Below are 72,089 nucleotides of genomic sequence, written 5' to 3'. Positions count from 1 at the left end.
TCTAGAGTTTGAGGTGAGGCCTTCTTGGGGTCTGATATAGTGACAACAGCATTGTTTGAACACATTTTTTTTTATCTTGGTCCCGGATGTGGAATAAAGAGGAAGCAAGTCAATAAGCCTCAGCATACAGCGGAAATTTTGATATTCTTAGAATGACCCCAGAACTGGTCAAGATCTTCATAAGTACTTCAAAAGGTCACTTGCCAAGTTTCATTGCAATCAAACATGTCTAATGTAGTGAACACAAAAAAAGCATTTCAGCAAAATTAGACTCTCGCACCCTGAAATGGACCCTGTAATTAGAACTATATTTCCGGTGTGTCAAACAATAGTGGGACCACCGCCATTGGATCTAGCACGATTGAAAACCCCTATGGGTCAAGTTTTGGCATAATCGGGTATCCCAGGATAAAGTTATGGGTAAAATACCGAAAAGGGGTAGGCTGCACACTATTCCCGTGTTGCCACCCTGCACCAAAACACCATTAAAGGTGGTTTTTTATCTTTCTATGATAGTCCTGTTGGTTAGGAATAATGTCATTGTGCCGGTTAGAGTTATTGTGCCAGCTTTATCGCCACGACAGATAAGCCATTGTGTCTAGCTAGTCGGTATTGATATTGTCGTCTAGTAGTAATTATGTCAAGCTGTTATGAGCTACCGAGCCCATTTTTTGCCACGCCAGGTCAATTACTTACTAGTTTAGTCACTGTGTTGGCCTCACCGCCTGGTCGAATTCTTCTCATCCTAATCTAAATCCTCGTATTCTTCTCTTCCTCTCTTTTGAATGTGCATGTCTGTGTACATTCGCCCAAAGATAAGGTGGGGTCCCTTGTCCCACTTGTCTTATAACATTTTCCATACATGTGTGATTACAAAAACAGAAGAATACAGGCCATGAGAGGTGATTCCAAACCAGTTTTACGATTGGGGGGCTTTCTTCATGATCGAAGAGGGCACCCATGCGAGCCAGCCCGAGTAAGTTCCAAACCCACCTTAAATTCCTCTCTCATCGGTGGTCTACCTCCCCTTGTTTCCTAACAACGATCCCGAGAGAGCGATCTCAAGTCCCGGGTTCCCCTAAAACCCGAGACGCATACCGCCCGATCATCCAGAACCGAAGTTTCTCCTTTTATTTTTGATATCTGCACTTATGGCTTTCGAGTTCTATAACCCATTCATCTTGATCAAGGATTTTCTTATCTCTGCATTCGCGAGTGTCCGCAAGGAACAAGTTCCTTGAACTACGTTCTCAACCCTCATTTGGAGCAAAGACCCCAGGTCTATCTCCCAGGTCTTTACCTAGATTGGTGTGAGCAGGGACTTAAATGTGATGACCCAAACTTTTCTCAGCTGAGGAGAAGAGGCCAGCACCGATTGGAGTTGTGTGGAGAGGCCAACACCAGAGTGTGAAGAGGCCAGTGCCGATTGGAGTTGTGTGGAGAGGCCAGCGCAGGTTGGAGTTGTGTGGAGAGGCTAGCACCGGTTAGAGTTGTGTGAGGAGGCCAGCGCCGGCCAGGTTGTGCTGTGCCGACTGTGATGGGGAAGAAGCGCCAGCACCGATTGAGAAGTGCATCGCCGGCTGAAGTTGTGACCAGTGCCGACTGAGAGGAGGAGAACTGTATTAGTACAGGCAGTGTTTCTAAGTAAGCTAGTGTCGGTTGTGTGAAAAGGCGTAGAGTCAACAGTGAAGAGAGAGGGACAAGCACCGATTGTGTAGTGCCACGTGTGAAGAGAGTCACCGTCATGCGTGAGTGGTTGAGTTCATGGTAGCCTAGGGAGCTCTCTCTCTCTCTCTCATAATCATTTTGTTTCCCATTCTTGTTGTACCCATAATTTATGTCTCCATGCTCGTTCTCTCTCTCCTCATGCATGTCATTTAGCTTTGCATGAATGACACTTGTCACTTTTCCTCTTTTATTAATAAAGCCTTTCTCAACCCTTCTCAAGAGCTTTGACCCTCATTCTCTCCCATATTTTACTCTCTCTCTCTCTAAAACACTTAAGAGTCTCATGTTGGGGAGCTTGGAGAAGTGGTTGTTTGCAGGAGTTTTGGAGCAAGTTTAGAGCTCAAGGTAAGTAGATCATGTTATTGTGTATTTTTGTATGAAGCATGAATCTAAGCATTTGTGAATGATTTAGTCATGAATGGAGTTTGAAATTAAGCATGAGATTGTATAGAAATTTTGTGGAAAAATAGGATTTGCAAGTATGTATTTGTGCTCTATTTTTCAAGAAATTTAGGCTACTTTGTATAATATGATGTGCACTATTGTTATTTTGTTGAGCCTGTAAATTTGTGGGTTGATGCTCTTGTGAGTCTAGTTTAATCTAGAATTGATTTCATGTGATTATCTGTTGTAGTTTAGAAATTATTCTTTGTTCTTTGAGGAATGTTATAGCTGGACTTTGGAATTCCAGGGAGAATTGGGGTTTTTGTGTCTATCTGTTAGCCTGCAAATGTTATGAGAATTGCTTCAAAACACCCCCATTGGAAAGCCTTATGAGTCTAGTTTGCGTTTGACGTTTATGTCTACGATATTCTTGATAGATAGGAAGATATGATGCGAAATGTCCATGAATGTCACTATTATTAGACTGTGAAAATTTCTAGGAACATGGCCTCTATTGTACTAAGATGTTGCTTGACCTATTGGAGTCCAAATGACATGTAATCATAGCAATTTGAAACATGCATGAGTCTATTGTGATTTGGATGTTTAACCTTGTTCTGATTTTGTGTAATTGGAAAGTTATGATCCGAACTGTGGAGGTATTTCACTATTGAAAAAATTCAAAGAAATGCAGAATTAATGCTTCTGTTGCTATGAGTTTGGCTGATCAAATGGAGTCCTATCACTCCCAAACCTCTGCCATTTGAAATATCAATGTGTTGACTTAAAGGTGCATGTAGGAATTATTTTGAAATTCCCTCTAGATTGAGTGTTACACCTTTGATAAGAGGGACATGTCATTGATAGTAGAATGCAGGAAATTTCCAGATTTGTGGGTTATGTATTACCTAGGTATTGACTGGCTAACGGTGGTCTTTTGACTACAAACCACTTTTGGATGATAGATAGTTGTGCTTACCTCCATTTCGATGTTGTGACTAAGATGAGATTCTTGATGAATCAGGGGCTAAGTATATCATTCTATGGCACCGTGAATGCTTCGAATCAGAGAATGCTTGTAAGATCAGATATGCAGCTTATGTGCTATGTAAATGGGTACCTACTATGTGAATGATGGTACCATGTAGCTTACGTGTTATATGAATGGGTACCTACTATGTGAATAATGGTACCGTGCTGCTTATGTGATATGTGAATGGGTACCTACTGTGTGAATGATGGTACCAGCATATTGAGATTTTGGTGTGCTTTGAGCGTATTGGACGACCAGCTGTGACATGATGACATTTCTAGTGACATGGGAATTTCTCGATATGCCTTGTGCATATTGCATTGCCTAAGACATGTAACTTCTCATGAGGTGTGCATGAGGTGATAAGCTATGTGTGACTTCTCGGCATGCTTTGAGCGTATTACATTGCCTGAGATATGTGACTAATTTATCTGCTTTGAGAGTGTTGCAAGGCCTGATTATGTGACCATACCGTGGTAGGCGATTGATATTATGAGATGTGAATGATTGGTCTGCTTTGGGCGTATCGCACAACCATCCTGTGATATGAGATATCGTGATATGTGATTAAATGGCATGCTTTGAGCATATTGCACAACCATACTGCGTTAAGTGATTAAATGGCGTGCTTTGAGCGTATTGCACGACCGTACTGTGTTATGTGACTGAGTGGTGGGCTTTGAACGTATTGCATGACCTCAAGATAATAAGAGATTTCTCGGTATGCTTTAGGCATACTGCATTAACTGATACTGTATTACTGGCCACTACGGAATGGGTTATCCATTGATAGTGGATACTATGTTCGGTTATATGAACTCTAATATATGTGAATTCTGGCCACTACACAATGGGTCCTCTATTGGTAGTGGATGTTCTGACTCTGTTATATGAGTGGGAACCACTTTAAGAGTATTGCAGGGCCTGCATGTGTGTTTGATGCTAGTAAGGTACATGCCTTGGAGTGTAATGCACTATCTGACTCAGTGAGTGCTAAGGGATGCAAATACGCTTTATTTTGAAATAAGAGTATGCCCCATTGTGATAAGTATGTATATTGTAGAACATGTTCAGTTATAGATGAATGAGTAATATTGAGGAATGCATATGATGATACTCATGAGGGAAGGTCTTTCTGAACTGTTTATTCATGTAATATCCATTGTCTGTACTGTGAATGTGAATGATAATTACATCATTAAACAAATGTGCATTCTGATATCTTACATTGTGTCTACTCTACCTGAAAAGCAACATCATATAATTGTGACATAATTGTGATATATGACTCCTGTTTATGAAGATGTCTTAGAATCTTGACTTATGCTGTGTGCTAATACTCATAGATAGGGAAGCATAATCTTGTGATCTACTTACTGGGCTTTTCAACTCATTCCTTTGCTATCACCCTTGTAGATTGACTGCTACAGGTCGAGAGCGGCAGGAGGTGATCGTGTTTGGTGGACGTAAAGCCCGTGCTCGACTAGTGGATCTCGGTTCTTGTGTAGTTGTTTGTTAGTCATCGGCCTTGCAGTTGTTGTTTGGTGAAATTATGTATTTTGTGGCCGGGCCTGTAGTACCTTAGATTAATTGTATTTTTGGGATATTGTATATGAATTTTCGAGAATGCTTATGGATATGTGAAATGGTTTTAATTTATTCTGCTTTTATTATGTTTCCGGTGGGAGTTTTAGGTTTTCTTTCGTGGTTTGTTTCTGAATCTTCCTATCATATGCGTTGAGCCACTCCCACCAAAGTGACGTTCGCGACCTCTGTGATCGCGATCCCGCACCATGTCCCCCTCTGGTATGGGAAAGTAACGGCCAGGGGGTGGGGTCGTGACAGTTATGGTATCAGAGCAGCCTTAGTGAGTCTTAGAAGTGTCTCTAGAATTGTTTTAGCTAGTTTGGTGACTGGAGTGCTCATGTTGTAGGTGAAGATGCCAAGGACTCGTATTGATGAATTGAGTCCGAGTAATGAAATAACGAGGCCCTCAGTAAGTTTTTCAATACTTTAGGGGCCATGACCTAGATAATGAAGGAGAATATGTCGGCCACAACTGCCTCAGGCCCAGGACTGTATGATAGTAGTTTTATTGAGATGTTTAAGAAGTTAGGGCGACCCACTGGCATGGTGGAGTAAAGAAAGCCGAGAGATGAGTGATGCAATTTGAGAAGATCTTTAAAGTCATGCAATGCACAGATGAGTAGAAGTTAATGCTGGGTACCTTCATGCTCGAAGGGGACGCTGAACATTGGTGGCGTTTAGCCCAGCAGGCCTGGGAAGAAGTGGAGGCTATACCTACTTGGGAAAAAGTTTTGGAAGCCTTCAATGAGAAATACTTCGCTGAATCTATGAAGGAGAGGAAAGAAGTGGAGTTTATAGAATTGTAACAAGGGAAATTGACTATGGAGTAGTATGCGGCTAAGTTTTCAGAACTGTCTCAATATGCGCCACACGTTATCAATATGGAGGCTCGTAAAGCAAGTAAGTTCGAGAGAGGCCCCAAGCCAGAGATAAGGAAGGGGGTAATCTCGACAAATATAAAGACCTTCTCCCCACTAGTGGATCTGGCAAGAAAAATAGAGAGAGAATGTGATGAGGGCTGGTTAAGGAGGGAGAAGCGGAAGGTAAGGCCCCCACCTCCAAGAGATTTTCAAGAGAGAGGAGGCCGGAGATATGGTATGGTACAGAAAACCATTCAGGATGATATTAAGCAGAACAAGCCAGTGTGGTGTGGTTCCTGTGGGAGGCTCGGTCACTCAGCTCCCGAGTGCTGGTTGAAGATGAAGCCATGTTTTAAGTGTGGCAAGCTAGGCCACTTGATCAGAAACTACCCTGTGATGGGAAGAGAGCCTAAGCCATGGGCTCAAGGCTGAGTGTTTTCACTTGTGGATCAGGAGGCGAAGGTAAGCCCTTTGATTGTTGTATGAGATGAATAAATTTTGTTTATATCTGATTGCTTTTCTGCTCTATTTTGGCATCACTCTGATATGTCAGATAAGTGTTGAATGAGATTTCTTAGCATGCTTTGAGTGTATTGCATGACCATATTATGATTTGTGATTTGTGATCCGTGAGTTATGATTATAACAATATGTGATATGTTACTAACTAGCTTGCTTTGAGTGTATTGCATGACCAATGATGCATAACTGTCGATGAGAGTATTGCATTATCCGACTTGTGATTGGCATGCTTTGAGTGTATTGCATGGGCAATGATGTATAACTATCAACGTGCTTTGAGAGTATTGCATTGTCCAGCTTGTGATTGGCATGCGTTGAACATATTGCATTGAAAATGATGTATAACTATCGACATGCTTTGAGAGTATTACATTGTCCGACTTGTGATTGACATGTTTGAGAGTATTGCATTGTCTGACTTGTGATTGACATGTTTTGAGTGTATGGCATGGCCAATGGTGTATAACTCTCGACATGCTTTGAGAGTATTGCATTGTCCGACTTGTGATTGGCATGCTGTGAGTGTATTCATGGCCAATGATGTATAACTGTTGACATGCTTTGAGAGTATTGCATTGTCCTTGTGATTGGCATGCTTTGAGTGTATTGCATGGCGAAGGATGTATAATTGTCGACATGCTTTGAGAGTATTGCATTGTCTGACTTGTGATTCACATGCTTTGAGTGTATTACATGGCCAATGATGTATAGTTGTTGATAAGCTTTGAGAGTATTGCATTGTCCGATTTTGATTTGCATGCTTTAGTGTATTGCATGACCAATGATATATAATTGTCGACATGCTTTGAGAGTATTGCATTGTCCGACTTGTGATTGGCATTCTTTGCGTGTATTGCATGACCAATGATGTATAATTGTCGTCATACCTTGAGAGTATTGCATTTCTTGACTTATGATATGAGATTTGATTGGCATACCTTGAGTGTAATGTATTGCCTCATTTCTGATTCATGGCTTAATGTGTTTAACCTGTAATGAATTTTGGAGGAATCTCTTTGGTGTTTGACTCTGAATGATGTATTGTGTGTTTGTATGTTAGAGTATTGCCTATAGAATTTGTTTCCCTTGGATGCTTCGGTCTTAGGATGCCCTTCAAGGCGTGACTTAATTGTGTATGTATGCCTAAGTGGATTGTATGGAGAGTAGTGTCATGGTCGAACCCCCCTTTGTTTGATTATCAAGTATACGATTTTGAGGACAAAATCCTTTTTTACGGGGGGATGATGTGATGACCCAAACTTTTCCTGCCTGAGGAGAAGAGGCTAGCGCCTGTTGGAGTTGTGCGGAGTGGCCAGTGCCAGTTTTAGTTGTGTGGAGAGGTCAGCGTCGGTTAGAGTTGTGTGGAGAGGCCAGTGCCAGTTTGAGTTGTTGGGAGAGGCCAGAGCCGGTTGGAGTTGTGTGAGGAGGTCAGCGCTAGTTGGGTTGTGCAGCACCTGCTGTGATGGGGAAGAAGCGCCAGTGTCGGTTGAGTTGCCCAGCGCTGATTGAGAAGTGTATCACCGGCTGAAGTTGTGGCATGCGCCGCTTGAGAGGAGGACAAGTGTATTAGCGCTAGCTATGTTTTTGTGTGAGCTAGCATCGACTATGTGAAAAGGCATAGCTCCGGCTGTGTGAAAAGGTGTCGGTCCGGCAGTGACGAGAGATGGACCAGCACCGGTTGTGTAACACCACACGTGAAGAGAGTCACTGTCGTGCGTGAGCGGTTGAGTGCATGGTAGTCTAGGGATCTATTTCTCTCTCTCATAATCATTTTGTTTCCTAGGCTTGTTGTACTCATAATCATTATGTCTCCATGCTTGTTCTCTCTCTCTCCTCATGCATGTCATTTAGCTTTGCATGATTGACACTTGTCACTTGCTGCCCTTTCCTCTTTTGTAAATAGAGCCTTTCTCAGCCCTTCTCAAGGGCTTTGGCCCTCTCTCTTCCCCGTTTCTCTCTCTCTTTCTCTCTCTCTGTAAAACACTTAGAGTATCATGTTGGGGAGCTTGGAGAAGTGGCTGTGTGCAGGAGTTTTGGAGTGAGTTTAGAGCTCAAGGTAAGTAGATCATGTTATTGTGTGTTTAGTTTGAAGCATGAATCTAAGCATGTATGAAGAATTATTTTGGCATGAATGGCGCTTGAAATTAAGCATGAGATTAGCATGAGATTGTATAGAAATTGTGTGGAAGAATAGGACTTGCATGTACGTATTTGCGCTCTGATTTTCCAGAAATTTAAGCTCCTTTGTATAATATGATGTGCACGATTGTGATTTCTGTTGAGCCTGTAAAGTTTTGTGTTGATACTCTTGTGAGTCTAGTTTAAGTTAGAATTGATTTCATGTGATTATCTTGTGTAGTTTAGAAGTTATGATTTGTTCTTTGATGTATGTTATGGCTAGACTGTGGAATTCCAAGGAGAATTGGGGTTTTTGTGTCTTTTTGTTGACCTACCAATGATCTCAGAATTGCTTCAAATCACCCCCATTGGAAAAATATTTGTGTCTAGTTTTAGTTTAATGTTTATTTCTAAATGATGTTCTTGATTGATTGGAAGACATGATCTGAAATGTGCATGAATGTTATTGTTATCAGACTGTAAAAATTGCCAGGAACATCGCTTCTGTTGTACTGAGACTTTGCTTAACCTATTGAAGTCCAAATGATATGAAATCACAGCCAATTCAAATATGAATGAGTCTATTATGATTGTGATGTTTTGACCTTGTTCTGATTCTGTGTAATTGGAAAGTTATGATCCGAATTGTGGAGGTATTTCACTGTTGACAGAATTAACAGAAACACAGAATTAATGCTTCAGTTGCCATGAGTTTTGACTGATCAAATGGAGGCCTATCACTCCCAAACCTCTTCCATTTGAAAGATCAGTGTGTTCAATTAACGTGGCATGTAGGAATTATTTTGAAATTCCCTCTAGATTGAGAGTTACGCCTTTGATAAAAGGGACATGTCACTGATAGTAGAATGCAGGAATATCCAGATCTATGGGTTATGTTGTATCCAAGTATTGACTGGCCAATGGTGGTGTTTTGACTCCAAACAACTTTTGGATGAGAGGTAGTTGTGCTTACTTCCATTTCCATGTTTTGACTAAGATGAGATTCTTGATGAATCAGGGCCTAGGTATATCATTCTGTGGCACCATGAATGCTCCGAATCAGAGAATGCTTATGAGATGGTATATGCAGCTTATGTGATATGTGAATGGGTACCTACTATGTGAATGATAGTACCGTGCAGCTTATGTGTTATGTGAATCTGTACCTACGGTGTGAATGATGATATCGTGTTGCTTATGTGATTTGTGAATGGCTACCTACTGTGTGAATGATGGTACCGTCATATTGATAAATTGGTGTGTTTTGAGCGTATTGCGTGACCAGCTATGACATGATGACATTTCTAGTGATATGGGAATTTCTCGGCATGCCTTGTGTGCATCGCATTGCCTAGGACATGTAACTTCTCATGAGGTGCGCATGAGGTGATAAGGTATGTGTGGCTTCTCGGCATGCTTTGAGCGTATTACATTGGCTGAGATATGTGACAGATTGATTTTAGTGAGGTGCCAACTTTTGAAGTATTGCAGGGCCAGATTATGTGACCATACTGTGGTAGGTGATTGATAATATGAGATGTTAATGGCTTGTCTGCTTTTGGTTTATCGCACGACCAGCCTGTGATATGAGATATTGTGATTGTAGACACCTTGCTTAAATCATGCAAGTTCAATGGTTTTTCTTACACCCTTAGGATCAAATTGGCCTAGTAAACCCAAAATCCATAGGTCAAGAAACTTATCCTATGAGCCGAAACCATTATGCCAGCTCGAAACCCAGCAAATGCCGGTTTTGACCAGGAATATTGTAAACCCATTGTCTTACGAAAAAAATCATTAAAAATAGTAAAAAAGTCCATTTTGACCCAAATATTTTTTGAAAGCTTCACAGGACACAGCTTTACAAGGCCCAATAAAAAAAAGGTTTTGGCTAGGCTGGACTTCGGCGAGCCTAGGCAGTCACCCGGCGACACAGCCTGTGTCGCCCGAGCGACACAAGCTGGTCACCCAAGTTTGGGCGACACTACCTGTGCCGCCCAACTGCTTTTTGGCCTAAGAATATTTTATGTATTTTTTTTAAGTTTTGTGATTATCTTTTGGGTGATTTGGCCACGTGACACTATCCACGTTGGTCATATCTAAATTTTAAAAATTAAAAGATTGGTTTGATCGAAGGATTTGTTTGATTTTTTTGGGGAAGGGGAGGGACTATGAGACTTTTAGAAAAATTTAGTCTAGGAAACCTTAGGGGAGATAAACCTGAGAGATATAACCCTAAACTACCAAGGAGAAAGAGAGATGCGGAGAAAACCCTCAGACCTGCACCTCAAACCTAAACTTAGACTTAAAATTAGGGCACAACCACCCTACTACCTCAAAAACTTGTTGATCGCCACCTGAATCAGAAGAGGCAAAGAGGAACCGGTTCAGATACGAGAGAGCCCTCGAAGGCTCGGGAAGCCTGGGCCATCCAGGCCGGTTCGATATTTTCTTCTCCTTCATTTCCTTTTTTATTTTATTGTATTTATTTTATTTTAATTTTTTTTATTTGTTTTAATTGAAAATTTTTCTTTGAAATTCTTCGGATCACGTTGGCTCCGCCATAGATTTGAGAGCAGATTTGCTCCTTTCTGGGCAGATCTGATCTCAGATCTAAATTCGATTGTTCCGACTTTCTCTACCATTGATTTTTCATTTCTTCTTTATTATTTTAAAGTTTAATATTTGATAGATCGACATGAATAGATCGCTTCGATTTTGCACTGTAAACAGTTTGGCACCCACCATAGGGCTATCGAGCATGATCCGATCATCAAAATTTTGAATATCTCAGACTCTTTTCAAAAATTATGGTAGTGTCCTAGAGGATTTCCTATGATTGAACAAAACATTCAGGTCAAAATAAAATGTTTAAAAATACAAAAAAAAAAAATAGTTTTCTGTTTGATCTGCAGTCCCCTCCTGTCGCTTTATTTTAATTTATTTTCATTAAAAATATTTAATTTTTTGTTTATCATAGTTTAAAGTAATCTTATTTTATCAATATATACAAGGAAAAAATATAAATAAATATAAAAAAATATGTTTTGGGCGACACACTTGCTATCGTCGAGCTTACAATTGCCACAGTACCTGTGTCGCCTGGGCGACATGTCTTGTGTCGCCCAAACCAAGAAAGTTTTTAATTTTATGAAAAATTTTAAATATGTTCTAGGACTTTTTTGGAGTCGTCTCACAAAATTACAGAGCAAAATAAAATTTTTAAAAATACCAAAAAACTATTTTACTTGATACAAGTCTGTCCTATCTAAACTTCCATGTTTTCCAGTTATTTTAATTTATTTCATCAAAAATTTTATTTTTATTGTTTATCAAAGTTTAAAGTAATTTTATTGCATCAAAATACATCGTAAAAAAATAAAAAATTAAATTAAATTAAAATATTGTTTTTGGGCGACGCACCTGGTGTTGGCCTAGCTTACAATGGCAACAAAACAAAAGTCTCAGATTGTTCGGAAAATTTTCAGGTCTCTTTACAGAGACTCTCATCTCAATTGTCACAAAATTTAAACTTAAAATAAAATGTTTAAAAATATCAAAAAAATATTTTTCTTTAGGTAGGTCTGCTTTATTCTTGACTTTTTTATTTCATTTTAGGTAATTAATTTGGGTTGAATTCCTATTTTCCTTGATTTCATCATGATTAGTTTAATTATTTCTCATCAAATTTAAAAGAAAAAATATATTAAAAAGAAAACTGATTGAGGGTTGCTTGCACCCTCCTTGAACCGTGTCCCGTTTGAGTCATCCTCGACTCGGGTCACGTTCGACTTAATACGAATTGTGCCTGGTTTCACTGCTTTGACCATACATTATTAGGGGTTCCTCACTGCTCCATCTATATTGTTCTTTGAGTGAGTTTCGCCTCGAAGCGTGCATCACTAGGCACGACCAGCGTCGAGGGCTTAGTTGTTTTCTTTCTAATTGTGTTCTTGTGTGCCTGAATTTATTTTCATTTGCGTGCTTCTTTAAACACTCTAGCACAAACCAATAGGGAATGCCGAAAAACCAGAAAACAAATTTTTTGAAAACCCCCAAAATCCACGTTAACGGTGTGAGGGGAACCCAGCTTTGAGAGTAACGGCAGTTGGGACTTGCATAACTTTAATTATGAGCGCCCCTCCGTAATCTTTTGCCTCAAGGAAACTCTGCGTATAGTAGGACCTGGTGAACATCCTATAACCAGAGGCCAGGAACTATGTGGGGACCTATATCAGCCTAGCCACATTTCAATAGTTAGGAACCCACTCTCAAGCCAAGCCTATCTATAGTATTTTACTAGGTCAAACATTTTCGTGTGCTTGCTTGCTTTTCTTTTATTGGTTAATCTTAGATCTCAGCCCAGACCAGCCTTTGGTCCAAGCTGAACTCTCTGGGTCAAAGTCCTGGCTTGCACATAGCCTAGCCTAGGTCCGAACCAGGTTCACACCCAGGTCTGAACCTAGGCCCCCTCTTGGTCGGAGCTGAAGTCTCGTTCCTAGTTCAATCTTGATCTAGTCTGGGTCCACATCCGGTCTGAGTTTCACAACCCTCTAGGTCTAAGCTCAAGCTTGCACCCAGCTTAATCCAGGTCCGAACCAAGCTCATATCCATGTCCGAACCTAGACTTACTCTTGGTCCGAGCCGAGACTCGTACCCATCTAGTCTAGATCTTAGTCTAGGTTATATCATAGGTCTAAGCTTATAATTGTTTCTAGAGCTAGATTAGGCTTACCCTAGTTTAGGGTTTGAACCAAAATCCATTGAGTCTATCAAGTCTAGATTCTGGGCTTGTCTTATCCTTGGTCTTAGTTAAGGATTTTCCCCTAGAGTCAGGCTGGGTTGGCCCTAGGTCGTCGAGTTTAGATCTTACCTAAACCTAGACTCTAGAACCTGACCAAAGATAGTCATCATGTCGGTTACCCAAGGCGATTATGATGACCACTCCACAGCTGACTCTAAACCGAACCTTCCCAAACCTAGGGGTATGCCGCAATCGCTTTGGATTAAAGCCAAAACTCGAGCAAATCCATTATCCATTGTCTGAGTCTTCAATTAGAAAGGATCCACTCCTAACCCTGAGCTCTGTATGGAATGAAAAGTTGGCTCCGCTCAAAAAACATTGAATAGTCAGTGGATCCAACTGGGCATTGTCCTATAGGGAACCTTATGTAGCCATAGTAAGAGCCATCTTACCGTAGGCAACCAAAGCAGGAGCCATGTGTGGGAAGAAGTTCATGCGACAACTAACGTCAATTCCCACAACTCGAACTAAGAAAACCTCGAGATGCAGCGGTCTCCGAACTAGGACCCGTTTAAGTCTTGGGGATCCAATCCAACCTGGAGCCACCGTAGTACAGCCCACGATGTCTTGAGCACTGTACGTAGCCGAGGCATCAATCTAGACCAACCCTTAGGCGAGATAAGCATCCAGGCTGCCCTCAAAAGTCTAGTTGACTTAGGTTACACAGTTCATGCCCTCGTTCAAGGATCGGTCCAAAATCAACCTAATAGCATCGGTCCACCCATAGCACAGCCGAGTCAGCCGATTCTTCAATCGGTCCTTCCTGTGTAGCCAATCCAACCAATCGTGTAGTTTTCGCAACCAGTGGCGATTCCTATGGGTTAGTATGCCGCTCAAGGAAAAATGTGTCAAACCGCCCCGGTAACCGCGACTCATCCGTCATGGGCCTAAGCAGGCCAACATCTACCCCAAGTCTCGACTCATCAGTCTATGCTTGGGAACCCGAAGGGGTCGAGTGTTCAAACCCATCCAATTGATGTCAGACACTCTTGATGAAAGAATGGGAGCCACTTCAACAGCCAAACCACCAACAAGGGTTGCAGATCATGAACCTAATAAAAGAACTTAAGGATCCGCAGCCTCCTATGATTTACCAACTCATCTCGAGAAGATCTAGGCTCAAATCTCCATCTTAGAGCTGCTTGTGAATTTGTCGGCACATAGAATGCAAATTGAAAAGCTTGGCACATGCTCCTCTCCCAAGGATTCAAACCATGCTAAGGCTTGGGGAGTCAAGGGTAAGGCGTAATGGAGGTGATTTCTGAATCACCCCAAGCCAAAACTGAAAAAATGGATTGAAGAGGACTCAGGTGTCCTCTCACTTTATTTCAAAGCCAGATGAAGCCTTCAAGCTATCCAGGCTTGGTATCCAGAGGCATTCAAAGCTTCGATCCTCTCTATGCCCGTCCTTCAAAACAGCCAAAGGTGATCCTTGATTCCCCAACATGGAATAACTCTTCTTCCACATCTCAGCACACACAAGAACTTGGTATTGAAGACCTTTCTGTTGACCTGAATTTGAAGGTATGGACAATCGGCTCTGACACAGCCAAGGGTGCTCATCCACCTGTACCAATCCAGGGAGGGAATTGGTCGATCATTCCTTTATCTCAAGAATCGCTGCCAAAAAACGGATAGGCGTAGAGTGGCCATCTAGCCGCCCTGCGAGTCCGGTCCCAACATTTCTCTCACGAGTCTTATAAGGGACACCTCTTGCAACATTTCAAAAACCATGGAAAATTCAAAACATGATAAAGCTGATAATAATGAAAAAGAATTTTCAAAAACGGTCCTCACTCAAGATAACCCAATAAAGGTCCATAATACCCAAGACGATTAATTCAACGACCAAGATGAAGATCAAGAAAGTCAAGAATCTAAAGAAATCTCTCAATCTGAGGAACTTGCTTCCCATGTTGAGCAATTCAAGAAGAGGTTCGATGGTGACCCAATGGCTATCATTGAAGAGACGATTGACGTAAACCTAGGAACTGAGACGGACCCATCGTTAACCAAGATTGGAACCTCCTTATCTTTTGAGGAGCAGGAAAATGTGATTTCCTTTCTCAAGGAATATCGCGATGTCTTCGCCTGGTCATACGATGATATACCAGGGCTAGATCCCACATTGGTGCAACATCACCTAATATTCAACGAAGGGACAAGGCCTGTAAGGCAGAAGCTCTAATGTCAAAAGACTCACCTTGAGCTCAAAATTAAAGAAGAAATCACCAAACAGCTTAAGGCGAGGTTCATTACGCTCATGGACTATTCAGAATGGTTGGCCAACATAGTGGTCGTACTCAAGAAAGAGGGGAGAATCCGAGTGTGTGTCGACTACCATGACCTCAACAAGGCATGCCTAAAGGATAGTTTCCCATTACCAAACATAGATGCCTTAGTCGACAGTACTGTAGGACACAAGATGCTGTCATTCATGGATGTCTTCTTAGGATACAACCAGATCCTCATGGCAGAAGAAGACCAAACCAAGATGTCATTCATAACGTAAGTGGGAACCTACTGTTACAAAGTCATGCCCTTCGGTCTCAAAAATGCAAGAGCAACTTTTTAACGGGCAATGACTAGCATCTTCCACGATTTAATGCATACCATCATGGAAGACTATGTTGACGATATTCTGGTCAAGTCGAAGACTAGGTCTGATCATCTCACCAACTTGAGAACCATTTTTGAATGACTCCAAAAACATCAACTCAGACTCAATCAGTAAAAATGTGCCTTTGAAGTTGAATCCGATAAATTACTAGGCTTTATAGTGAGCCAAAGAGGCATTGAGGTGGACCCATCCAAAATATGAGCCATCACTGAAATGCCTCCTCCTCCGAACATCAGAGAAATCTGTGAACTTCGCATACAAGCCATAAGGTGTTTCATTTCACAACTGGCGGATAAGTGCGCATCATTCAATAAACTCTATAAGAAGGACACCCCATTCATAGGGGACAATGAATGCCAAGAAGTGTTCGATCATATCAAGGAGTGCCTCATGAAACCTCCTATCCTTAGTCCTCCTAGTCTAGATAAACCCTCGTTCCTATACATGTCAGTGAAAGACAAGACCATGGGGGTAATGTTAGGACATTAGAACGACCATGAAAAAGAACAGCGATGTACTATATCAGCAAAACCATGGTCGACTATGAGACAAAATACATGGATGTGGAGAAAAATTGCTTACCACTTGTGTGGGCCATGCAGAAACTAAGACATTTTTTCTTATCTCATTCAGTCAAGTTCATAGAAAAAATTGACCCCACTCAAGTACCTTTTGGAGAGACAAGTCCTTAATGGACGTTTAGCGAAGTGGAGAATGTTATTGAGAGAGTTCGAGATCGAGTATGTCACTAAAAAATCGGTCAAAGGACAAGCCATTACTGACCACACATTGTCAGACAACATTCCCGTTAACATGGATCTCCTTGATGCTAACCTCTTCACAATTGAGGACTCGATTTGGGAGCTATACGTTGACAGTGCAAAGAACGAATCCAAGTCAAGTATAAGAGTCATACTATGCTCACCCAAGAAGATTTTAATGGCAACAGCAATCAAATTGAATTTCCCATCTACTAATAACGTTGCTAAATACAAAACCTTAATAGTCGGGCTTGAGAATGCCATGGGAATGAAAATCCAGCAACCACGAGTGATTGGTGACTCCTTACTCATCATAAACCAAGTTCAAGGGATTTGGAGGGTGAAAGAAGAAAGATCAAACCCTATCAAGAAAAGGTGGAAAAGATGATTCCATATTTCAAGAAATTCACCTTTCAGCATGTAACTAGGGAAAATAATCGGTTCGCCGACACCCTTGCAACCCTCACCTCAATAGTCGATATTCCTTCAGAAATCACCACGCTCCCATTCTACATCAGGAACAAACATGACCCTTCCCCACCAAGGATAGAAAAAGAAAAAGAGCAAGAAAATGAGAACGATGGGGAAGTGTCTCTCGTGGCTTCAGATGCACTAGTTAAGGTAAAACCATGGTTCCACAATGTTTTGCCCCTGTTAAAAGATGAGTTACACCCCGAAGGAGCCACCAAAAAGGATAAAGAAGCCCTTCAAAGGGTTTCTATGGGATTCTTAATAAGAGGTGACCTCCTATTCAAAAAATCCTTCGATGGCATCATTTTACGGTGCCTCGATCAGCCAAAAATTGATCAAGTACTAACAGAGTTGCACAATGAAGGAGGTCATTCTGGGGCAGCCGCCTTAGCTCAGAAAATCAAGTGTCAAGGCTATTACTGGACCGCCATGGTCGAAGACTGCTGAAAGTTCATTAAGAGGTGTCTTAAATGTCAACTCTATGAAGACCTCATCCATGCACCATCCATATCACTCAACTCAACACCGCCCGTATGGCCCTTCTCCATGTGGGGTCTTGATATCATTGGAATGGTATCACCAAAAGCCTCAAACGGCCACCGTTTTATATTAAAGGCTACAGAATACTTCACCAAATGGGAGGCCGTATCATTTGTTAATATTGAAGTCTAACATGTTGCCCATTTCATAAAGAATAACATTGTATTCAGATTTGGAGTTTCTGAGTCAATCATCACTGACAACGGATCCAATCTCAAAAATGAAAAGGTCACTAAGGTGTGCAAAAGGTTTGGGATAACACAAAAGGTTTGGGATAACACCGAAATGCTCTACACCTTACTACCCTCAAGGAAACAGACAAGCAGAAGCCACAAATAAAGGACTTCTCAGAATCATAGACAAAATAATAGAAGGTGTGAAAGATTGGCACGAAAAGCTAAATGACGCCCTATGGGCCTACCAGACAACTGAGAAGACTACTAGTGGCATGACCCCATACTCATTAGTGTATAGTATGGAAGCAGTGCTACCGATCGATGTTGGGATATCATCTCTCCGAGTCCTTATTCATAAAAATTCAGATGAGGAACAAAAGGTCGAAGCACGAATCACTATCCTCAATAATTTGAAAGAAAAAAGACTACGAACAATAAAAAAACATCGTTTCTTACCAACGTAGAACTGAAAGGGCATACCAAATAAAAGTTGTTCCTCGACAATTCAGAGAAGGAGATATGGTACTCAAGAAAATTTTCCACACTCGTGCAAATCCATGCCCTTTCAACAAGTTCAAACCTAATTGGGAGGGGCCATTCATGGTTACCCGGGTGCATATAGGCAATTCTTATAAGATGAAAAATCAGGAGGGGTACGAACTCAACGACCCCATTAATGCAATGTTTCTCAAAAAATACTACCCGTAACGGGCTAAAAAACGTGGTGAAAACCAGAAAAGGCATTACAAAGAAAAATAGAAAATAAAAAAATAAGAAATAAAAAATAAAAAATTTAAAAATAAAAAATAAAAAATAAAAAAATAAAAAATAAAAAATAAAAAATAAAAAATAAAAAATAAAAAATAAAAAATAAAAAATAAAAAATAAAAAATAAAAAATAAAAAATAAAAAATAAAAAATAAAAAATAAGAAATAAAAAATAAAAAATAAAAAATAAAAAATAAGAAATAAAAAATAAAAAATAAAAAATAAAAAATAAAAAATAAAAAATAAAAAATAAAAAATAAAAAATAAAAAATAAAAAATAAAAAATAAAAAATAAAAAATAAAAAATAAAAAATAAAAAATAAAAAATAAAAAATAAAAAATAAAAATAAAAATAAAAATAAAAATAAAAAAATATAAAAAATAAAAAATAAAAATAAAAATAAAAATTAAAAAAATTAAAAAACAAAAAAATGGACATGGTGAAATCCTGAAAAGGAACCATGGGTAAAAGGAATAAAAATATCTCTAGGAAGGAGTTTTCGATTCAAAGCACTCAAGTACAAACAAGTACTTACAAGTTCCAATCAAACTGCACAAGCAGACCCTCATGACAAACACTCCTCCTAAACCCTATAGGCTTCCAACAGAACCAACTCAGAAAGATGTAGGTGGGTGACATGAAAGGAAAATCGAAGTGCTTTCGACGAACCCTGGAAAACGTCGAGACCCTTCGAGAGGAGTGCTCGGCAAGAATCCAGAGGACTCTTCATGGATCCGCGAAGCAAGGGATGAAAGCTCTACAGGTGAAAAGACATCTTCATGATTTCTGATTTCTCACAATCCCACTAGGAAATCCTTTCATCATCTTTGGGTACAACATAATAAAGAAAATAACCACCAAAGGGGCCACAGGTGGCAAAAACTGTAAGGCCCATCCCATTGAAAAATGTTGTTTCAATTTAACTGTTAAAATCATCCATTTTCAAAAAGTTTTCCATTTTAGAAAGGACTTCCTCTATCACTACAAGAGATAAAATTGTTAGTCATCTGGCCCCATCCTCGAAGCCAACTTCCTATGCTTATTATGAAGCCTTGAAACTAGCCTGGCATTCTATGGTTGTATGAGTATAACTACCAATTACCACATATAGGAGATGGGTGAACCTCGCCAATGATGAAATTCGCTAGTCTGGGAGCATTTTTCTCTCGACTAGATCCCCTGAGGTAAAATAGGGCAAGCTCATCTCTGTGTGTGCGTACAGCAACCCATTAGTCAGAAATTCGAGATAAAAACCCGACAACTAGGGGGTTGAGTTTGTAGATATTCAGTTTGAAAAGTATGTGCAAAGAAAGTGTTCTACTATGCTTCGATGAATAAAATTTCACACTTACAAGGGCAAGCTTAGCAAAGATCCCCCCCACAAGGGCAATAAAAAAAAATATAAATATCAAACTCCCCACAACAGGGACACAGATGAGAAAGACCTCACAACAAGGGCAGCAACACTTAATAAATTACTAATAATAATAATAGAAAACCTGTTTATGGGCAACATACCTGGTGTCACCCAGCCAAAACATAATAATAATAATAATAAAAGTTCCATGTGCTACTTGGTGGCATGAGCTTAAAGTACCAAGTAATTCCAAAATCTTTTGCTCCTCGGTGGCATGAGCCTAAACTGCCAACCGACTTCAAAATATTCTTCTCCTCGATGGCATGAGTTTAAACTGCCAACGAATTTCAAAAAAATCTTTTGCTTCACAGTGGCATGATCCTAAACTGCCAACCAGGATTCAAATTGTCAAATTCGTGCGACGTTAAAGACCTGAGCTAACACATCAAACTCTTGTGATGTTAAAAAGCCGAGCTAACACATCAAACACATGCGACGTTAAAAAGCCGAGGTAACACATCAAACTCGTGCGACGTTAAAAAGTCGAGCTAACATGTCAAACTCGTGCGACATTAAAAAGCTGAGCTAACACGTCAAACTCGTGCGACGTTAAAGACTCAAGCGAACACATGAAACTCGTTCGACGTTAAAAAGCCGAGCTAACACGTCAAACTCATGTGACGTTAAAAATTTGAGCTAACACGTCAAACTCGTGTGACATTAAAAAAACGAGCTAACACATCAAACTCGTGCGAAGTTAAAAAATCGAGCTAATACGTCAAACTCGTGTGATGTAAAAGAGCCCAGCTAGGTAACGTCTAGCCCCGTATAACATAAAAGGTTGAGTTATCTAGTTCAATGTCAAACTCGTGCGACATAAAAGAGCCAAGACTAGTACTGTCTATCCCCGTACGAAGTAAAAGGTGGGGTGTATCGTCCATTGTTGCATGACACTAAACTTCTTAGAGGGATCTATGATTGCAGTCAGAGAAAATTTGGGTCAAAACGTATCTATTTACTACTTTTAATGATTGTTTCAGTAAAACAACACGTTTACTCGATTCTGGGTCAAAACAGGCATTTGTTGGGTTCTGAGCTGGTAGAATGGTTCCGGCTCACAGCGTAAGTTGTGTGACCTATGGATTTTGGGTTTACTAGGCCAATTTGATCCTAATGGTCTAAGAAAACCATAGAACTTGTCAGATTTAATGCGAGTGTCTACAGTTGCTCGTCTTGGGCACTTCCTGTCCTTCGAGGAACAAGAGAGTGGAAAATAAGTAGACACGTTGTCATTCCCTATCCTTTGAGGGGAAGGCGAACGTGCACTCCCTGTCCTTCGACGGCCAGATGAGTAGCAACAGTAGACTCTCTGACGCTCCCTGTCCTCCGAGGGACAGGAGAATGTCAAAGATGAATGTCATCTCGACATGACGTGGGCAAATGGCACACCAACTATCCCTCCAAGCCATTGCACTCCCATGCTCACCCACTTAGGGAATTTTCATCCTAGGGTTTTCGGCATGAGGCGTCGGTGAATTACGCAGACTTGAAACTCAAGGTGGATTTTACAGCCATGCCACTTGACCTCTCTCAGTTTGAAAATTTTGACCCTGGCAATTTCTTTGATTTCCTTAAGGCTTTCCTAAGGTTGTTTATAGGAAAAGGCTTTCTATAGGATGAGACTTGTCTGATCAATTCTAAATAGAGAGGCGAGGCAGAAACGCGGTAATCGCAGCAACACGGTGTTCATCATATACGAGTGTCCAAGCTCTTTCGTTTTAAAATGCATTTTAGAAATTTTAAAAGTAGAGGGAGATTTAAAATAGAACCTGGAGCAGGGATAGGTTACGATTTTAACAAAAAAATTAAAGTTTTTGAAATTACAGACATATAGTGAAAATTTTGAAAAGAGAAAGATATTTGAAAAACAAAGTTTGTTAGCAGTTTTAACTTCTACAACCATAGAGCCCTCTAAGAAGTTTAGTGTCATGTAGCGATGGACCATACACCCGACCTTTTACGTCATACAGGGATAGACAGTACCTGTCTCGACTGTTTTACGTCGCACGAGTTTGACGTTGAACTGGATAACCCAAACTTTTACATCATATGGGGTTAGATGTTACCTGTCTCGACTCTTTCATGTCGCACAAGTTTGACATATGAGCTCAGTTTTTTATTGTCGTATGAGTTTGACGTGTTAGCTCATTTTTTTAACGTCACACGAGTTTGATCCGAAAATCCAATAAATGCGCTGTTTTACAAAAAATCATTAACAATAGAAAAAAAAACTTCGTTTGACCCAAATGTTTTTTGAGAGCTTCACAAGACACAGCTTTACAAGACCCAATCAAAATAATTGTTTTGCCCTGCTGGACCTAGACGACACTAGGCGAGTCACCCAGGCGACACGACCTATATCGCCTAGCTGCGCTTTGGCCCAAGCAGTTTTTATGTATTTTTTTACGTTTTGTGATTATCTTTTGGGTGATTTGGCCACGTGACACTATCCACATCATTCAAATCCGAATTTTAAAAATTAAAAGATTGGTGTGACTGAAGGATTTGTTGGTTAAGAGATAACTCTGCCCCAACGAATCCCTCGCTCATATCAAGCCATTTAGATGACCATATAAGGGAGAGAGAGAGTGTATTGCACGACCATACAGTGTTAAGTAACTAAGTGGTGTTCTTTGAGCGTACTGCAAGACCACAAGATAATAAGTGAATTCTCAGTATGCTTTAGGCATACTGCATTGACTGATACTGTACTACTGGCCACTATACAATGGGTCATTCATTGGTAGTGGATGTTATGTTTTGCTATATGAACTCTGATATATATGAATTTTGGCCACTACGCAATGGGTCCTCCATGGGTAGTGGACATTCTGACTCTGTTATATGAGTGGGCGCCGCTTTGAGAGTATTGCAGGGCCTGCCTGTGTGTTTGATGCCAGTAATGTACATGCCTTGGAGCGTAATGCACTACTTGACTCTGTGAGTGCTAAGTGATGCAAATATGCTTTACTTTGAAATAAGAGTATGCTCCATTGTGATAAGTATGTATATTGTAGAACATGTTTAGTTATAGATGAATGAGTAATATTGAGGAATTCATATGATGATACTCCTTAGGAAAGGTCTTTCTGAACTGTTAATTCATGTGATATCTGTTATCTGTACTGTGAATGTGAACGATAACTTGAACAAATGTGAATTATGATATCTTATATTGTGCCTGCTCTACCTGAAAAGCATCATCCTATAATTATGACACAATTGTGATGCATGAATCTTGTTTTATGAGCATGGGTTAGAATCTTGACCTATGCTGTGCAATAATACTCATAGGCATGGAAGCATAATGTTGTGATCTACTTACTGAGCTTTTCAGCTCATTCCTTTTCTTCCACCCTTGTACATTGACTGCTGCATGTCGGGAGCGGTGGGAGGTGATCGTGTTTGGTCGATGGAAAGCCCATGCTCGACGAGTCGATCCATGTTCTTATGTAGTTCTTGTGTAGGTGTTTGTTAGTCGTCGGCCTTGCAGTTATTGTTTGGTGACGTTATGTATTTTGCGGCCGGGCCTGTAGTGCCTTGGATGAATTGTATTGTTCAGTGAGCCCATACCAGTTTATAGTATGACCGAAACAAGCCTAAGGAGATATTGTAAATGAATTTTGGAGAATTCTTATGGATATGTGAAATAATTTTAATTTATTCAGTTTTTATATGTTTCTGGTGAGATTTTTAGTTTTTCTTTCATGGTTTGTTTCAGATTCCGCCTATCATATGCGTTGAGCCACTCCCACCTGAGTGACATTTGCGACCTCTAAGATCACGATCTCGCACCATGTCACACTTCGATATGGGACGATACGGGCCAAGGGGTTGGGTCGTGACATTAAAGGTCCCTAACTCCCCGTTTCCTAGCCCTAGTGGAACTTCTGCTAGGGCCCCTTGTATCGGAAACACTTCTATTGTCGCACACAGCATGCACCTTGCCATCGACAAGTCACTAGTCGGTTGTATTGTTGAGGTACGCTGGAAGGCTGCTTAGTCCCTTTCTGGAAAGGGAAAACAAGTTGCCATTGCTTCTGTGGGTCGTCGCAAGGCTACCTCCCATATTCTTGCACTACCATGAGTCTCTATCCCTAGAGGTTCAACACATCGAGGCGAAGACCCTGGGGCCTCCACCTCTCGCACACACCATAAGGTTTGTGGTTCATCCACTCAAGCAACACCTCGGGGCAACCCTTATATTACCTCGAGTCAACATCCAGGATCAGACTTCCTAAGACCAGGTCTTGTACACGTTGTTCATAACCATCCCACTGCTCGGGGCAACGCCATCGTTGTGCCAACCCGAGTACACAGGAGATGATCTTCCCATCCTCCTACTCACCACATACTAGCGTACCCTGTAAGAGGTATGCTTCCACTTGCTCTCTTACAGACACCTGCTCACAGTTTTTGGCCTCCTAAGGCCAGATCACTTGCTTGAGCTCGGGCTGACCCCCTTCTTTAAGGGGCGCACACATGTCGCCGTCACAGACATCCCCTCGCCCTCTTCTCAGGTTTCCTCGTTAGTTAACCCTGCTCTTGCCTACTCCTCCTTCTTCAAGCAAGCACCTCCGGCCCTAGTAGTCGAAGACCTCCCAAGATTATCATCTTGAGCCAGCCTCATTATCTCGATCATGTCTCTGGAGCTCATAAGAGTGCTCAGGGCAAAGACCTGATAGAAGATCGAGTCCTTCATCCTCCCAAGCCTAGGATGGATCCAGTCCCAGACCCTCATCCTGTGACTCACCTGATGGAGACAACTCTCCCTTACGCAAGAAGGGGTGATCAGCCACAGTCCCGATCACAACTTTTTCGTGTGGTCCATCGAAACCTCAAAGCCAAATGCGATAGGGGTCTATGAATTCTGACCAAGGAAGCGACCAAGGCGGTCAGGGCAACTAGCTCTAATGACCCTTTTCGCCTGAATCCCTTCTACCCTCTTTAGAGGATGAAGCCTAAAGGTGAAGTACATGAGCCCTGTACTATGGTGAATGTTGTAGAAAATGACCCAGCCACTTTGCAGCTACGGTTCTAAGACTATCGAGAACCAATCCATACAAGATCGACTTATAAGAGTCGAGTCCAGTCGGAGCATGCTAACCGATCCATCGCATGTGACCTGTCAAGGTCGCAAGCCCTCAACTGCAACTAAGGTTGACCTCCTTGGAGAAATAGCCAGTGTGATGGTTATAAACGAACCTGACTCTCAGGAAGACCGCATGAACAAGTTCAAAGATATGGTGTGTGCAATGATGGAAAAGATTGATCTTATAGACATCGCACGACAATCAGCTAACCATGAGGTCAATTCCCACCACTCAGATAGTGCACCTCCAAGGCAGTCTCTTCCCTCTGCCTCATTGGACAATTTTATCCCTCACCACGTCTCATAGGCTGATATCAATGTTATGGTAACCCATTGCTTTTAGGATCAGGCGGCATGCGTCTCGGGTTTCAAGGGAAGACCCGAGATGTTTTTGAGATTTCTCTCCTAGAAACCCCATTCGAAATCGGGGCCAAGTGTTACCAACCGGTGAGAGAGGAATTTAAAGGTGGGTTCGGGACTTACTCGGGCTGACTCATGTGGGTGCCTTATTAGATCACGAAGAAATCCCCCTAGTAATAAAACTAGTTCAAAATTACCTCCCTTGGCTTGTATTCTTCGTGTTTTCTTCTTTTATGTAATCACACACATATATGGCAAAGGTTATAAACCAAGTGGGTCAGACCTAACCCTTTTCCTCTTTAATGAATGTACATACGAATGCGCATCCAAAAAGAAGAGAAGAAAGGCAGGGGAGAGAAGAATTCAACTATGCGAGGGGATCAGAGCAATGACTAGGTTGATGGATAATTGACATGACATGGTAGTAAAACGGGCTCGGTAACTAGGACCGACTCATAGGATTACTACTTGACGTTGTTACCAATACAGACTAGCTAGGCACGATGGTAAGTTTGTAGTGGCAATAATACGAGCCAAGTAACCCTGACACAACAACATTACGGCTAGACGACATGACTATCATGAGAGGCTAATCTCAATCCCTCTTAGTCGAGTGAAAGAGTAGTAGAATTAAGGCTATGAGGAGAGAAAAAGAAGAGAAGAAGGGAAAGAAAGAAGGAGGGAGAAGAAAGGAAGCGAAGAGTATGAAAGACAAATGAATAAAGGAGAGAGAGTGAAAGAAGGTACAGTTGGGGTTAAGCATTGCCGACTGTGTTTATAAGGAAGAGAGACAAATTCAGTCAGCACTAGGCTTCGCTAACTGACATGAGATGAGAGAGAAAACTAGTCAGTGCTAGGTCTCACCAACTGACAGAGGAAGAGGGAAAACCAGTCGGTGCTAAGTCTTGATGATTGACAGAGGAAGAGAGAGAAAACCAGTCTATGCTAGGTCTCACAGACTGACAAGGAAGGGAGACAAAACTAGTCGATGCTAAGTCTCACCGACTGATAGGAGAGGAGAGAGAAGACCAGTCGGCTTTAAGGCTCATCAACTGACAGAGGAGGAGAGAGAAAATAAGTCGATGTTAGGTCTCATCGATTGACAAAATAAGAGAGAGAAAACCAGTCGGCACTAGGTCTCATCGACTGACAGAAAGAAGGAGAGAAAAACCAACCAGCGTTAAGTTTCAAAGACTGATTGAGGAAGGAGAAAATCAACCGGCATTAAGTCTCACCGACTAACAAAAGAGGAGAGAGAAGATCAGTCGATTCTAAACTTCATCGATTAACAAGAAAGGAGAGAGAAAACCAATCGACGTTAGGTCATGTCAATTGATAAAAGAGGAGAAAAGAAGAGTTAATGTTAGGCTTTACCGACTGATAAGAGAGGAGAGAGAAAACCAGTCGGCGCTAGGTCTCATCGACTGACAGATAGAAGGAGAGAAAAAACCAATCGACACTAGGTTTCACCGACTGACAGAAGAAGGAAAAAACCAATTGGTGCTAAGCCTCGTCAATTGTGACAAGAGAAAACCAACTGGCATTAAGCCTCGTCAATTGTGATAGACGGAGATAGAGATGAGAAGAAGAGAGAAAAAGAGATAGAGATGAGAAGGGGATAGAGATGAGACGAAAGGAGAGAGAAAAAAGAGACACAAAGTGAGAAAGAGATCGAGACGAGAAGGGAGGAGGAGAGAGAAAGAGATAGAGATGAAAAGATAAGAGAGAGAAAGAGGGGAGGAGAGAGAAAGTTATAGAGATGAGAAGAGAGGAGAGAGAAAAGAGAGACTGAGAGAAGGAGAGAGAATGAGATAAAGATGAGATGGAGATAGAGACGAGAAGGGAGAAGGAGAGACAAAGAGATAAAGATGAGAAGGGAGGAGGGGGAAAGAAGAGAGAGAAAGAAAGGAGAGAAAGAGATAGAGATAAGAAGAGAGGAGAGAGAAAGAAGAGAGAGAAAGAGAGAAAGAGATAGAGATGAGAAGGAAGGAGGAGAGAGAAAGATATAGAGATGAGAAGAGAGGAGAGAGAAAGAAAAGAAAGATAGAGGAGAAAAGAGAGAAAGAGGGGAGGAGAAAGCAGGGATGAGAGAGAAAGTTACCTACCTGAAGGGTACTGACCGTTTTCTTCTCTCTATTATCTCTCTCTCCAAGACATACTCACAAACTCAAACAGGAATGGAAATTTTATTGAATCAATCCAAAAATGAATCGAAGGCCCTTATAACTTAGCTTGCAAGTTTATATAAAATTGGGCTAAAACATGAGTGTACGCCCAAAAACTAGCTATAATTGAAGATAATTACAATTTAATTGAATTTAAACAAATTCTAAAAATAGGTGCAAACAGACTGTTTTGCCCCTACTTAACAATGTGTGAAATTTCAGAACAGTCCCTACTACTGCTCGAGAACTTACGTGATCTTTCGTGCCTGAACCGAAGTCATTCTGATGGATAATTATTTTCTTATAAGTCTTGGCATGGGGATCATTTTGATACCAACTTTGAGCCATGAATCGCATTTCGAACCACGATCCCGAGTCTTGAATCTTGAATAAAAATTGAAAACTTCTGATCGATTATGGGACCGTTCCTTAATTTTTCTTTGTGATTTCTTCATTGAATCACACTGAGCATGCCGTCACAATCATGTTGCAACGAACGTAGCTTGATTTCGGGTCCAGATGAATATTTTGCCATCTTGAGTTTTTTATTGGAATCTTGAAGTCCAGTGGCAAAAATTTAATACAACTTTGATGCCTGCATGTGTTAAATCCAACCGTTTATCATACGCGATATTCGAACCAAAGATAGCCTTGGACCTCGTGCACATAATGCAATTGGTTTCGTGTTAATCGGGTATGCGAGCGTCATGATCTGGCTGCTCGAACAGCACGTGCTGCTGTTGAATTTTTTGCAACTTCCTTCATGGATCAACAAATTTTGTTTAGTTTTTCTCTTTGCTCGGGCTTTGTCACTCGATGTACCACATTAGCCACAAGACCACGTGAATGCCGAGGAGATTCATGTAATGGTGTGACTAAGCTGCTTAGACATAGGGATGCATTGTTCGTGGGTCCGTCCGTGGAGACTTTAAGGGGAGAAGAGACTTTTTTGAGGGATCTTGTCGAAGTCCTCACCCGCGTGCAAATTGTTTGTGATTTTGAAGATTAGGATTTTGTGTAGTCCCCATCAGTCAAAATCTGGCCCGTCTGGCAATTGAGTGCCATGTAGAAGGGCAACATTCCCATTTGGTCTGGGTTCATTGATTTGCTTTGGTAGGAGCTGTTTATTGCTACACCAACTTTTCTTTTAACGTTCAGAGTGCCACTATGGGTCACGTCTATCGAGTCTAGTTGGGGGTAGGTTCTATTAGCCGATCCAGATGGTCTGATCGTGCTGGTTAGACGAGTTGGCATCTCTTGCAGGTTCTCCCCTCGCTTTACCAGTTTCTTGCCTTTGGAGTATTTTGTTTCTAGAGTGACCTTGTGGGACTAATGTTCTTCCTCATGAGGCTTGTCTTGTCGTCTTGGTGAGTCTTCTGTCTTTCTAGTCCTTTTGCAACTGGACTTAGCCTGTCAGAATCTTTTCCTTGAAGCTCATATTTTTGGAGTTTCGATACTATGATACCAAGGATTTTCTTCTTTTGAGTGAGGGCTGAAGCCACTTATTGAGACTAGTTCTGTATCAACATGTTTATTGGTCCAAGTGTCCTTTATGAGTTTTCACTTGAACTTGGGAAGCAGTGCCGTAGAGACGATGCCCGTCCGTCATGGTTTTCACTGTGCACAACTTTTATTCACCAAACTCTTTTACTCATGGTTTCGTGACCATGCCCGTCCGTCATTTTTACTCATCGCGTTCCCTTGTTTAGGTATACACCATGCCCGTATTTTTTTTTTTTCTTTTTTTTTTTTTTATGTGAAGCTATGTTTAAGGTCATGCCTTCGGGATCCTTAGGAAATAGGTTAATGTCATGCGACTTGAATGTGCATTGTGGTCTAAGGTCATACAGCTAGACCATGGTTATGCAGTTTAAAGTCATACAACTAGGACCGTGCAGTTTAAGGTCATGCAGTTAGACCTCCGCTACAGTTTAAGGTCCTGCAACTAGACCATCGCTACAGTGTAAGGTCATATAGTTTGGATAATGTTGCTGATTCTTTTAATGTCATGGGGTTAGGACGTGTATGTTTGAACGTATTTTCAGCACCTTGGTCCCTGGTAGGAAGCAAGTCAATAAAGCCTACAAAACAGTGGAAATTTCCGATAGTCTCAGAATGACCCCAAAACTGGTCAGGATCTTCATTAGTACTTCAAAAGGTCACTTACTAAGTTTCATTGTGGTTAAACAAGTCTTAGGCAATGAACACAAAGAAACAATTTCAGCAAAATCAGTTTCTAGCACCTTGAAATAGACCTCGTAACTGGAGCTATATTTTGTGTGCTTTAACTAGCTGTGGGACCATCGCCATTACATTTGGCACGGTAAAAAATCCCTATGGGTCAAGTTTCAGCTTAATCCGGCACTCCAAGACAAAGTTATGCGTAAAAGACTAAAAAGGGAAGGCTACACACTTTTCCCGTGCGGCCTCACTGCACCAAAACATCATTAAAGGTGACTATTTTTACAGTCATGGATGGTCATTTTCGGGGCCCGTATCTCACCTGTTCCAAGTCGGATCGCTCCCAAATTTGGTGAGCATGTTCGTCTCATCAACACAAATAATTTGATATCCGGTATGCCTCGTGACGACGCTCGAGCAGAGAGAAAAAATTAATAGAACTTGATTATCCGTGAAGAAAGTTACAAAAAATTTAAAAAGTAGCATTCATCTTTCGAGCAGCCAGATCACAACGATCACATATCCGATCGAAACGAAACTAATTACAATATGTGCGTGAGGTCCGAGGCTATCTCTGATCCAAACCTCGTGTACAATGAACATCTGGATTTCACACACAAAGGCGTCAAACCTATTGTAAATTTTAGCTGCAGAATTCTTTGTTCGGGCTCCAAATCATGTTCCGTTTGTTGCCACATGATTGTGACGGCGTGCTTAGTGCACTACAATGAAGAAATCACAGAAAAAATCATCAAGGAACGAGCGCACTATTGATCCAAAGTTTTCAAGATTCAAGCAAATTTCAAGTTTTGTGATCTTAGCTCAAAAACGCGATCCATGGCTAGAAATTGGTATCAAATCGATCACCATGCCGATCCCTACAAGAAAACGATCATCATTCGATCAAACAGGCATCAGAGCTACCCCGGATCAGTCATAAAAGATCACACAAGTTATAAGGTAATAGTAGGGACTAAAATTCCATGAATTGTTAGGTAGGGACAAAAAGGTCCTTTTGCGGCCTATTTTCTTTAATTCAAAATAATTGTAATTATCGTCAATTTTAGATAGTCTTGGGCATCCACCCATGTTTGGGCCCAATTCTATATAAACGTGAAAACTTAAATTGTGAAGGACCCTCGGTTCATTCTTTGATCATTCAATATAAATTTCCATTCTTGCTTGAGCTTGTGAGTATGCCTTGGAGAGAGAGAGGAGAGAGAAAAAAAGGGCTGGTACCTTTCGAGCTGGTAACTTTATCTCTCCTCCCCTCTTTCTCTCTCCTCCCAACATTCATTCTCCTCCCCTCTTTCTCTCTCCTCTCTTTCTCTCTCCTCCCATCTTTCTCTCTCCTCTTCTTTTCTATCACCTCTCTCCTCTTTTCTCCTTTCTCTCTCATCTCTATCTCTTTCTTTGTCTTCTTCTCATCTCTATCTCTTTCTCTCTCTTCTTCTCATCTCTATCTCTTTCTCCTTCTTCTTCTCATCTCTATCCCTTTCTTTCCCCTTTCCCTCATGTCTCTCTTCTGTCAGTCAGTGAAGTCTAGTGCCGACTGGATGTCTCTCTCCTCTTTTAATGCAATCGACGAAGCCGTATCACCAATTGAATTTCCCTCTCTCTTCATTCATCCCCTGCATCGGGTGAATTTCTCTCTCTTCCCTCTTGACACAGTCAATGATGCCCAGCGTTAGTTGGATTTCTCTCACCTCTTATGTCAGTCGACGAAGTCCAACACCGATTGGATTTCTCTCTCCTCTTCTAAATGTAATCAATAAAGTCTTAATGTCGATTTAATTTCTCTCTCTTCTTCTTTCAACTCCAGCATCGAGAATCTCACAGTCGTTGAAGCCCAACATCGGTTGAATTTCTCTCTCCTCTCATGTCACAGTCAGTGAAGCCCAACATCGGTTGGATTTCTCTCTCCTCTCTTGTCACAGTCAACGAAGCCCAACGTCAGTTGGATTTCTCTCTCCACATCACAGTCGATGAAGCCTAACGTCGATTGGATTTGTCTCTCTTTTGTTGCAGTAGGCAAAACTTAGCACCGGTTGGTTCTCTCCCATTGCAACTAGCACAAGTCTAATGTCGGTTGGTTCGCTTCCTCCCTCTCTCATCTTTTGACAAGCCGTAATGTTTAACATCGACTGCATCTTCCTTCCCTCTCTCTTTTATCCTCTCGTCTCTTCTCCCTTCTTCTGTTTGTTCCCTTCTTCTCTTACCTCATTCTCTCCTACATAACCACCAATATACTATTCTTTCCTTTGACTAAGAGGGATTGAGTTAGCCTCTCATGGAGGTCCAATCGTCTAGGCATAATGTTGTCTTAGGATTACTTGACCTGCTTTATTGCCACAACAAACTGACCATCGTGCTAAGCCAGTCGATATTGGCAATGACGTCTAGTAGTGATCCCGTGAGCCGATTTTAATACCAAGCTCGGTTTACTACCACGTGAGACCAATTACTTGCCAGCTTGATCCTCTTACTCAGTCAAACTCTTCTCTCCCCTGTCTTCTTTCTCTGCTTATTTTTTAATGTGCATTCTTGTGTAGGTTCTTCAAAGAGGAAAAGGGTGAGGTCTGACCACCCTTTCTTACAACCTTTGCCACATATGTGTGTGATTAAAGAAAATAAGAAGAATACGAGCCATGGGAGGTGATTACGAACCAGTTTCATTACTGGGGGTTTTCTTCGTGATCTAAGAGGGCACCCACACGTGCCAGCCCGAGTAAATCCTGAACTCACTTTAAAATTCCTCTCTCATCGATTGGTAACACCTGCCCCTGTTTTCGAATGGGGTTCCAGAGAGAGCGATCTCAAAAACATCTCGGGTCTTCCCTCGAAACCTGATACGCATGCCACCCGATCATCTAGGATTCGAAGGGCGAGATCGAGGCACTTAACCAGCTTGGCGATTCCACTGAGGACTTACTACCCCTGAGTTGGATCGTTCTTATTTGGCTAGTTTCTTCTTCTATTATCTGCTGTCATTGTCTTTACACACTTCATTATGGCTTGCAGGTTCTGTAACCCATTTATCTGGATCGGGGATTTTCTTCTCCCCATATTCGATAGTGTCCTTAAGGAACAAGTTCCTTCGACTTCGTTCTTGACCATCCTCTTGAGTAAAGACCCCTTGTCTAGCTCTCAGGTCTTAACCTAGATCGACGTGAGGGGGGACCTAAAATCACTCACTCCCCATCTCCTTGCTTTGGTGGAAACTCCACTAAGGCACCCTGCATTGGCAGCACTTCTGTTGTCCCCACACAGCATGCACCCAGCCACCGGCAAGTGACTTCCCGGTTGTGTTCTTAAGGTACTTGAAAGGCCGCCCAGTCCCTTTCTATAAAAGGCAAACAATTTACCATTGCTTCTGTGGGTCACATCTCTGCCCAACTGGTCTCCATCCCTTGAGGTCGAACACATCGAGGCGAAAACCCCATGGTCTCCACCAGGGTTTGAAAACTCGACGAGTCGAACCGAACTTGCCCGGTTCAACTCCGGAATCAGTTGTCCCCATGCCGGTTCCACCACAAAACCGGAAATCGCCCGTGTCTAGAGAGAACCGGGGGATTCCCAATAGTGAATCGTCGAGTCTCACCATTGACTCGCCCAAGAACACGAGCTGCACAGTGTTCTTCACGGATTTCATCTTTTTTGGTCATTTTCTTATCATTTTTCAGCCTTATAATCGAATCTTGCAGGCTCTAATTCAAATTTTTTAGCCATTTTAGTCAATAAAAAGTAGCAAAAATCACTGATTTTGATCAAAATAATTTGGATCGAAGAGTGAGTTTTAGGGTTTCCGCCATTTCACTGATTTCAAGTGAAAGAGGGCATCATTTTTTATAAAATTTCAGGGTGATTGATCGTAAGAGTGTTGTTCAGAAGTTTTTGTTCATAATTTGTGATTATTTTGGAGGAATACATATCAATTTTGAACTTGAAGGCACGGGCGCACTAAAAACAGGTAAGAACTGTGTTGTTTTTTTTTTTTTTCGACCATTCTATTAAATTCACTCACTATTTTGCAAATAGTGTGTTAAATTTATAGGGTTTTGATTCGTTATCGTGTTGTTTATCATCACTGTATTGAATTTGATTTTATTTATTCAATTCGAGCTTGACTTTGAGAAAAAAAGACTGATGTTTGTGAAGAAAAAATGGACTGCTCTTTTTTTTTTTTTCCACCATTCTATCAATTTTACTCAATATTTTGCAAATAATGTGCTAAATTTATAGGGTTTTGAATCCTTATAGTATTGTTTATCATCACATGTTTTCAATTTGATCTTATTTATTCAATTTGAGCTTGATTTTTTAGATTGAATGACTGATGTCTGTGAAGAATTGCGTTTTTTTTTTTTTTCTCAATTCAATCTATTTTATTTAATTTTTTAATAATAATGTGTTAATATTATAGAGCTTTGATTCCTTATAGTGTTGTTTACCAAAACATGTATTCAATTTGATGTAATTTATTTGATTTGAGGCGGATTTTTGAGTTGAAATGACTGATGTTAGGTGGGTCTACGAAGAACTGCCTTTTTTTTTTTTTTTAAATTCATGATCAATTTTTTTGAAAAATCATGATTTTTCAAAAAATTGTGAAAATCGTGACCTGGTTTTGATTACCATGAGGAATTAAACAATATTTTTAATTTTTATCATTAAATTTTTAGTTAAAAAAATTGCATGTTGATAGATTATTTATGGAAAAAAAAACATGTTATTATATTTTTAGTGCAAAACTGTGTTTTGTAATTTGTTGTTAATGCAAAAAAATACATTAACAAATACATGTTGTTAAGCTGTATTTTATTTTTAATGCAGATTTGCATTAAAAATGTATTTTTAATTTTTTAAATTTTTAATGCAAAAAATACATGTTGTTAAACTGTATTATCATGAGGAATTAAAATGAATATCATTATAAAAAAATCGTGGCATGTATGATAATTATATTATCTTGCATTTTTCAATTTTATTATTAAAGTTTTAATGCAAGAATGTGTGTTCTTGATAATTGAGTTGTGGTCATGTTTGAAACTTGCGTTTTTTATTATATTATCTTGCATATTAGTAATTGAGATGTACGACTATTGGTGATCATTTCAATCGAGTTGTGATTGTGCCCACTATATCATAGTAAATTTTATTTGTGGCATTGTGAATGACTATATCATTGTAAATGTTTTTTGTGTCAAATATACGAGTAGTGGCATTATGGATGACTATATTAATGTAATTTTTTTCTTGATTCTAAGTGTGACTTATACATACCTTTTTTTATTTATAATGTTGCATAAATATTTTTTTTTTCTCTGTAGGAACTAATTCATGTTTGTCGAAATGAAGATTTGAGACAAGTCCATATGTATTGGCATTGTGAATTACTATGGCAATGTAAATAAACTTTTTATTGATACTATATCAATGTAAATTTTTTGTTTTATATGTAGTGGCTGGTATAGGCTATTTTTATCTATAATGTTGCATAAATAAATTATTTTTCCCAGTAGGAACTAAAATATTTTTGTCAATAGAGGTATTTTGCATTAACAACAAATATAACTTCATGGACTACCCCTACATATTATTACTACCCATGGTGATTATTTTTCATGTTGAACTGTCAAGTTAATTTTTAAGCTTTTACATATTAAAGTTGAACCATGGCAAGATCTGCAGAAGACCTTGCATGGCAACATGGGGTCAGACATGATCCCAACAAAAAAGATATAATTATTTGTAATTACTGTCAACGAGTGATAAGTAGTGGGGTACATAGGTTCAAGCAACACTTGGCAGGGGTTAAGGGAGATGTTTCTGCATGCAATAGTATCCCTAATAATGAAAGAAAGCAGATGGCGGCATTTCTCAAGGCTACCAAAGGTAAAAAAATTGCAAAGCAGAGGATGGATGAGGAGATAACTAGTTTATATACGCCATCAAGCAGGAATGATCCAGAAGAGCAATATAGTAATGACTTGGAGATGGCCACAAGAATGAGTTTATAGAAAACATACCAGAGGGAACGCGGGTTTAGAATGCCTGGTGGTTATGACATGGGCATGCATGGTGGGCCTAGCTCAGACATGCATGACCAGCCCTGCTCGAGCATGTATGGTTGCCCCAGCTCAAATATGTATAGAGGGGTTGGTGTCAATATGTATCAAGAGGAATCAGACATTGAAGAAATTGTTTCTAGCCTATCTCGGAGTGTCAGTATTGCAGGTCATAGTCGTATAGACCCATTTCTCTCAAAGCCTAAGTCATAACAAATGACCCTCAAAGGCATGGTGAAAGATACGAGAAACATGTTGGGCAGATATGTTGGTAAATGGTTCTACAATAAAGGGATCCCCTTTGATGTAGCCAATAGCCCATATTTTCCACCTATGGTCAACGCAATCCAAAGAGCTGAGCCCGGGGTAAAACCCCTGACGGCATATGAGCTTAGTGGGTCAATATTGGATGAAGAGGTGGAGGACGTTAGAAAGTGGATTGAAGAATATAAACAGAGTTGGCTAAGAACATGCATTACTCTCATGAGTGACGGTTGGTTGAATAAAGTTAGCAAAAAAGAGTTTGTAAACTTCTTGCCCTATTCCCCAAAAGGTACAACTTTTTTATCTAGCAAAGACATATTAAGGACAAAGAAGGATGCATACTTCTACATACGACTATATGATCAGATAGTGGAGGAGGTGGGAGATAAGCAAGTAGTCCAGTTTATAACGGACAATACGCGTGCATGTGTTTCTGCTGGCAGCAAGTTGATGGATAAAAGGAAGCATCTAGTATGGACCCTATGTGCTGCACACAACATCGATCTTATGTTAGAGGAGATCGGTGAGATCGAAGTTGTGAAGGAGACTCTACAAGAAGCGAGGTTGGTGTTAAGATTTATATATAACCATTCTAAAATTTTATTTTTGTTCAGAGAACAGTCTAAGAAAAAAGTCATAATTAGGCTTTCCATAACTCGCTTTGCGACAAATTACTTGGCTGTGGACTCCATTTGAGAATCTGAAGGTGTAATAAAGAGATTATTTACCAGTGAAGAGTGGCTAAAGGACCACCTCTCGAAGTCTAGTACCGGGCTAAAAGTGGATGGTATAGTATCAAATAGGAGGTCTTGGTCTCGATGTTCCAGTATCGTAAAGGCCACTGCCCTTTGGTCACGGTGTTAAGAATGGTGGATGCTGACAAGAAAGCTACCATGGGCATCCTTTATGAAGGTATCGAGAGGGCCAAATCAACTATTGGGGAGAAATGTAGTTTTGTTAATAAAGTGATTGAGATTATAAAAAGAAGGTGGAACACAAATTTGGACGTCCAGTTCATTATGCAGGTAAATATATATTTATATCATTAGAATGTTTCATTTTAAATTATTTTTTTATGAAAATTTAAATAACATTTCTCTATCTATATATTTTCTAGGTTACTAATTCAACCCAAAGTTTTTCTATTTGACACCTGAACATCCCCACAAGATTATGGAAGGGGTCAGGTACATTATTGCCAGGTTAGAGAGGAGCCATCGAAACCAGGTAGCAGTAATACCAGAGGTATTATTTAATATTTGGGTAAGAACTTGATTGAGTTTTTTATATTTGTGAGAATAATGCACTAAAACGAAATATTTTGTTTTAGCTTGCTATGTATAGGGATGCTATAGGATCCTTCAGAACTAGACTTTCTAGGAATTCTCGAACTAAGATGGATCCAGGTTATCTCTTAACTAATATTTTGTTCATTCGTATATTTAATCTTATGAATTGTTCTTACTTTGACAATGATTTTTGCATTTTAATCCAGCTGAATGGTGGGAGATATATGGTAGTGATGCACCTCACCTAAAGATGATAGCAATCATGGTTCTCTCTCAGACATGTTCTACTACTGGCTGTGAGTGAAACTAGAGCGCGTTCCAATGGTTGCACATTATTAAGAGGAATCGACTTGCTTCGGAGAAGCTTCATAAATTAGTTTACGTTCATTACAACTTAAACCTCTGAAAGCGACAAATAAGAAGGAAGCTTGAAGACTATGGATCGATAGAATTGGACACAATATTTGTCACAGACACAGCAGAACAATGGGTAGTAGAAGGAGAGGAGCCAGTGTTGCACAAGAGAGCATTCCTTGAGGTTATCGGTGAGAAAGATCTTGAAGAAGGTGATGAGCAGCATGAAAGAGGAAGCAGCCCACCAACATATCCAAAATTCATCAGAGATGTCGGTGATATTACACCTAATGAGGGAGAGTGGGAAGGGGGTCTGAGGGAAAATGAGAGAGATGATGATTCTAAGGCCACCCAATCCCAACCAAATTATTCACATTTCAAGTCTCAACAACAAGAGGGTAGGGATGAGCACGATAGTATAGGTGAGCATGAAGGATGGACAAGCTTCGGGGATTTTGGATTAGGACCACAACAAAACAGTAACACTCAGGGATTTGGGTATAGTCAGGTGCCCACTAATTTGGATGATTTGTTTTTAGAATGAGTCAATGAATTGTCAAGTGAATTCAATCAATGGCACCAGAGTGACCAAGATGAAGAACGACGTCGTCTGTCATTTTATTTTTAGATCGTATGTTACAAATTGTATGCTTTATTGTAGTCCATATCCGATAATATACTTAATCCATGATAATTCTATGTTTATCCTTTTGTGTGATGCAAATTAAATGATAAATAGTAGTTCATGCAGGGAAAGAACATATCAATATTCACATATTCATGCAAAGAAATGGAAAGTCTTAATGGAGTACCTTCATTTCTTATTGAATTCCTAAAAAACAACATTTATAATGAATTTTATTAATTTTTTCCTATTTTTTTTAAGGTTTAATCCGACCGATTCAAACGATTCCCGATCCGGATAACCTATTTGGATGGGTTTTTGAGATGCCCGATCTGGGTCACCGATACACTTTTTAAACCATTAGTTTCCACCCCTTGCACACATCACAAGGCTTGTGGGTCACCCACTCGAGTCACACCTCAGGGCAACCATTTTGTTGCCTCGAGACCGTTTTCAAGATCGAACCTTCCAAGGCCTGATCTTGCGCATGCCACTCATATGCATCTCACTGCTTGGAGCGATGCCATTATTATGTCAACCCGAGTACACAAGAAACGGCCTCCTCATCCTTCTACTATGCACACACAAGCTCACCCTGTAAGGGGCAGGCCTACACCTGTTCTCTTCAGACACTTGCTCATAGTTCTCGGCCTCTTAAGGCCAGATCACTTGCACGAGCTCGGGTTGACCCTTACATCTCTCGTAATCCTTCTTTAAGGGGCATACATATGTCGCCATCTCAGGTGTCCCCTCGCTCTCGACTCAGGCCTCCTCATGAGTAAACCCAACTCCTGCCTGCTCCTCCTTCATCGAGCAAGCACCTTCGTCCGTGGTACTCGAAGATTTTTCCTTAGAGTATTATTCTAAACCAGCCTCGTCACTTTGGTCCTATCTTTGGAGCTCATAAGAGAGCTCGGGGCATGGACTTGATGGAAGATCGAGTCCTTCATCTCCCTCGACCCAAGATGACTCTAGTTCCTGGACCTCATCCATTGTCGCATCTGATGGGGACAGCTCTCTCCTATGTAAAAGGGGCTCACTAGCCGCAACCTAGATCGTAGTTTTGACGTGAGGTCCATCAAAACCTCGAGGCTAAACGGGATAGAGGTCTGCTAATTTTGACTAAGGAGGTGACCAAGGTACTCAAAACAGCCAATTCTGACAACTCTCTTCATCTGAATCCCTTCAACCCCCTTCAGATGATGAAGCCTAAAGAAAATCTTTGTGAGCCCTGTGCTATAGTGACCATCGCAGATGAAGACCTAGCCATTCACCAACCGCAGTCCCAAGACCGTCGAGAACCAATCCAAACGCAATCCGCATACTGGAGTCGAGTTCTGTCTAGGCATGCTGGCCCCTGCTGACTGACCTATCGCGTATGACCCATCAAGCTCGCAAGCCTTCAGTCACCACTAATGTTGACCTCCCTCATGAAATAGTCAGCATAATGGTTGTAAAAGGTGGGGAACTTTTAAGATTGTTCCCATCATCAGACCGATCTGGGCAGCTTTTACGCCATCACTAGGATTGGACGGGTGCAGGGGGTCTTTTAGGTCTTTTCCGTGCTTAGACCGTTGAGTGCTTTTAACGTCGTCACCCTCATCGGACATTTGCTAAGTGGGAGATGAGACGGGAGCATATTCTTGATAGGATGAAGCAGGAAAAAGGATTGTGCTAGCGATGAAGTCTAGTAAAATTGGAAACGAGGGAAGGGGCCCAAGGAATTCCTACTCGACTATGGGTTGAGGGGTCTTGTTTCTTCGGCGAGCAGCCCTTGGTGCCGGTCTCTTTCTGGTTTTCTGAAGTGATGTCTAATTCATCTTGCTAAGGTGGAAAACCGCTCTAGCTTGGCAAACCTCCTCTTGTCTTAAGCACTTGAGTCTATTTCAGCCATTGTAGGTTATCCATGGCTGGGAATCCAAGGGTTCCGCAGAGTCTGAGTCATTGATAAGAAGGTCCTGGTTTGTGAGATCTTCTTACCCTAATGGAGAAGTAATTTGTCGATCAATTATAGGAATTTATAAGATTCTTGACACTCCCGCATCTTCTCTGCGAATATAACAAGGAAAGTTGCGCATTCTGACAAATAATGACCTCTTATCTGATGGAATGGGCACCAACGATCTTCAGTCCCCTTAGCAAGGCGGCAGGGTTGCCTTGTCCGCTTAAGTGTGACTATGCCTTCCTAAAACATGATAATGAAGAAAGCATGGGAGGCCTCAGCTGCCCCGAAGGCCTTCTTTAAATCATCAAGCTTCAACGGACCTTTCAGAATCAGGGCCTCAATGATGTCCTTCATCATGTAGCAGTCATCTGTGGGATGATTGATCCTTCGATGGTAGGCACAATAATTCAACTGAGTGTCAAGGCCAGATTTCTCAGGGCACCTGATTTTTGAAAGCTGGATCATATTCTATTCCAATAGTAACCGTTAGCACAAGGACCCATTCCTTCTCGAAGGGATAAACCTTGTTCTTACGCCTGGTGAAATAATCACCCCGATCAAAGTAGGCTGGTGGAGGTACTCGATTGTAGGACTGTTGCTGCTTGCCAGCCTGAGGTCAAAATTTTGGGAGGGAGCCTTCTTTGAATCAGTGATCATGATGGCTGCATTGACTACCCCTTTCTGTTGGCTACCCCGTGCCGAGAGCTACCATTGCCCCGATTGTTTGCTGAACTTGCATATGGCTGTCGTGTCCCATCGTGATGGCGTGATAAACTCTCTATGCGAACTGATTTAGAGATCAACTATGACATGGAGGTCGGATTAGATGCCTCAACATGGAGAGAGATTTCAGGTCGCATGTTCTGCGCGCAAGTTTGGACAGCTTCCTTCTCAAGCATAAGGTTAGAATAGCGGGAAGCCAAGTTTCTCCATCTTGATATGAACTGATCCACGGGCTCATTGAAGTGTTGAGTTAGGGTTGGTGAGAAGTTCGATGGTTGAACCTCTCTCTTGACCTCTTAGAAGCGTTGATAGAACAACTTCTCCTTCTCCTTCTCCTCCCACGTATGGACTGAGTTTGGAGGGAGTCGGGCATACCATTGAAATGTTGGGCTATCAAGAGTCTCAACGAACTATTGGAGAAGAAGTCTCCTGTCAACTGCTGTTTCTTGACATGTTGCCTAGAAGTGGGCAATATGCTGGTTTGAGGATGTGGTTTCACTTAGTAGAGGAAACGTCCCTTTTTTATAGCCCAGAGGAAACGTGATCTGATCATTATATGAGGGGTATGGCCTTTGATAAGTCGGTGCACCCTGTATCCTTTGGATTTTCCTGTTCTTTAGGCTATGGGTGACCATAACGTCAATGTTTATCTAAGAGATGGGATGGGGGACAGAATTGTCCTGTGAGGTTGAAGGAGGGGGCTGCCTTGAAGGTGCACCACCAGAATGATGGGAATTGACCTCATGCTTAACCAACTGTAGTGCAATGTCGATACAATCGATCTTTTCCATCATCAGACCCACCATATTATCAAACTTGTTCATGCACTCCTCTTGCGTATCACTGGGCTCGCTTATGATCATTACGCTGATAGTTTCTCTAGGGAGGTCAATGTTAATGGCAACTGAAAGCTTGCGAGCTTGATGGGTCGTACATGGTAGGTCAGTCCGTAGGGAGTTATCATGCCCTAACTGAACTCGACTCCTATATGCGGATCGTGTTTGGACCTGTTCTTGATGGTCTTGGGACCGTGGTTGCTGAGTGGTTGGGTCTTCATCTGCGACGGTCACCACAGTACAGGGCTCATGGACCTCTTCTTCAAGTTTCATCATCTGAAGGTGGTATAAGGGATTCAAGTGAAGAGAGTCACCAGAATTGGCTATTTTTACTACCTTGGTCACCTCCTTATTAATATTTTGTAGACCTTTATCGCATTTAGCCTTGAGGTTTTGATGGACCTCGAGCCAAAACTGCGATCCAGGTCACGGCTAGTCAGCTCTTCTTGCACAGGAGAGAGTTGTCTCCATCAGATGCGGCAATGGATGAGGTCCATGAATTAGAGTCATCTTGGGCCGGAGGGGATGAAGGACTCGATCTTCCACCAGGTCCATGCCTCGAGCTCTCTTATGAGCTCTAGAGACACGACCAAGGTGACGAGTCTGGTTCAGGATAGTACTCTTGGGAAAAATCTTCGAGTATCATGGCTGAAGGTGCTTGCTCGATGAAGAAGGTGCTGACAGGAGAAGGGTTGACTCATGCGGAGGCTTGAGTCGAGGGTGAGAGCATGTCAGAGATAGCTACGCGTGTGCACCCCTTAAAGAAGGCTTACGAGAGTCTTGAGGCTCATGCAAGTGATCTGGCCTTAGAAGGCCGAGAACTATGAGCAAGTTTCTGTAAGAAAACAAGTGTAAGCCTGCCCCTTACTGGGTGCGCTTGTGTGTGCATAGTAGGAGGACGAGGAGGCAATCTCCTATGTACTCGGGTTCGCATAATAATGGTGTCACCCTGAGTAGTGAGACGCATAGTGTGACGTGCGTAGCATCTGACCTTGGACGGTTCGATCTTGAACACGGTCTCAAGGCAATAGAAGGGTTGCCTCAAGATGTGACTCGAGTGGGTGACCCACTAGCCTTGTGATGTGTGTAAGGGGTGGAGACCGTGGGGTTTCCACCTTGATGTGTTGGGCCTCCAGGGATGCAGACCAGTGGTGCAGAGATGTGGGGGGGAGCCTTATGGTGAAGCACAGAAGCAATAGCAAATTGTTTGCCTTTTGCAGAAAGGGACTGGGCGGCCTTCCACAGTATCTTAGGAACACGACTGACAAGTGACTTGTCGGTGGCTGGGTGCATACTGTGTAGGGCAATAGAAGTGCTGCCGATGCAGGGTGCCTTGGTGGGCTTTCCGCCAGAGCGACGTTTTGAGGTCCCACCTTATGCCGGTCCAAGTTATCTAAATAAGGGGTCTTTGCTCAAGAGGATGGTGGGGAACGAAATCGAAGGAACTTGTTCCCTAAGGACACTCTCGAATATAGAGATAAGAAAATCCCCGATCCAGATAAATGGGTTACAAAACTGGCAAGCCACAATAAAGTGTGTAAAGACAATGAAAGAAGAAACTTGCCAAAGAAGAATGATCCGACAAAGGGGTAGTAAGTCCCCAGTGGATTCGTCAAGCTGGTTAAGTGCCTCGATATCGCCCTCTGGATCCTGGATGATTGGGCGGCACACGTCTCTGGTTTCGAGAGAAGACCCAGGACATTTTTGAGATCGCTCTCTTGGGAACCCCATTCGAAAACAGGGGTAGGTATAACCAACAGGTGAGAGAGGAATTTTAAGGTGGGTTCGGGACTTACTCGGGCTGGCTCGCGTGGGTGCCCTCCTTGATCACGAAGAAAGTCCCCCCAGTAATGAAACTGGTTCAAAATCGTCTCACTTGGCTTGTATTCTTATTATTTTTTGTAATCACACACATACATGGCAAAGGCTGTAAGACAAGTGGGTCAGACCTCACCCTTTTCCTCTTTGATGAACGTACAAAAGCATGCGCATTCAAAGAGAAGAGCAGAAGAAAGACGGGGGATAGAAGAGTTCGACTGAGCGAGAGGATCAAGAGGGCGAGTAATTGACCTGACGTGGTAGCAAAATAGGCTCGATATTAAAACCGGCTTATGGGATCAATACTAGACGTCATTATCAATACCGACTAGCTAAGCACGATGGTCGGTCTGTCGTGGTAATTAAGCAGGCTAAGTAATCCTAGCACAACAACATTACCACTAGACAACAGGACCTCCATGAGAGGCTAACCTCGATCCCTCTTAGTCGAACGAAAGAATAGCAGAGTGGTGGTTATGGGGGAAAGAATGAGGTGAGAGAAGAAGGGAACAGATAGAAGAAGGGAAAAGATATAAGAGGATAAATGAGAGAAGAAAGGAAGATGCAATCAGCGCTAGGCATTGCCGCTTGTCAGAAGATGGGAAAGGGAGGAAGAGAACCAGCCAGCGCTAAACTTGTGCAAGTTGCAATGGGAGAGAAGCAAGGGAGAGAGATCTAACCGGCGTTGGGCTTCGTTCACTGTAATAGAAGAGAGACAAATAACTGGTGCTAGGCTTCACCGACTGTGATAAGAGAGGAGAGAAAAATCCAATCGACGCTGGGCTTCGCTGATTGTGACAAGGAGGAGAGAGAAATCCAACTAGCACTAGGCTTCCTCGAATGTGATAACAGAGGAGAGAGAAATCCAATCGGTGTTGGGCTTCACCGACTGTGACAAGAGAAGAGAGAGATTCACCCGACGTTGGGGATGAAAGAAGATGAGAGAGAAATTCAATAGGTGTTGAGACTTCATCAATTGCAATTAGAAGAGGAGAGATAAATCCAGTCGCCACTAGACTTCACCGACTGTGACAAGAGAAGAGAAAGAGATTCACCCAGTGCTGGGGTTGAAAGAAGAAGAGGCATAAATTCAACCGACTCTAAGGCTTAATCGATTGCATTAGAAGAGGAGAGAGAAATCTAGTCGGTGACAGACTTCACTGACTGACAAAAGAGAGACATGAGGGAGAGGGGAAAGAGAGTGATAGAGATGAGAAGAAGAGGGAGAAAGAGATAGAGATGAGAAGAAGAGAGAGAAAGAGATAAATATGAGAAGAAGAGAAAAATAAATAGAGATGAGAGAGAAAGGAGAAAAGAGGAGAGAGAAGATAGAAAAGAAGAGGAGAGAGAAAGATAGGAAGAGAGAGAAAAAAGGGAGGAGAGAGAAAGTTACTTGCCCGAAGGGTACCGACCCTTTTCTTTTCTCCCCTCTCTCTCTCTTCAAGACGTACTCATAGGCTCAAGCAAGAATGGAAATTTCTATTAAATGAACAAAGAATGAACCGAGGGTCTTTTACAATTTAGGTTTGCACGTTAATATAGAATTGAGCCCAAACATGGGTGGATGCCCAAAATGCTCAAAACTAATACAATTATTATGAATTAAATAAAATTGAGAAAATAAGGTGCAAAAAGACTGTTTTGCCCCTATCGAACAATTCATGGAATTTCAAAAAAGGTCCCTGTTGTTGCCCTCAAACTTGTGTGATCTTCCATGACTGATCCAAGGTTGCTCTAATGCCCGTTTGATTGAAAGATAATCATTGTCTTGTAAGGTTCGACATGACAATCGATTTCATACCCATTTCGAGCCATGGATCACGTTTTCGAGCCACGATCATAAGACTTGAAATTTGCTTGAATCTTGGAGACTTCGAATAGATAGTATGCTCATACCTTAATTTTTTTTTGTGATTTCTTCATCATAGTGCACTAAGCAGGACGTCATGATCGCGTGGCAACAAACGAAATGCGATTTGGAGCCCGAGCCCGAAAGAAGGTTTCGCAGTTTTAGCTAGAATCTGAAATTCGACGGTCAAAATTTGTTACAGATTTGATGCCTTTATGTGTGAAATCCAGCCGTTCATCGTACTCAAGATTCAAACCAGAGATAGACTCGGACCTCACGCACATAATGGAATTAGTTTCGTGCCGATCGGGTATGCAAGCGTTGTGATCTAGCTGCTCGAGCGAGGTGTGTTGCTTCTGAATTTTATGCAACTTCCTTCACGGATCAGTGACTTCCATTTAGTTTTTCTCTCTGCTCGGGCGTCGTCAAGGGGCGTACGACACATCAAATTGTTCGTCTTGATGAGATGAATGTACTCACCAAATTTGGGAGCTATTTGACTTGGAACAAGTGAGATATAAGCCCCAAACGTGACTGCCGGTGATTGTAAAAAAAGCCACCTTTATTGACGTTTCGGTGCAGTGAGGCCACACGGGAATAGTATGCGGCCTCCTGTTTTTAGTCTTTTACTCATAACTTTATCTTGGAGTGCTCAATTAAGTAGAAACTTGACCTGTACAGGTTTTTTTCGACTGTTCAAGATCTAATGGTGGTGGTCCTACAGCTATTTGATGCACCAAAAGTATAGCTTTAATTACGGGGTCCATTTCAAGATGTTAGAGACCAATTTTTCTAAAATTGTTTCTTTGTGCTCACTATCTTGGACATGCCTGGTCGTGATGAAACTTGGCAGGTGGTCTTTTCAAGTGTTGATGAAGATCTTGACCAGTTCTGGGGCCATTCTGAGACTATCTACAATTTTCACTGTTTTGTAGGCTTTATTAACCTGCTTCGTACCAGGGACCAAGGTGCTGAAAAATACTTTCAAACAGTGGCCCCTATTCCATGGTATATGTTTCACAAGACTGGCTGAGCAAGGGCATACTCACGCCCTCGGGCCATGTCACAGGCCACATACAGTATGCCTGGACGAATGTCGTCCCCCCCAGCCAGGAAGCTTGAATTTGCACAGGAATAAGGCCAAAATTAGTCTCAAGTTGATATATGGGAGGTGTCTCCTTTGCGACAGCCTTCCCTTTTCGCTTCGGAGTACCCTGATTGCCCTCGAGATAAACCCCACAAAAGAAGTTCACCCATTCTGTAAAAGTTACCCTGCCATTGTTAGATCGGTCGAAAATCGAGTGGTAGGCCTCAAAGATCTTTTGAAGGCTACCAGGTGGCTCTTCATCCCCCAAGTTAACACCACCAAAGAAGACTGAGTTTGGGGGCACAAACTCATCATACATAGCCCCAATCATCGGGAGGCCTCTAATGAAATGAAGATCTAGCAAAGAGATCCGCGCTTCGCCATGACCAAGAAGCCAAGTATTGCTGACATAGCTCCATGTCTCCAGTAACACCTTTATTGTATTGGAGCAACGGTCATAATAATTGCATGAACACTGGACCGCTGCTAATAGCGAAGCATGTACAAGAGTACTTTTTTATGTTGCCAATACCTTGGTAGTCTAGGAAGTGTATCCCTTCAGATACTGATGCTCGCCTTGAATCTGAAGGCCTTTTCCTGACCACCTTAGTAATTCCTTTACCTGTACCATATTCTTCCCTAAGGTAGGAAAATTCTCCCCGGAAGCTATGTTTCGATGCATACAATGAAGAAGTGTCATCCCTTCTTCAGTACTGACGTTGCCATCATTACCCTCACGCACTTCGAAACAAACAAGGTCAGTAATGAAAGTGACATTAAGGGGCCACTCTGGCTCGTACACTAGCTGAGTAAGACAAATGGGCTCACACCTTGATAAAACTTCACCTGTAAAATCACAGACGTCGATCTCTCCTTCTCTTTTAAGCCTCTTCACCTAGGGAATTTGGTTAGAAGAACCAGCCATTATAAAGGGTTTGGTGGTTTACTCCCAAATTGTTGCTAAGACACTAGACCAGCACCGGCTGAGTTTGACAACACTTAACGTCAGTTGAGTCTTTCAATTGTTCAGCACCGGTTGAATTGCCAGCACTCAATGCTGAATGCGTGCCAGACGACTAGCGCTGCTTAAGTCTTTTAGTACTCAATGTTGGTTGAATTGCCAACACTCAGTACCGGTTGCCTATCAAACGACTAATGTCGGTTGATTCTTATCAGCACTCAGCGTCGGTTGAGATTGCCAACACCCAGCGTCGATTGAGCTTTTCAAAGGCCAGCACCTGCTGTGAGTGAATTCTCACACGTGCCACGATTCCTAGACGTGACACCGTGAAATCAATCGTGGTTACTAACAATCGTCGTCACGTCCTTTGGTGCCCGCCTAACACACGAGCGACAGCTAACCGTCACCACATCTTCCGAAACCGTACACCTTCCTTACGATGGCTCACCTCCACAATCGTTCACCTCCTACAATCATACGGCCCACCTCTTGTGACTGCTCGTCTTCTGTCGGAACTTCTACTATATGATCGAAAACCCACTGAAAACTTTCTTGCCTACGTTTTTGGCCTGGACATCACCAGAACCCCATCGAAAACTTCCGCAAACTTCTCCTAAGTTCACAAAAAACCACTGCAAACACCACGAACAGTGTCAAAAAGTTACCACAACCTTCGTGAAGTCCCTTAAAAATTCCCAAAAACCTCTCAATGCATGTGGAAATACTCACCGTTGTGTTTCCTAGAAAGATCCTTAGAGAGCTCTCCTTTCCTTGCTGCTTTCTCTGCAACCTCACCGAATTCTTGGCAAAGTCTACTCGTCGAAGGTCGTCCCTGCCGAACCGTTGAAATCCTGCTGCCCGCCAAAGAACCTTCCCTACAAACTTCTGTTGAAGTCTTACTGCTCGCCGGAACTTCAACCGGGTACACCCTCTCCTCACGGTTAAAGAAAATTTGTGCTTAAGTTTTCTTTTACCCCTAGTAAAAAATGAGGGAAAATGGGATTTTGTCCCCCTTATATAGCCTTCACCACCCTCGAATGCCCCTCAAAAATTGGGAATTCCAATCTTGTGCAAGGGAAGCCAAGCGAGGTAATTCTCATCGACCCAACCCTAGCGCCAGTTGACATAGCATCGGTTACCTTCCAAACAACCCTAGCACCGGTTGACTTAGTGCCATATGCATTTTTAAAACGACCCTAATGATGGTTGACTTAGAGTAGGGTGTGTTTCCAAGCAACCCTAGCGTCGGTGGACTTAGCGCCGGGTGCGTTTTCAAAACAACCCTAGTGCCGGTTGATTTAGCACCGGGTTTGTTTCCAAACGATCCCAGCACTGGTTAACTTAGTGCCGGTTGTCTTCAAATCATATAACAGGTTGTTCATAGCGTCAGCTGAGTCTTTAACAACCCAGCTTCGGTTGTGTTTTTGACAACTCAGCGTCAGTTGACCACGCGTCAGAAACCACTACCGCTCCACCTGGCACCGGCCGTATTTCTAACACCCTGTTGTTACCTACTCCAGGTTGAACTCTTGTGCATCCTACCACTTATCATTAGTGAGGTTTCACTCAAGCTATGTCCTGTCATCCCCAGTGATGTTGCACCCAGTCTGTTGCGCCCAAACTGTGACCCATCATCCCTAATGGAGTCAAGAGTTGTACCTCATCCCCATAAGAGTCGCACCCATACTGCAACCTATTAACCCCATCGAAGTTAAGGTCATTCTTACCTCTTTAATTCTCGATAGGTCTGTTTCACACTAATCTATCTCATTTCCAGGAAGTCAATCTCACCATTCACCCCAGGGAGTAAGCTTGCCCCACGAACCCCAAAGTGAAGACTGCCCCTATTGGTCATCCTTCTGAGTCCTCTGCTTGTGTATGGTGTTAACCATTTTATCTCCAGAGAGTCAAATTGCCATCCACAGACCTATTCCCCATAGAGCTCCACATACATGGGGACCCACACAATGGTCTAGTTGCATGGCCTTAAATTGCACAGCCATCGTCCAAACTATATGATTTTAAACTGTAGCGGTCGTCTAGATGCACGACCCTAAAAGGCATGGTCCACACTATATGACTTTAAACTGTAGTGGTGGTCTAGTTGCACGACCCTAAACTGCACGATCCATATTGTAAGACCCTAAACTGCTCCGCCTCGGTCTACACTGCATGACACTAGACTGCTCAACCACGGTCCAGCTATATGACCTTAAACCATAGTACACATTATAGCTGCATGACGATAAAAGGTTCAGCACCATGGTCCAAACTATATGACCTTAAACTGTAGCGGTGGTCTAGATGCACGACCCTAAACTGCATGGTCCAAACCATATGTCCTTAAACTATAGCTGAGGCCTAGTTGCACGACCTTAAATTGAATAGTCATGGTCTAAACTATATGACCTTAAACTGTCGTGGAGGTCTAGTTGCACGATCTTAAACTGCACGGTCCATACTGGAAGACCTTAAACTGCTCAGCCTCAATCCACGCTGCATGACCCTAAACTCCTCAACAATGGTCCAGCTATATGACCTCAAACCATAATTCACATCCTAGCCGCATGCCGATAAAACGCTCAACACCATGGTCCAAACTATATGACCCTAAATTGTAGCAGTGGTCTAGATGCACGACCTTAAACTGCAAGGTCCAAAATATATGACCTTAAATTGTAGTGGAGGTCTAGTTGCACTACCCTAAACTGCATGGTCCATACTACAACACCCGAAACTGCTCAGCCTCGATCCGCACTGCATGACCCTAAAATGCTCAACCACGGTCCAGCTATAGGACCTTAAACAATAGTACATGTTCTAGCCGCACGGCGTTAAAAGGCTCAGTACCATGGTTCAAACTATATGACCATAACTTATAACGGTGGTCTAGATGCACGACCATAAACTGCATGGTCCAAATTATATGACCTTAAACTGTAGCGGAGGTCTAGCTGCATGACCCTAAACTGCACGGTCCTTACTGCAAGACCCAAAACTGCTCTGCCTCGATCCGCACTGCATTACCCTAAACTGCTCAACCACGGTTAAGCTATATGACGTTAAATCATAGTACACGTCCTAGCCCCGTGACAATAAAAGGCTCAGCATCGTGGTACAAACTATATTACCATAAACTGTAGCGGAGTTCTAGTTGCACGATCCTAGTTGTATGACTTTAAACTGCATAACAATGGTCCAATTGTATGACCGTAAACCATAGTACACCTTCTGCTGGCATGACAATAAACTGCTTCGCACAGGTTTGGGAGGTAGGACAATAACTTACCCTCACATACTCGCACATGCCTTTACGTGCACTTTCACGCACGCCTTCCTTAACGTACCTGTTAGTGTGCACGTGCCACTTTCATTACCTCTTCACTGAGTTCATTCACTTCATCACCATTCCTCATACCCTAGTGAGTCTCACCCGCGCTCACAAAATGACAAACCATCCTGCCATCTATATTCATTATAAGTTAGTGGGTCACCATGCCCACTCACACGTCATACATCATCCATCTCACATAGGTAGCCTAATGTCATTTCCCCAAGTGAGTCAAACCACCCCCATACTCACTCCACGGGCACCACAGACTGTTATTCATCATCACCATGGTCCAGCCGTATGACCTTAAAACTATAGTACACGTCCAAGCCACATGACGTTAAATTGTTTCGCGTAGCTCCCAAAGGCATGACCCTAAAAACACGCCTTCAAAAAAAAAAAATTGATGAAATAATGGGCATGGTGTATACCTGAACAAAGGAACACCATTTGTAAAAATGATGGATGGGCATGGTCACGAAACCATGAGTAAAAGAGTTCCGTGAATAAAAAAATGGGCACGGTGAAAACCCGAAAGGGCATTGTGAGTAAAAATGGAAAAAGAGCAGACATGGCTATCAAGCCATGGGTAAAAGAGCCTAATAAAAGGAGGATTAGTGAAAACTATCTTTACGACACCACTTGCCCGGTCAAAAAAAAATCCCATAAAGGGGGCTCGGAGCAATAAAATTAGCTTGACGCAACATTCGCTTCCACAGGCAGATTCAGCCAACACTCCCTTCATCATCAGGACATCCAGCAAGGTGTAGACGTTAAAATCATCCCTCATCTTCCTTCTTCGGTCCTGTGTGGATAGGTAGCCCAGTCAACATCCTTCTTCGGTCCTGGATGAACAAGTAGCCTAGTCGACATCCTTGTTCGGTCCTGGGTGAACAGGTAGCCCAATCGACATCCTTCTTCGTTCCTAAGTGGACAGGTAGCCCAGTCGACATCCTTCTTCGATCCTGGGTGAACAGGTATCCCAGTCAACATCCTTCTTCAGTACTGTGTGAACAGGTAGCCCAATCGACATCCTTCTTTAGTCCTGAGTGACCAGGTAGCCCAGTCAACTTCCTTCTTCGGTGCTGGGCGAATCGGTACCCTATTCAACATCCTTCTTCATGGAACATCCCTTCGTCAAATCTGGGTAACGACCTGCTCAGTCATCATCCCTTCTTTAAAGCTGGGTAACGACCTGCCCAGTCAACATCCTTCTTCAAATCTGGGTAACGACCTACCCAATCATCATCCCTTCTTCAAAGCTGGGTAATGACCTGCACAATCATTATCTCTTCTTCAAATCTGGGTAACGACCTGCCCAGTCAACATCCTTTTTCAAAGCTAGGTAACAACTTGCCCAGTTACCCCCTCCTCCTCTTATGGACCTTTTCCCCATGCATGAAATGTGCACGCCTCTCTCCATGAGGCTAGATGATAAAGTGGCCTAGTCATCATCCTTCCAAGGTAGGAAACTGACAAAGCCAGGGTGGAACCTGCCAGAGACATCAGCTCTTCTAGCTGGCACGACCAGACCTTCGAGATCGGCTAATAGAACCTGCCCCAGACTGGACTTTGTAGACAAGACCCATAGTGGTACTCTGATCGTCAAAAGCAAACTTGGTGTAGCAGCAAACAAACGCCACAAAAAAGTCCCTTCTCCCCCTAAAGTCTCCACGAATGGACCCATGAACAAGGCATCCCTATGTCTGAGAAGCTTTGTCACACCATTATGTGATTCTCCTCGGTGTTCACATGGTTCTGTGGCTAGGAAGAAAAAAAGTATAAGCCGAAGGAAATTTGAACAATTGTCCTTCTCGCTTCTCTTGAAGAACAACACTCAGAGGGGCAAGCTGTTTGAACATATTTTTCAGCAACTTGATTCCTGGTAGGAAGCAGGTTAATAAATCCTACAAAACAATGGAAATTCTTGACGGTCTCGGAATGGCCCCAGAACTGGTCAGAATATTCATCAGCACTTCAAAAGACCACCTGCCAAGTTTCATAGCGATCAAACATGTCTAATGTAGTGAACACAAAGAAATAATTTCAGAAAAATCGGTTTCTAGCACCTTAAATTGGATCACATAACTAGAGCTTTACTTTTTGTGCGTTAAACAGCAATGGGACCACCGCCATTTGATCTGGCACAGTCGCCCCCTTCGGGTCAAGTTTCGGCTTAATCGGGCACTCCAGGACCAAGTTATGGGTGAAAGACTAAAAATGGTAGGCCACACACTATTCCCATGTGGCCTCACTGCACCAAAACACCATTAGAAGGTGGCTATTTTTACAATCACCGGCAGTCACTTTTGGGGCCTATATCTCACTCGTTCCTAGTCGGATTGCTCTCAAATTTAGTGAGCTTTTTCGTCCCATCAAGACAAAAAATTCAATATGTAGTACACTCCATGACGATGCCTGAGCAGAGAGACAAACTAAATGGAAGTCGCTGATCAATGAAGGAATTTGTAGAAAAATCAACAGCTGTACGCCTCGCTCGAGCAGCAAGATCATGACGCTCGCATACCCGATGGGCACGAAACCAATTGCATTATGTACGTGAGGTCCGAGGTTATCTTTGGTCCGAACCTTGCATACGATCAACGGTTTAATTTCAGACACAAAGGCATCAAATCTGCTGTAAATTTTTACCGCCGGATTTCAAATTTTGACTAAAACGCAAAACTGGAGAAATCTTCGTTCGAGCTCCAAATCGCATTTGTTTGTTGGCACACGATCGTGACAACATTCTTAGTCACAGAAAAAACATTAAGGAGCCAGTGCACTATCGATCCGAAGTTTCTAAGATTCAAGCAAATTTCAAGTCTTATGATCATGGCTCGAAAACGTGATCCTTGGCTCAAAATTGATATCAAATTGATCGCCATGCTGAGCACTACATGACAATGATCATTTTTCGATCAAACTTGCATCAGAGCAAACTCGAATCAGTCACGAAAGATCACATAAATTCTAGGGCAGCAGCAGGGATGATTCTGAAATTTCATGAATTGTTAGGCAGGAGAAAAACAATTATTTTGCACCCTATTTTCTTAATTTTCTTTAAATCAGAATAATTTTAATTACCATCAATTTTAGGTAGTTTTGGGTGTTCACCCACGTTTGGGCCCAATTCTATATAAATGTGCAAACCTAAATTGTAACCCTTAGTTCATTCTTTTATCATTCAATAGAAATTTCCATTCTTGCTCGAGCCTGTGAGTACGTCTTGGAGAGAGTGAAGAAAAGGGCTAGTACCCTTCGGATAGGTAAATTTCTCTCTCCTCCCTTCTTTCTCTCTCCTCCTCTCTTTTTTTCTCCCAACTTTTACTCTCCTCCCATCTTTTGCTCTCCTCTTCTTTTTTATCTCCTCTCTTCTATTTTCTCCTTTCTCTCTCATCTCTATCTCTTTGACTCTCTTCTTCCCATCTCTATCTCTTTCTCTCTCTTCTTCTCATCTTTATCTCTTTCTCCCTCTTCTTCTCATCTCTTTCTTTCCCCTTTCCCTCATGTCACACTTCCATTAGTCCGTGAAGTCTTGCACCGACTCGATTTCTCTCACCTCATCTAATGCAATCAGTGAAGCCTCAATGCCAGTAGAATTTCTCTCTCTTCTTCTTTCATCCCCAACATCGGGTGAATTTCTCTCCCTTCCATCTTGTCACAGTTGGCGAAGCCTAGTGCCAGATGGATTTCTCTCACCTCTTCTAAATGAAATCAGTGAAGTCTCAGTGCCGGTTGAATTTCTCTCTCTTCTTGTTTCATCCCCAGCACCAGGTGAATCTCTCTCCTCTTGTCACAGTTGGTGAACCCCAACGCCGGTTGGATTTCTCTGTCGTCTTTTGTCACAGTCGATGAAGTCCAACACCAGTTGGATTTCTCTCTCCATAATCGGTGAAGCTCAATACTAATTGAATTTGTCTCTCCTCTCTTATCACAGTCGGTGAAGCTTAACATCGGTTGGATTTGTCTCTCTTCTATTGCAGTCGGTGTAGCCAAGCGCTGGCTCGATCACTGTCCCTTGCTTCTCTCCCATTGCAGCCGGTGCAAGTGTAGCGCCGGTTAGTTCTCTTCCTCCCTCTCCCATCTTTTCACAATTGGCAATGTCTAGAGCCGACTGCATCTTCCTTCCCTCTCTGTTTTATCCTCTCTTCTCTTCTCCTTTCTTCAATTTGTTCCCTTCTTCTCTTACCTCATTGCTTCCCCCATAACCACCACTCTATTATTCTTTCGTTTGACTAAGAGGGATTGAGGTTAGCCTCTCATGGAGGTCCTATCATCTAGTCGTAATGTTGTTGCGCTAGGATTACTGGGCCCACTTTATTGCCATGACAAACTGACCATCGTGCTTAGCTGGTCGATATTGACAATGACATCTAGTAGTGGTCCTGTGAGCCAGTTTTAATATCGAGCCCATTTTTCTACCACATCAAGCCAATTACTGGCTAGCTTGATCCTCTCGCTCAGTCGAACTCTTCTCTCCTCTGACTTCCTTCTCTTCTTCTTTTTGAATGTACATGCCTGTGTACGTTCATCAAAGAGGAAAAGGGTGAGGTTTGACCCACTTGTCTTATAACCTTTGCCATATATGTGTGTGATTGCAAAAAATAGGAAGAATACGTGCCAAGGGAGGCGATTCTGAACCAGTTTCATTACTGAGGGGCTTTCTTCATGATCTAAGAGGGTGCCCACGCGAGCCAGCCCGCACAAGTCCATAATCCACTTTAAAATTCCTCTCTCACCATTTGGTAACACCTTCCTTCGTTTTCGAATGCGGTTCCAGAGAGATCGATCTCAAAAATGTCTCGAGTCTTCTCTCAAAACCCGAAACGTGTGCCGCCCAATCATCCAAGATCCGAAATGCGAGATCGGGGCACTTAACCTGTTACTATGATTTAATGTCATACAGTTGGACCGTGGTTATGTAGTTAAAAGTCATACAACTAGGGCCGTGCGGTTTAAAGTCGTGCAACTAGACCTCCGCTACAGTTTAAGGTCATATAGTTTGGACCATAGCTGTGCAATTTAGGGTCATGCAGCTAAGACCATTGTATGGGTCGCCATGTAGGTGGAGCTCTTTGGGGATTAGGTTTGTGGATGGCAATCCGACACTCTAGGAATAAAATGGTTAACGCCATGCACAAGCAAAGGGCTCAAATGAAAATGGTGACCTAATGAATGATGGCCAACAGAGGCGGTCTTCACTAGGGCTTAGGGCGATAAGCTTACTCCCTGGGAAGATAGCTTGGTGTGAAACAGACCCATCGAAAAGTGAAGAGGTAAGAATGACCCTAACTTCATTGGGGATAATGAGCTGCAATATGGGTGTGACTCTTATGGGAATGAGGGATAGCTCGTAATTCCATTAGGGATGATAGGCCACAATTTGGGTGCAACATCAATGGGGATGATAGGCCACGACTTGGGTGCAACCCCACTAAAAATAAGTGCTACTTCAACCTGGAGTAGGTGACAATAGGCTGCTTGAAATACGGCCGGTGCCCTGTGTAGCGCTAGTGGTTTCTTGGAAGTATTCAACTGGGGCTGAGTTCTTAAAAACACAACCGGCATTGAGTTGTTAAGGACTCAGCTGACGATGTGAACGACCTGTGATATTGTTTGAACACAATCAGCACGATGTCAACCAGTGTTAAATCATTTGGAAACACACCCAGCACAAAATCAACTGGTGCTAGGGTAGTTTGAAAACACACCCGGCGTCAAGTCAACTGGCGCTGATTGTTTTGGAAACACACCCGGCGCTAAGTCAGCTGGCGCTAGGGTTGTTATGAAAACATACCCGGAGTTAGGGTTGTTTGAAATTCACCTGGGGTTACATCAACTGGCGCTGGGGATGGATCGATGAGAGTTACCTCGAGCCTCGAGTCAAAGCCCGACCCAGCTCATTGTCCCTTGGCTTCCCTTGGACATGACTAGAATTCCCAGTTTGTGAAGGGTATTTGAGGGTAGTGTGGTCTATGTAATGGGGTAAAATCTTGTTTTCCCTCACTTTTTCACCAAGGGTAAGAAAACTTACTCAAAAATTTCCTTAACAGTGGGGAGAGAGTGGTTGGTTGAAGTTCCAGAAAGCAGTGGGACTCTAACAAAGGTTTTGCAGGGAAGGTTCTAAGCCAATAGTGGTATTCCAGGTAGGTTTTGCAGGAAAGCTTGTCGGCGATGTTTTTGCCAAGAATTTGGCGAAGTTGCAAGGAGAGATTTTTAGCACAGGAAATTTTTCAGTGAGGGGAAGAGGTTCGGACTGCAGTGGTTTTCGGTAGAAAAGATGGGAAGTGAAACTGTGATCATTTTTGCACATTTTGAGAGTTTTCTCGAGAGTTTTTAAGTAGTTTCCTTAAGACTGTCGCAACTTTTTGACACTATTACAGGTTTTTAGTAGTTTTTAAGAGATTTTAAGTTGCTTAAAGAAGTTTGCAGAAATGTTTTGTGAGGTATTGATGTTTTCCAAGCCAAAAACATAGGCGGGAACATTTTTTAGTAGGTTTTTCGGCCATGTAGCAAAAATCTGGTGGGAGACGAACAGTTACGAGAGGTGGACCATTGTGGAAGGTGTACCGTTTGTAGGGGGTAAACCGTCGTGGAGGTGAATCGTCACAGAGGAGGCGTACAATTCCCTCCTAAAATTGTTCGACCATTAAGTAGGTGTGAAAACTTAGGCATTGAAACGAGGAGTCTAGCGAAGCGACAGTGTGATTGGGCCGGAGCTAATAGAAGTGTAGTGGCACTGGGGCAACCGGCACTGATGGTTTTGGGTGCTGACTCAACAGCGTTGGACCTCAAGAAAGGCAACTAGTGCTAGGGGTAAGGAGCACATCCGACACTGACCTTTGGAGTGCTGACTCAACCGCCACCAAACCACAAGAAAGGCAATCGGTGGTAGGGGAAAGGAGCACAACTGGCGCTGACCTTTGGAGGACATAGCCGGCACTCATCAGCACATGTGGCTTATCATGGTGCAGAGAGTGATGCTCACTTATGGCAGTAAGTTACGCGGGATTTGCGAGGCTCAGCGACGAGCTACATACGACGATGCTCATAGGCCAGGCAAAAGTAGTGAATGATGGTAAGGCGTGTCTTGTGATTCATGTTGGAAGCCGAATCCTTCAGCACAACAATGAGGTCCATGTTGTTCTATGGAAGGGCATCCACTGTGAATAGAGTACGCTTTCCGTCATTGGCCAGTTCCTTACCAGGGCAGTCCTCTTTGTATGTTTGATACATACATCGATTGAATCCTTCATTGTATATTTGATGTACAGGTTGAGTGAGATACCTAACTTGTATGTTTGACATACACGTCTGGTGGACTGAAGCTAGCTACTTGGAGTGGCTCTGCTTTGTCTTCTGGCCTGTAACCATCCTCTTACTCGTCAGATGAATTAGAGCGAACTCTCCAAGTGGTTTTTCTTCTTCTTCATGAGGAAAGCCTTTCTTTCGTGGGTTTGCTTCTTCGTCGTGGTGTAGGCATTTGTTTTGGCCTCTAACCATTCTTTTATCCTCCGATGCAAGAGCAAAAGTATAAGTTTTGTTTTGTAACTGTCCTCTTTTCCTCAGATGCAAGAGACTTGTAACCTCCCCTAGTAATGGGCTTTTTGTAACTCATTTTTACTATAATAAAAAGAGTTAGAATTTTGTTTGGACCATCTTGCTTATTTTCTGTTGGGTCCCTTCTTTTGAGTACATATTACGGATAGTACTTCTTTAAGTATCATCCATTGATAGGAGGCATCGCCTCGTCTCCATCAGGACGTGTCAATATATAGGCTCCATTGAGCGAGAGCTTTTCGACTATAAAGGGACCTTTCCACTTAGGCTCAAACTTCTCTGTATGCCGACCGTGCATAACAATAGGTCTTTTGACTGCTAAGGCTAGATCACCACTGGTGAATGAGCGGACTTTGACAGCTTTGTCGAAAGCCCTCTTCATTCTCCCTTGGTTGAATTCAAGGCTTTATTGAGCCTCTAACCTCTTTTCATCGAGGGCGTCCAATTCTTGATACCTGAGCTTAGCTCTCTCATCTTCGGTTATTCCTTGGTGGATCGCCACTCACAGTGAAGGGATTTGTAGTTTGAGAGGTAAAACTGCTTCACCCCCATAAACCAAAGAATAAGGAATGGAATTAGTAGCATTTCACGTAGTAGTACAACAAGTCCATAGTGCTTCAGGAAGCTTCTCATGCCAGTTCTTCCTTGTTTTTGATACGGAATTTCTTAAAACATAGTACAGAGGACTACCTCCATCTGAAACCAAATTGGTTAACTAAGCGATCGATGTGATGACTCCCAAATTGAGGGTTATTTTCAGATATAAGCCAGTCGAACACCCCAAAGTGGTATATGATATGATGTCGAATAAAGTAGGCAACCGCTGTCCCAAGAACCTGCTTAAGGGGGACCGCTTCAGCTCACTTAGAGAAATAATTTGTTGCATCTACGATAAAAACATGATCAGTTGCGGAAGGAGGGTTAATAGGCCCTACAATGTGCATACCCCATTGTGAGAAGGGCCACGATGCAACCATAGGGTGTAAGGGCTCTGAAGGCTGGTGAACCAGGTTGGAGTGTATCTCGCATACTTGGCACTTTTTAGCATAGTTTAAATAATCGGCAATCATGGAAGGCCAATAGTATTCCAACCTACATACTCATTCATGGAACTTAGTATCCGAACCTATATAGTCATTCATATAGACGCATCTAAGAAGAATTCTGTCAAACGACCGTCTGAAGAGAGCAACTCCCTCAAGGAGGGTATCCTTTTTTGACATTCGTAGTATGTTGTTGCGTTCGGTATGATCTTCCCGGAGCCTTCCATGCTTTAGGAAACTGGTGATGGGTACTCTCCAATCTTCTACCTGCTCAATTTCTACACACATTGGGTCAAAGAATTTGGTTCTTGGTTTTGACCCTTAGCTGCTTAACTCTGTGCTATTTCTTGGTCTATCTTGATTACTTCTTTGCTCCAAATGGATAAGGAAGGCACTCGGGGAGGATATTTCGCTCATCATCTACATCAACCTCAGTTCTTAGTTCGATGTGTCTCCATTTTGCCACCCAGACTAGCATCAACCCTGATGAGGATACATCCTCAAATTGAGCCATATACGATTATGCAGTATCGTGATAAGCGTTGAGAGTGTTTTTTCTCACATCATAAATCCCTTTGAGCTGTAGGATAACCAACCCAGAGTCATCATAGATCTTGAGAAGCTTCAAGTCGAGGTCGAAGGATATCTTCAGTCCGATTATAAGGGCCTGATATTCTGCCTCATTATGTGAAGCGACTTGAGCCACAGAGAAAGAAAGTGGCAATATTCCTCCTCTCGGACTTAGGAATACTACTCCGGCACCTCCTCGATCTGATTGGAAGGCTCCATCGAAGTACAACTCCCACAAAAGAGCAAGGTCAGCACATAATACTTCTTCATTAGGGAGGTCTCTTGATAGAGGAGATTCTGCCAATACATGGTGTACTGCGAGAAACTCAGCCAAGGCCTAGCCCTTGATGGCCTTTTCTGGAACATACGCGATGTCGAACTCCATCAGCAATAATGCCCACTTAGCCAGGCATCTCGACAAGCATGGGCGTGTCATGAGAAACTTTATAGGATCAGCTTTCAATACAAGTTTCACTTCATGATCGAGCAAGTAATGGCGGAGTCTTTGTACTGCAAAGATCAGGGCCAGACACATCTTCTCAATAGGGGGATAATTCTTCTCAGTCCCTTGCATCCTACGACTGAGGTAATATAACAAGGATTCTTTTCCTTCTTCATTGTTTCGTGTCAACAATGCTCCGAGGGACTCGTCTAAAGCAGTAACATATAGAATTAGGGGTCTTCCCAATACTGGTGTCGAGATTATTGGAGGATTGAGTAAATAATGCTTGATGTCGTTAAGGGCTATCAGACATGCTTCATCCCAAATGAATGGGGCATCTTTTTTTAGCAGTGCGCAAAGGGTTTACAGTAACCTGAAAGGATGGAGATGAACTTGCGAATGTATGTCAGTTGCCCTCGGAGGGAGTGAAGTTCTTAAAGCGTCGTCGGTGACAACATTTCTTGGATTGCTTTGATCTTGACTGGCTCGACTTCATGCCCTCGATGTCTGACGATGAACCCCAGGAATTCTTTGGAGCGCACGCCAAAAGCACATTTCAGCGGGTTCATTTTAAGTTGATGAAGACGCAACGCTCGAACACCTTCTCAAGGTCTCGCATGTGAGCATCCGCCTCTTCAAATTTTACCACCAAATCATCTACATAGCATTCCGCTTCTTCATGCATCATGTCTTTGAAAATGGTCGTCATTGCTCTTTGATATGTGGCGTCGGCATTCTTTAGTCTAAAAGCCATCATTGTGTAACAAAAGACACCTTTTGGAATTAAGAATGCAGTGGCTTCTTCATCTTCAGACGCCGTCCTTATCTGATTATAGTCGGAGAATCCATCTATGAAGGAAAATATATGACAGTGAGTGATCGAGTCAATGAGCATCTCGGTAAATGGCAACGGAAAGTCATCCTTGGGACAGGCGGTATTCAAATCACAAAAGTCAATACACACCTTGATTTGACCATTCTTCTTCTTGATCGGAACAACATTTGCTAACCATTTCGGGTACTTGACTTCGCGAATAAAGCCTGCTTATTTGATCGATGCCTAGATGGTGAACTACTACTTGAGGGTCTAAGCCGGACATCTCATGATAATGCCAAGCAAAGACATCACGGTTTTCTCGCAACAAGGTAGTGAAATGCTCATTCTCTTTTAGAGACATATTCAAATAAATGAAAGTGGGTTTGGGATCTACTTCATCTCCAAGATTTATTTCTTCGAGTTCGTCTGTTGTGGCCTGACCACCTTCTTCCCATTCTTCTGGGGCCTCTTAGAACTCTTCATCATTATTTTCAAAGGACTTTTCATCAACCTCAAGCACGGAGACCCATGACCCTGACATCTCTGCCTCCAATAGGGTTTCGGAGCATGTCATGATTTTTGTGCCTTTCTCGAATCAAGGGACAAAAGGGTCGACCTCAAACATGGGAAGCCAATCAGGCTGCAAGAGCTTGTTTTGGGGTTTAGCAAATGTCTAGTGTGAAGTGTCCTCGTATGAATCACACTGCCCTTGCACAGATGTTTGTAGTGCTTTCTTCGCAGTGACTTGCGCTTCATAGACTTGTACCATATGGCATGCCTCTTGGGAATAAAAACATTGCACCATCGATTCTCTCAGCCTCTACTTGAAGTCAAGGTCAGGGGCCCATTGGGTTTTCTTTGTCTTCGACTTCTTGTGCATCTTTGAAGAAGGTGGCTCAGCCTTGGCTTTAGTTGTTAGGGCATCAGCAACTGTTAGGAATCCCTCTGAGTGTACACGGTATTTCTCAATCGTTTCTGTTGCGTCCTGCTTATATTGATCCCTTTGAATTCTTGATCAAGAGCTTCGAAGTCTGGGCATATCAAGATTCTACTTACGGGGGACGTTGAAGAGGGAGAATGAGAAGCAGGAAAAGAAGAAGGAGAAGGGTTAGAAGGTGGGGGACTTTTAAAGTCATTCCCCTCATCAAACCAATTTGGGCAGCTTTTTATGTCATCACCGGGGTTGGATGGGTGCAGGGGCTCTTTTAAGTCCTTCCCTTACTTAGACCGTTGGGGGTGCTTTTAATGTCGCCAGCCTCATTGGACGCATGCAGAGTTGGAGATGGCATGGGGACGTTTTCTTGGCAGAATGAAGAAGGAGGAAGGATCATGCCTGTGATGAAGTCCAGTAAAGTTGGCAGTGGAGGAAGGGGCCTTAGAAATTCTTGCTCAACTGTGGGTTGAGTCGTCTTGTTTCTTGGGCAAGTGGACCTTGGTGCCTGTCTTTTTCTGGTTTTCTAAGGTGATGTTTGATTCATCTCGCTGGACTGTTGAACAACCCTAGCTTGGTGAACTACTTCTCGCCTTAAGGTCTTGAGTATATTTCAGCCATGGTAAACTATCCATGGCTGGGGAATCGAGGGTTCTGCAAAGTTCAAGTCATTGATAAGAAGGTCTTGCTCTGTGAGACCTTCTTGCCCCCATAAGGGAATGACTTGGGGATCACTTACAGGGAGATTGTAGCACTTCTGACACTCCCACATTTTCTTTGCGAATATATCAAGGAAGCATGTGCACTCTGATAGATAATGGCCTCTTATCTGATGGTATGGGCACCAACAATCCTCAGTCCCCTTAGCAAAGTGATGAGGCTGCCTTGCCTACTTCAGTGTGATTATGCCTTCCTGAAGCATTATAATGAGCAAGGCGTAAAAGATATTGGCCATTTCGTCTTCCTCTTGAATGGCTACGACATGAGAGGCCTTGGCTGCCTTGAATGCTCTCTTTAAGTCTTCAAGTCTTATCTAACCATTCAAAGTCAAGGCCTCGATAATATCCTTCAGCATGTAGCAGTCATCTGTAAGATGATTGATCCTCCAATGGTAGGCACAATAATTCGCCTGAGTGTCAAGGCCAGGCTGATTAGGGAATTTGGTTTCTAAAAGCTGGATCATATTCTGTTCCAATAATAACTGAAACAGCTCAGTGACCCGTTCTTCCTCAAAGGGGTCGACCTTGTTCTTGTGCCTGGTGAAATAATCACCCCGATCAAGGTTGGCTGGTGGGGGTACCCGATTGTATGATTGTTGTCGCTTGCCAGCTTGGGGTGCTATCTTTGCTGTGCTTACTCCTTTAAAGAGGTCCAAAGTTTGGGAGGGCATCATCTTTGAATCAATGACCATGACGACCGCACTGATTACTTCTTCCTGTTGGCTGCGCCTTGTGTTATTTTGATAGTTACCATTGCCTCGGTTGTTTGCTGAACTTGTAGATGATTGTCGTGTCGCCCCATGATGGCGTGATAGACTCTCTATGCGGCCTGATTTAGAGAACAAATCTGACATGGAGGTCGGATTAGAGGCCTCGACATGTAGAGTGATTTCAGGTCGCATGTTCTGCACACAAGTTTGGACTGCTTTCTTCTCAGGCATAGGGTTAGGATGACGGGAAGCCAAGTTTCTCCATCTAGATTCTCATCGAGGTCTTGAGTCTGAGTGTGAAGTTCGATGGTCTGAACCTCTCTCTAGACCTCATAGAAGCATTGATAGAACAACTTCTCTATCTCCTCCCATGTATAGATTGAGTTTGGAGGGAGTCGAGCATACCATTGAATGCTGGGCCATCGAGGGTCTCACTGAACTGTCGAAGAAGAAGTCTCCCGTCAACCACTGTTTCTCAACATGCTGCCTAAAGTGGGCAATATGTTGGTTCGGGGACGTGGTTCCATTGAATAAAGGAAACTTCCCTTTCTTAAAATCTGAGGGAAACAGGAATTAATCAATATACGAGGGGTATGGCCTTTGATAAGGAATTGCACCCTGTATTCCTGGGATTTGTTTGTTCTTTAGGCTGTGGGTGACCATAGCATCAATATCTATCTGAGAGACGGGATGGGGGATAGAATTGTCCTGTGAGGTAGAAGGAGGGGGCTGCCTTGGAGGTGCACCATCAATGTGATGGGAATTGGCCTCATGGTTAGCAGACTGTCATGCAGCATCAATACGATCGATCTTTTCCATCATCGCGAGCACCATATCCTCAAACTTATTCATGCGATCCTCCTGCGCTTCATCGGGCTTGCTTATGATCATTTCACTGACCGTTTTTCTAGAGAGGCAATGTTAGTGGAAACTGAAGGCTTGCGAGCTTGACGGGTCGTACGAGGTATGTCGGTCAGCAGGGGGCCAGCATGCCCTGCTTGACCTCGACTCTTGTATGCTGATTGTGTTTGGATTGTTTCTGGAAAGGTCTTGGGATCGTGACTATTGAGTCAGTTCATGACGGTATTGGGACCGTAGCTGTTTAGTGGCTGGGTCTTCTTCTACAACAGTAACCACAACACAGGACTCATGGAGCTTTTCTTCATGCTTCATCATCTGAAGGGGGTAGAAGGAATTTAGGTGAAGATGGTCGTCGTTTGTTTTGACTTCCTTGGTCACCTCCTATCACGTTTAGTCTTGAGGTTCTGATGTACCTCGGGCGAAAACTGCGATCTTGGTCGATGCTGGTCAGCTTTTCTTGCACAGGAGAGAGCTGTCTCCATCAGGTGTGACAATAGATGAGGGCTACGAACTGGAATCATCTTGGGTGGGGGAGGATGAAGGATTCGATCTTCCATCAGGTCGATGCCTCGAGGTCTCTTGTGGGCTCTAGAGACATGACCAAAGTGACAAGGCTGGGTTAGAATGGTACTCTTAGGGAAAACCTTCGAGTACCAAGTCTAAAGGGGCTTGCTCGATGAAGAAGGAGTGGGTCAGAGCAGGGTTGACTCATGAGGAGACCTGAGTAGAGGGCGAGAGGGCGTCTGTGATGGCAACGTGTGTGCGCGCTTTGAAGAAGGGTTACGGGAGACCTGGGGGTCAACCCGGGCTCGAGCAAGTATCTGCAAGGGAACAGGTAGATGCTTATCCCTTACAGTCTGCGTTCTTATGTGCAGAGTAGGAGGAGAAGAAGGTCGTCTCTTGTGTACTCGGGTTGGCGTGGCAATGGCATTCCCCAAGCAGTGCAATGCATATGAGTAGCGTCCACATGATCTGGCCTTAAAAGGTTCGATCTTGGACATGATCTTGAGGTTACAGGAGGGTTGCCCCGAGGTGTGGCTCGAGTGGGTAACCCACGAGCCTTGTGGTGTGTGTAAAGGGTGGAGACCGTGGGGTTTCCACCTCGAAGTGATGAGCCTTTAGGGCTAGAGAGAAATGGTGCAGAAATGTGAGGGGTAGCCATATGGCGGCGACCCACATAAGCAATGGCAGCTTTTTTGCCTTTTGCAGATAGGAAATTGGCAGCCTTCCGGTGTACCTCAAAAAAACGACTGGCAATTGACTTGCCAGTGGCTCGGTGCATGCTGTGTGGAGCAACCGAAGTGCTGCCAATGTAGGGCGCCTTGGTGGAGTTTCCGGTAGAGTGAGGACATAGGGGGTGAGGCATTTTTAGGTCCCACCTCACGCCAGTCCAGATTAAGACCTAGGAGCTAGACAAGCGGTCTTTGCTCAAGAGGATGGTTGGGAACAAAGTTGAAGGGACTTGTTCTTTAAGGACATTCTCGAATACAAGGATAAGAAAATACCCGATCTGGATAAATGGGATACAGAACACGCAAGACATAATAAAGTGTGCAAAGATAATGAAAGATAATAATAACCGAAGAAACTAGCCAAACAAGAACTATCCGACTAAGGGGTAGTAAGTCCCCAGTGGAGTCGTCAAGCTAGTTAAGTGCCTCGATCTCACCCTTCGGATCCTTTTAGGATCAGGCGGCACGCGTCTCGGGTTTTGAGGGAAGACCCTAGTCATTTTTGAGATCGCACTCTTGGGAACCCCGTTCGAAAACTGGGGCAAGTGTTACCAATCGATAAGAGAGGAATTTAAAGGCAGGTTCGAGACTTACTCGGACTGACTCGTGTGGGCACCCTCTTAGATCACGAAGAAAGCCCCCTAGTAAAAAAACTGGATCGGAATCACCTCTCATAGCTTGTATTCTTCTTGTTTTCTTCTTTTCTACAATCACACACATATGTGGCAAAGGCTATAAAGTAGGTGAGTCTGACCTCACTCTTTTCCTCTTTGATGAACGTACACAAACATGCCCATTCAAAAATAAGAAGAGAGGAAAGACGGGGGAGAGAAGAATTCAACTAAACGAGAGGATCAAAGCGGCGACTAGGCTGATGGATAATTGTCTTGACTTGGTAGTAAAACAGGCTCGATAACCAAGTAACCTTGGCACAACAACATTACAGCTAGACTACAAGACTACCATGAGAGGTTAATCTTCATCTTTCTTAGTCGAACGAAAGAGTAGCAGAAATAAGGTTATGAGGAGAGAATAAGAAGAGAAGAAGGGAAAGAAAGAAGGAGGGAGAAGATAGGAAGAGAAAAGAAGAGTATGAAAGACGACAGAATAAAGCAGAGAGAGGGTGGGAAGGCATAGTCGAGGCTAAGCATTGCCGACTGTGTTTGGAATGAAGAGAGAGAGATCTAGTCAGTGCTAGGCTTCACTGACTGACAGGAGATGAGAGAGAAAACTAGTCAGCACTAGGTCTCGCCAACTGACAGAGGAAGAGAGAAAACCAGTCGGTATTAGGTCTAACTGACTGATAGAGGAAAAGAGAGAAAACTAATAAGCATTAGGTCTCACCGACTGACAAGGTAAGGGAGAGAAAATAAGTTGGTGCTAAGTCATACCGACTGATAGGAGAGGAGAGAGAAGACCAGTCAACACTAAGTCTCACCGACTGACAGAAGAGAGAGAAAACCAGTCGGTGCTAGGTCTCACCGACTGATAGACAAAAGGAGAGAGAATGCCAACCGGTGTTAAGTTTCACCGACTGATAAAGGAAGGAGAAAATCAATCGGCGTTATGTCTCACTGATTGATAAAAGAGGAGGGAGAGGATTAGTTGATGCTAAGCTTCATCGACTAATAGAAGAGGAGAGAGAAATTCAATTGACTCTAAGTCTCATTGATTGACAGACAGAAGGAGAGAGAAAATCAACTAACGCTAGGTTTTACCGATTGAAAGAGGAAGGAGAAACCCAACTGACACTAAGCCTCGTCAGTTGTGACAAGAGAAAACCAACCAGTGCTAAGCCTCGTCAGTTGTGACAAGAGAAAACCAACTGGTGCTACGCCTCGTCAGTTCTAATTGGAGAAAACCAACCGGCACTAAGCCTCATCTGTTGTGATAGAAGGAGATATAAATTAGAAGAAGAGAGAAAAAGAGATAGAGATGAGAAGAGGATAGAGATAAGAAGGAGATAGAGATGAGAAGAGAGGAGAGGAGAGAGAAAGAAGAGAGAGAAAGAGTGAAGGAGAGAGAAAGACATAAAGATAAGAAGGAATGAGGAGAGAGAAAGAGATAGAGATGAGAAGGAAGGAGGAGAGAGAAAGAGAGAGGAGAAGAGAGGGGAGAGAGAAGAGAAAAAGAGGGTAGGAGAGTGAAAGAAGAGAGAGAAAAAGAGAAGGTGAGTGAAAGAGATAAAGATGAGAAGGAGATAGAGACATGAAAGGAGTAGGAAAGAGAAAAGATAAATATAAGAAGAGAGGAGAGAGAAAAAAGAGAAAGAAAGAGGGGAGGAGAGAGAAAGAGAGAAGGAGAGAGAAAGAGATATAAATGAGAAGGAGATATGAGACGATAAGGGAGGAGGAGAGAGAAAGAGATAGAGATAGAGATAGAGACGAGAAGAGAGGAGAGAGAAAATTACCTGCCCAAAGGGTACCAACCCTTTTCTTCTCTCTCCTCTTTCCTTTCCATGATGTACTCACATACTCAAGTAGGAATGGAAATTTTATTGATTTAATCCGAAAATGAATTGAAGGCCCTTACAATTTTGCTTCGCATGTTTATATAGAATTGGGCTAAAGGATAGGTGTACACCCAAAACTAGGTAGAGATGAAGATAATTAAAATTTAATTGAATTTAAAGAAATTTTAAAAGTGGGTGCAAAAGAACTGTTTTTCCCTTGCCTAACAATGTGTTAAATTCCAGAACAATCCTTACTGCTGCTCGAGAACTTGCGTGATCTTTCGTGGCTGACCCAAGGTCGTTCTGATGCCTATTTGATCGAATGATTATTATTTTCTTGTAGGGCTCGATATGGTGATCATTTTGAGACCAACTTCGAGCCATGAATCATGTTTCGAGCCACAATCATGAGTCTTGAATCTTTGATGGATCTTGAAACTTCGGATCAATTGTGTGATCGTTCCTTGATGTTTCTTTGATTTCTTCATTGAATCACACTGAGCATGTCGTCACGATCATGTTGCAACGAACGTAGCTTGATTTCTTATCCGGAAGAAGATTTTGTCGTGTTTAGTTTTTGACCGGAATCTTGAAGTCCGACGGTTGGAATTTACAGCAGCCTTGACGCCTTTGTGTGTGAAATCCAATCGTTCATCGTAACCAAAGAGAGCCTCGGACCTCGTGCACATAATGCAATTCGTTTCGTGCCGATCTGGTATGCAAATGTCGTGATCTATCTTCTTGGAATGAGTAAGATATAGGCCCCGAAAGTGACTGCCTGTGACTGTAAAAGCAGCCACCTTTAATGGTGTTTTGGTACAGTGAGGCCGCAAAGGAATAATGTGCATCCTACTTCTTTTTAGTCTTTTACCCATTACTTTGTCCTGGAGTGCTCGATTAAGCTGAAACTTGACCCATAGTGGTTTTCAACCATGCCGATCTAATGGTAATGGTCTCACAGCTGTTTGATGCACCAAAAGTATAGATCTAGTTACAAGGTCCATTTTAGGGTGCTAGAGACCGTTTTCGTTGAAATTATTTTTTTGTGTTCACTGCCTCAAACATGTTTGATCGTGATGAAACATGACAGGTGGTCTTTTGAAGTGCTGATGAAGATCCTGGCCAGTTCTGGGGCTATTTTGAGACTGTCGAGAATTTTCATTGTTTTGTAGACTTTATTGACCTGTTTTCTACTAGGGACAAAGGTGCTGAAAAATATGTTCAGAGTGAAATGACTTATCAAAGGTCGTACCCTTCATACATTGACGAAGTCCCGATTCTCTCAGATTACAAGAAAGGGAAGTTTCCCCTATAAAAGGGAAGTTTCCCCTATTCAACGAACCACGTTCCTGAACCAGCAATTCACCCTTTTACAATCTGCATGCCAAGAAACAGCGGCTGATGGGAGTCTCCTTCCTTGATGACCCAACTTTTCAGTGGTATGCTCAACTTCCCCCAAACTCGGTGCATAATTTGGAGGAAATGGAGAAGTTGTTTCACCGGTGTTTCTATGAGGTCGCGAGAGAAGTTCAAACCATCGAGCTTCTCATCCTGGCCCAAGATCCTGATGAGCCTGTGGACCAGTTCATATCAAGGTGGAGAAAATTAGCTGCTCGTCATCCCAATCATATGCCTGAGAAGGAAGCAATTCGAACTTGTGTGCAAAACATGCAACCTTAGATTGCTTTTCATGTTGAGGCCTCCAACCCGACTTCCATGTCAGAGCTAATCTTTAAATCAATTCGCATAGAAAGCCTATCACGCCACCACGAAGGATCACAACAACCGTCTACAAGCTCGGTGAACAACCGGGGTAATGGTAGCTCTCAGACTAACACCTGACATAGCCAACAAAAACAAGTAATCAGTGCAGGCATCACGGTCTGCTAGGACTGTTAACAAGCCTAGCGAGATAAATCAAGCACCACTACAGAAAACCAGAAGGAGATGGGAACCAAGGGCTGCTCGTCGGAGAAACAAGATGGCTCAACCGCCAATCGAGCAAGAATTTCTCAGGGCTCTTCTGCCACTGCCAACGTTACTGGACTTCATCCTTGACATGACCCTCCTTCCTTCTTATCAAGAGGATGTTCCTGAGTCATCTTCTCCTCAAAGCACATTCAATGAGGATGACGATGTGAAAAGCACCCCCCAACGGTCTAAGCAAGGGAAAGACCCAAAAGATTCCCTGCAAACATCCAACCCTGGTGATGACATAACAAGCTGCCCAAATCGGTCTGATGTTGGATCAACCTTAAAGGTCCCCAACTTTTTGACCCTTCTCCTTCTTGTTCTTTTATTTCTCATCTTTCTTCTCCATTTGTCTCCTACAAGTACAGCCTTGAAACGTCCAGACTTCAAGGCGCTTGATAGAGAACTTGAAGGATCCAACATAAGCAGGACACAATGGAAGACGTTTCCACGGACCTTGGCCAAGGCAGCTGGATTCTTAACTGTTGCTGACGCCCTGGCAGCTAAAGCCAAAGCAGAGTCGTCTTCTTTAAAGAAGCATAAAAAGTCAAAGCCAAGGAAACCCCAGTGGGCCCTTGAGCTTTACTTAGCACAAAGATTGAAGGAATCAAGAGGACAGAGCTTCTATTCTCACGAAGCTTACCATATGGTACAAGTCTATGAAGTATCATCTAGCGTAGCACAAACACTTCCAATACATATGCAAAGACCGTGCAAATCATACGAGGTCGCTTCTCACTCACAATCATTGAATCTCAAATTCCCTGTAACCTCCAAGTCGAACTCCTGCACCCCGAGATGCAGTCCATGCTTCCGGAAGAACCTTTTGTTCCTCAATTCGGGAAAGATACATAAATTATGCACTCTATCAGAGGCGAAGATGTCAGAATCATAGGCCTCTGCACTTGAGGTTGAACAAAAGACCTCTAAAAGCAATGAGGAAGAATTGCAAGAGGCATCAGAAGAATGGGAAGAAGGTGGTCAAGCCACTGCTAACGAACTCGAAGAAAGAAATCTAAGAGATGAGATTGATCTCAAGCCCACTTTCATCTTAGCGAATATGTCTCTGGAAGAGAAAGGAGATCTTACTCCTTTTTTTTGAGCAAACCGAGACGTCTTTGCCTGGCACTAAGTCGCCGTCCATCATCTTGGCATCGATCCAATAGTCAAACATATCAAGCAGAAATCAAGAAGGTTTAGATCCGACCTCGAAATGTAGATAGATGAGAAGTAACCAAACTCAGACAAGACAGCTTCATTCATGAAGTCAACTACCCGAAATGGCTAGCAAATGTTATGTCAGTCAAGAAGAAGAATGACCTAATCAGGGTTTGCATTGACTTCCGCAGCTTGAATATCGCCTATCCCAAGGATGACTTCCCGTTACCATTCACCTAGATGCTCATCGATACTACGGCTCACAGTCAAGTCTTTTCCTTTCTGGACCGGTACTCTGGGTATAATCAAATATGGATGGCACCCAAAGATGAAGAAGCCATTGCGTTCTTAACTCCAAAAGGGGTCTTCTGTTACACAATGATGCCTTTTGGATTAAAGAATGCTAGTGCCACATACCAAAGAGAAATGATGAGCATCTTCAAAGACATGATTCACAAAGAGGTGAAATGTTATGTCAATTTCCTGCTGGTAAAATCTGAAGAGAAGGATGCTCACATGAGAGACCTTGAAAAGGTATTCGAGTGACTACGCCTTCATCAACTTAAAATGAACCTGCTCAAATGCACTTTTGGCATGCGTTCGAGAAAGTTCTTGGGGTTCATTGTCAGACATCGAGGGCTTGAAGTTGAACCAGTCAAGATCAAGGTGATCTAAGAAATGCCGTCACCAACTACACTGCGAGAACTATGCTCTCTTCAAGGGCATCTGGCATACATATGCTGGTTCATCTCAAACCTCTCAGGTCACTATAAACCCTTTGCACACTTATTAAAGAAAGATACCCCATTTATCTGGGATGACGCATGTCAGGCGTGATGATATGAAGCATTATTTACTCAATCCTCCAGTACTTACTATACT

Source organism: Amborella trichopoda, chromosome 2 (assembly GCF_054954075.1).
Source record: "Amborella trichopoda isolate Santa Cruz 75 chromosome 2, AtrichopodaSantaCruz75HAP2 v2.0, whole genome shotgun sequence".
Classification (NCBI taxonomy): domain Eukaryota; kingdom Viridiplantae; phylum Streptophyta; class Magnoliopsida; order Amborellales; family Amborellaceae; genus Amborella; species Amborella trichopoda.
This window is presented reverse-complemented; position numbering follows the sequence as displayed.